Source organism: Miscanthus floridulus, chromosome 2 (genome assembly GCF_019320115.1).
Source record: "Miscanthus floridulus cultivar M001 chromosome 2, ASM1932011v1, whole genome shotgun sequence".
Lineage (NCBI taxonomy): Eukaryota > Viridiplantae > Streptophyta > Magnoliopsida > Poales > Poaceae > Miscanthus > Miscanthus floridulus.
Window position 1 is genome coordinate 130,513,335 of NC_089581.1, and position 61,595 is coordinate 130,574,929.

Consider the following 61,595-nt stretch of genomic DNA (forward strand, 5'->3'; position numbering starts at 1 on the left):
AATTTGAGGATCAGTGCATGCATAGATTTGTAGTTATAGATTTTTCTTTTATAATTAGGAGATCCTTGTGTGAATTTTATAAATTATTTAGGAATCCAATATTCATGAAATTTGTTGGAGGTTATCCTAGCTGTATATGGATGCTAAGAAAAATAGGAAATCTGTTGCTTGACACTTTTCAATAGGGTTTTCTATTTATGCTATTTCAAGCCTTGATGCCTTGTCATTTTTGTATAGGATATTCTGCTTGGCAAAATGGCATAAAACTTTTACAGTAGTCTATTGGTAGCACTAGTAAGCCATGTAAAATGTAGAACTCCATTGAATTGGATTGAGCCCGGTGAAAGGAGATACTTTGGTATTGACTCTGTCAATGAAGCCGAAGAGCAAGTATGTATCATCCAACAACATATGAAGGCAGCTCAATCAAGACAAAAGAGTTATGCCGACAGAAGAAGAAGACCACTGACTTTTGAAGTGGGTGACTATGTATACTTGAGAGTATCACCCATGAAAGGTGTGAAAAGATTTGGGATGAAAAAGAAGCTTTCACCAAGATATGTAGGGCCATACAAAATTTTGGAATGAAAAGGAAATGTTGCATATAAGTTATAGCTTCCACCAGAAATGAGTGCAATATTTGATGTGTTCCATGTTTCTCTTTTGAAGAAATGTCTTCGAGTACCTGAAGAAGCTATTGCACCCACCAACATGCAGCTTCAATCAGATTTGACCTATGAAGAAAAGCCAATTCGAGTATTAGAGATGGAGAGAGTGACACAGAGTAAGATTATTAAGTTCTATAAGGTGGTGTGGAATAATCATAGTGAACAAGATGCTACGTGGGAAAGAGAAGATTATCTACGAGAAGTTTATCCCGCCTTTTTCCAAGAATGGTAGGTCTTGCAAATCTTGGGATGAGATTTTTATAAGGGGGAGGGGCTGTAACACCTCGGGTGTTAGCCTTGCATAACTTGACTTGCATAGCATGAGCATGATCATAAAGCATTCATATATAAGCTTTGACACTTGAAACATTTGATTGAAACATATGCAACATTCTTATTATTTCATGTTTCCATGTGTATATGCATATGATCATGAGTGTAAACATGTAGATGATTGTGTGACCTTGAAAATAGCTTAAACATGTTTAGAATATCATCATGAACAACTTTGGTATTTATGGCTAGGGCTAATTAGGTCATTATGTCATAGTTCAAGTATGTACCATCTTTTGAATGTAGCCTGTTTGACCAAGTTTGAACTATGTGCTAGAGACTATGCATGTATGTGATCACTAAAACAAAGTTGTAGTAATTGTCATGGGGAACAACTTTTATCTTTGGGTCATGAACTAATAATGTGCATAGCTTATTCTTTTGGAGCTCACAAAAATCATCAAGTCAATAATTTTCAACACTTAGCCAATTCTGCTAAGTCTTGTACCCTAACCGTGCTGACAACCGATCTTTGGGATGGCCTAACTTGAGATTGGTTGAGAGTTTGGGCATGAGTTCTAAACAAGAAATGAAGATGGTACATCGGTCTACAAGTTCCATTTAGATGGTTTACACAATAGAGCTACGGTTTAGCAATTAAATCATTGTCAATACACGCTGTCAGGCATCACATTGCGAGTCTAAACTAACTGAATCGGCCGATCGTTCAGTCGTCAGTGGCCGATCGGCTCAGAGCCGAGCTGCCGCATGGCGTGGGAATTGGCCGCACGTCGCCGGCGTTCTGCCCCACGCGGCAGAGACAAGCCAGCGCCGGCCATTATCACCCCCAGTGCCCTCCCGATCTATCCTGCACCCCATTTTTCATTTCCTCGGCTCCTCCTTCATCCTTGCACGCAGCTGCCGAGCTTCCACAGCACCGAGAGCCTCCGCCGTCGCCATAGCCAACGCCAGCTCACCCTCATTGCTTCTCCACCACAGCAACGCCTCCACCAGAGCCCCCATGACTCACCGCCTCCACCTGCGCTCGCTGACCACGCTTGGTAAGCCATAGCAACGCGCACGAGCTCGCCAGAGCTCCACCACCAAGTTCGTCACCGTGGCTAGAAGGCCACCGTCCACCTCTTGCTGCAAATGCTTGTGCGCTAGGTTCGCCTGAGTCCGTAGAAGCTTGTTAGCGCTCGAGCTTGCTTCGCCGTGGCCTCCACCGGTGTAGCACCGTCGTCCTGCACCACCGCCCCGCCATGAGCGCCGTCGCCGTGCATAGCCCCGACGAGAGGTTCCACCGAGTAGCTCAACCGGTGCGCTAAGTCACGTAGGTCACGCGGTGAAGAAGTCACCGCCGGCGAACTCACCGCCGTTGAGCTCTGGCCGCGCTAGTAGAGTAACGTCGCCGGCTCTATTTTTTGTCTCGATGATATGTGGGGTCCCCTGACTGATGGGTCCCACTGGTCAGCGACTCTGTAGTTGAAAGCTAGGTCATTTGATTCTAGTTTTTGAATTGTTTTGTGATTTTTATATCTTCAGATGGGTAGCTTCAAAAATTGTGCAATAAATTGTGTAGTGTTCCTGAGGAAGTGTAGTATTTAGGAAAAATATATTCCTGATATTTACAGTAGAAATTTTGGGAGATTTAAATAGAGATTTGAAATGTGTTTTTGAATGCATGCAAACTTGTTTATTTTATATCTAGAGTTCCTATGCTCAAAAAATTATGAAATTTTTGTGGTAATCTATTCTTGTCATATATGAGCTCTGGTAAAAATTTGAGGATCAGTGCATGCATAGATTTGTAGTTATAGATTTTTCTTTTATAATTAGGAGATCCTTGTGTGAATTTTTATAAATTATTTAGGAATCCAATATTCATGAAATTTGTTGGAGGTTATCCTAGCTGTATATGGATGCTAAGAAAAATAGGAAATCTGTTGCTTGACACTTTTCAATAGGGTTTTCTATTTATGCTATTTCAAGCCTTGATGCCTTGTCATTTTTGTATAGGATATTCTGCTTGGCAAAATGGCATAAAACTTTTACAGTAGTCTATTGGTAGCACTAGTAAGCCATGGTAATTTTCTGAGAATTTATGATGCACATTTGGTATATGTTTATTGTTTAACCTATATATCTAAATAAAATAATAAAGGCATAATAAGAAATAGTTTGGGCTTCACCATTATATTGTCTTGAATGTATTTGGTATGCTTAAACTGTTGGTAGGCTTTATGTTGTCAAATTTTGAGTGATTGCATGAAGTAGAAGTATCGTTGCTTTAAAATGCAAATTTAAAAGGATTCCGGATAGATTCTGTAGTTTGATAAGTTACATAATAGGGATGATGTTTGCTGTAAAAATGGTTAATAACAAAGTTGTAGATAATTTGATAAGCTTTCCAGAAAGTCCAGGATCACTGCATTTGGATTAGTAGAACTCCAGTTATAAAGTGAAACAATTAGCTGCTGTTTTGTGATATAGTAGATGCATTGTGGAAGTAGTAATTAAATCATCGAGAAGAGATATGCACCTACTCAATGAACATGATGCACTTGTTAACATATATGCATTCGTAATACTTATGCCATATTCATGCATCTAGGATCGGAGGAAGAGATAACATTGCTGGAGTTCGACGAAGTAGAGGAAGGGGACCAGCAGGAGAATCCTCAAGCCGCAGCTCCCGAAGGCATAGAGCAGAATCGTGAAGAGCTTCCAGAGTGTCCTGACCACCGCCCTACTTCCTTTCTGCGAGGCAAGCCCCGAAGCATTCTAAGTCTCCTAGTATTTTACAAATGTTTACTTAAGTACTTATGATTGATGCATTAGGTTATAAGAGTTGAATTGAACCACTTGGTGCATGTACATTCCTTGTCCAGATATTACACCTTTAACTGGTATAGGTCCAGGATCAAATATATGCTTGGCCATGCTTAGACCGGTAGAAGTCGGGTGATGTCCTGTCACCTATGAGATATAGGTGGATACCGGAGCACTGTTGACTATATTTGCTATCGTGGAACAGAACCATGGGGTAAAAGAAAATCGAGACCGCGCGGGATGTCGATAGAGAAGCAACAAGACATAGAGGTCTTGGGTGTGGATCTATCCCTGTCTATGTCGATTAAGGACCGTACCATTGTTGGTGCTTCTGACAAGATTGAACGCATGCCTCTCACTTGGCTGGCCGGATAACTCGTTTCGATCGCGAAGCCGAGTAATTCAACTCAGGCCGGGACTCATTTTGTTTTGCGCTCCTTCTGGGGAACGATCAGACTGAGCCCAAGGGCAGGCTAGGCCTGAATGTCCTGGCATCTGGTGTTCTAGATTGTGCAGCATAGTACGGACCTGTGAAATGTAGACTTGAGTTGTACCAAAGGTGACCTAAGGCTACCTTCGCGCGGTATGCCTGGGTTTGTGTTAGGAATAAATTCCCAACTGGTTGAAATTAATTTGAATCGCCGTCTCTCCCGGATAGTGAGAAACTTGGCTAGTCCCAACATCGTAGTAACTGTGTTATGAAACATGATGGTTCGGATGAATATGGAATTACAATACCTGCTATGGTTACTATTGTATGCTTTTAAATTGATATACCACATGTTTGATATAGGATAGTTGCTAATCTAGAAATGGATAGTTATAATTAACTTGATAAAGAAATCGTAATTATACAATGAGTCAATTGCTTTTATGCAAAATGTTGTCGAGTTATCTCCACTTATACAGCCTTGCATAATCCTTGGAGTCATTTTATTTCTGGTTTATGACGGGTAAGTCTAGCTGAGTACCTTCTCGTACTCAGGGTTTTATTTCCCATTGTTGCAGATGGCACTGTGTATCATGGTTATTGCAAGAGTTGCTTCTATCCCGCCGTGGATGAGGAGTAAGCCTTGGGCAGGCTTCTTTATTAATCCCTATCCTTGCTTTTGTGGACCGTGATCCTACTTGGCACTGTATCAAACTATGTTGGAAACTTTATTTTCGAACTTATTTGCTTCCGCTTTATCTATCAAACTCGGTTTGTAATAACTGTTATTCGTACTCTGATGGAGAAATGTATCTGTGAACTTTATGTAATATGTGGCATGTATGTTGAATCATGTACGATCTTGGTTGTTGTAAATCGTTTATCGAGACCCGTCATGGTACTCGACGGACTACCGGGTTTATATGGGTTCAAGTATGACAGTGCGACCGCTTGTGGGCTGCCATTGTACTTGTACTCTTATAAATTGGTCGGTTCTGCGACAATTTTCCATTGCACAATCCATGAGATACAAGGACCAGTATGGCCTAGAGCGGCTTGCCAGATTATTGTAAGAAGTTCAAGAAGCATTGCAGAATCTGTGAAGTCCGAGAACATTTCTTTTTTATTTTGAGGGATCGAGATCTGGATAAGAACATTTGAACTGTAACGATAACATTTGTAATGTTTAATATTGATGGACCTGTTGTCTACGTAGCGTATATAAAGCAAAACCTGATTCCATGAAAAAATATAAATTAAAATCAATTATAAAACAATAAATTGTGAATGGGCCATCACTGTCGGTTAGCAATGAACCGACAGTGTTGTCTTGCAAAACACTACCGGTTATCAACAAACCGACAGTGTTGTCTTGCAAAACACTACCGGCTTGAGCCATAAACCAACAATGTTGTCTTGTTCAACACTGCCGGCTTGAGCCATCAACCGACAGTGTTGTCTAGATCAACACTGCCGGCTTGAGCCATAAACCGACACTCTTGAAGCAACCATCACTGTCGGTTGGGACTACAAACCAGCAGTGTTGTTCAACTAGACAATGTTGGGTGGAACCAAAAACCGACACTGTTTCTATAACACCCCTGGTGTTATGATCTTGTTTAGCACTGCGATTTAGGCCTAAGTAAAAAATTTCGTAAATGAGTTCATCAAAGTTAAAATTTTAAAAACCAGCTTTTCGCTTCAACGGTAAAAGTCAGAAATTATATTTTAAAGCGTTGTTTGTGGCGATTTGTTTTGCACGAAATAATTATATAACACCATAATATTTTGTTCCATGGCTTGGTATGGAGTATGAGCTATCACATGAAATGTCTACTGATGGAAGTCGATAGGATTTAGAGTTGCCGATGATGTATCACTGTTCACATCCGCGCCGAGACATTTCACGCGTAGGCAGGCGACCAGTAGAGCCACGCGAGGCCCGTACGTTCAGCTGCTGCTTGATCTCTCACGTTCATGCTCTAGCGTGCATTATTGAGGTGAAGCTGTGCCACTGTTGTCCTTGTCTCACTATCGTTCTAAACACTTGAGTATGGTGGTGCATCCCTCCCCTGCTCTGAATAAATCCAGCATCCGAATTATTAACGTCACGCTGTGTTGTCGGACCACATCACCATGTACGTGGACTCGCTAGATATCGCCGATGGAATGGTACCGCAGTCCGCCTTCGTTGTCCCATCGATCTGCAAAGTCGTCGAAGCACGCCGCACTAACCCGGTGTTATTGAAGTTGTCCGGGTCACTCACATTGTTTTCTTCCTTCTTTTCTATTTCTGCTGTCTCGGCCTTATCTTGCCTGGCACTACGGTCTGTCCTTGCTTGTCCTTGCCCCGGTTCTTCCCCCATCGCCGTGTACGTGGGTTTGTTGCCATCACCAACATGTCTATGCCGAGTCATCTCCATGCGGCTGCTGCTGCCTCTGTTTGTCTGTCAAGTTTGGCCGAACCATGTGATGCTGCCTCCTTTTTTCTATTTCTGTTGCCATGTCCATCGATCACTCCTTGCTTCCTTCACCTGTAACCAGGCCATGGCCGCTGTAGCACCGCTGCCAGGCCACCACGCGCGAGCGCACTCCCCACGCCGTGTCCTGTCGTGGCCGCATGACAACTATGCCTAGCCGGACCATGACCCCACGATGCTCCACCCGCCAAGGCCGCGCCGCCGGAGCCACCCTACCGCACTGGACCGCTCCACCTCCGGCTCGCCCTCCCCATAGCGCCCGCCGGGGCCATGCCATGCTAGTGACGTGCCACAGCAGCTGTCCTCCCTAGTGCCATCGCCTCCCTGCCATCATCCGCGCAGCCCGCCTACTGCTGTGGCCAGTGATGCGCCCCATTACCACAGCAGCCCGTATCTATGGGCGTGGAGGCCACAGCACCTGTCTGCCTCCACGACCCACGCCGGCTGGACACCACCAGTGATGGGTCCCCATGACTTCCCCATGCCCACGTGTCGGTGCCTCTGCCACCATGGGGCTCCGCCTCCAGCTCCTGGTCTGCCTGGTGCCGATGGGCTGCCCTCGCCCGCTGCCGTGCCGCACCCACCCACTAGTGCGCCGTGTCCGCCCTCGCTGTCCCTGCTCACCATCTCCATCGCTGGGGTGCCACTGCAGCGGCCGGTGCTCTATTTTCCTCCATGCTCTGCTTCGAGACTGATAAAAAGGTAGAAAAGGACTCAAGCGTAAATAGCACTTTTTACCGGGTTCATTTTGTAAAAGCGCTAGACTCGTAACTTTACAAGAAAGAGCTTAGTGAATTCGAGGAAAGCCCAAGGGTCTTAGTGCAAAAGCTGCACCGAGCCTAGGTAGGCCGTGCTGGGCCAGTTCGCTGCCATCGCGTTGGGCTGGTTTGATTGGGCCGCTGGCCGCGCGCCTCGCCTGGGCCACTGGCTGTTCATTTCCACGTTGGGCCAACTTGGCCATGCTCGCCCTACTAGGCCGGTCGCGTGCCACCCGCGCCTGGGCCGCACACGTCATGCCCCGCTAGGGCCGGACCTGGCCACTGGGTCAAAAGGAGTGTCGCTGGCCTTTTTGAATTGTAGAGCACTTTCTAATTTAGCTTGCAAAGTAAACTTGAAAGATTCATAGTAAATCGTAGAAAATCATAAAAATGCCAAACCAGTTTTGTTGAGTTCCTAAAATCACGATCTAGCTGTTAGTATATTGTGTTCACTTGGTTTGATAATATTCTTGGAAACTATATAATTAATTTAAGGAACTTAATATCGTAAAATATAAACTTGTAGGAATTTCCATGATAAATTGGTAACATTGTTGAATCTGAAATTCGTACAGTAGGCTCCTAGAAATATTAGGTACTCACTATAATTTTTGTAGCTCCAGAATAATTAGTTTGCTAAATAGATAATAATGCCCTATTCCGACTAAAGATTAAATGGATAGAATGGGATAAAGAAACAACTTGGGTTTGTATAACTAAAACAATTGTTGGGAAGTAACGCCTTATTCGACAATGTGTATATGTAGCCTAAGTACGGTCGTCATTAGAACTAGCCGCTAACTTGAGAGGCGTAAATCATATTTTATGAGTCATGATTGAAGTTGATTAATTACATCTTTATATCTATGCATTGCATCAATGCATATCATATATGTACGATGATGGATCAACAGATCAATTGAAGGATGATTGGGAATACGAAGATGGTGTAATGGTATTCTCTCCAGGAGATGATGCGATGGGCTTTCTATTCAGATTATGGTGGATGATCTGAAGATGCAAATACTAACTTTTGGTTATATTTTACCCAAGCAAGCCCCGGTGCATAACCCCTACTTTTCTGTAGTTTAAATTATATTTGTGCATTAAGTTTTAAGGAGTTGAATGAAACCCACTTGCATATATATATCTTTATCCTATGAGTCTTACTAGTATGATAGGATTATGTAGATTGCTATGCTATAGGACTCTGGTAGAAGTCGAATGATGGTTGTCACTCGCGAGAAATAGGAAATATATTATTGAATTATTATCACTTGGAATATATAAATGGTGGAAAGGAAAATGGTGACCCAGTAGAGATATGGTTTGGGTATTGGTGGGTGTAAGAGGTTGTGTCGCCATGGACACGGGGCATTGCTTGGTTACACTGCTTTCCCTGTTTGTGTTGATTAAGGACTGGTCATTGCATAAGCCATTGAGGCAAGTCATAGACTTATTATCCCGAGCACATACTTGGGTATGGGCGCTTGGAAGACTTGTTGCTCTCTTGTCGTGGATCCGACTCTTTCTGGACCGACTGTCAAGGTTTTATTTTGGTGGAGGAGGTCCTTGCACCGCACTGAGTTCAGGACTTAGGGGCGGGGGCTTGGAGTCCTAGTTTCGATGGGGACCTAGACACCCGGGATAGGAGAGTGATGGGTTGGTCCTGCTTGTGCCTTGGGTACAAGTGGGGCATGTGTTTTCGGGGTACCCAGCTGGGGGCATTGATTCGCGAATCGCCGGGTAATCTGGTATGGCTTGTTTCATGTCTAGCACCGTAGTAAGAACTGAAAGATGAAAGATGGAAAGAAAGGGAAATCTAATTGCTTACCACCTGCTTGAAAGTAGTACAGGTGCTTACATAGAATGGTTAGTTAATGAACCAATACGGCTATTAATAAAAAGCGAATATAAGGACGCATGCTTAGTAATGCTTCCTGTAAATGCAATAAACCCATAAACCAAATAGCCTTGCATATCCTTAGAGTCTTTTCTTTTCTCCTATCGGATAAGTCTTGCTGAGTACAATTGAGTACTCAGGGTTTTATTCCCCCTATTGCAGGTGACAGGTGGATGCTAGAGCTGACCCTTGTGTGTGGATACCCCCTAGTGGGCTCAGCGAGGATTCCTTTACACTGCGATCGTAGTTTTTATTTACAACTCTCACCAAATGCTTTTATAAATGAAAGTTTATAAGCTATTGTCATAGTTCAATTATCAATGTTTCATCATGCTATGAATAGATATTTATTTCCGCTGTAATTCTAATCACATGTTTATATTTCGCTGTTAAATTAAATTGTTTCTAACTCTGATAATATGATGATATTCCGCTGTTATAATAATAAATATTATACCCTGATATTGTAGTAAAAGGGATGTAAGAAAAGATTAAGAATTATGTAAGCTTTATTCTCTCATTTGTGATCCTGATGGCGAAATTGTGGATTTTCGGGTTCTCCCCTAGGGTGTGCCCGACGGAACCGAGTAATTTGGTGTTCTTCCTTGGGTGCTTAGTGTCCAATGAAAGACGAGCACTCATGAGGGGCATTAGATTAGGTGGTTCTGCCATAGTTGCCTACAGATCAGTGTCGGTTTTTAAGAACAGACAGTGATGTCAACCCCCATCACTGCCGGTATGCCACTGTCGGTTCAAAATCCAACATTGAAGGGGGTTTTTGAACCGACAGTGATGTCTAGATCTAGGGTAGTGTGGGCTACACCGGGAGCTCACAAGCCACAGACCATAATGTGTTTTCTGTTTGCATGCTCTATTTAGTTTTGTTTAAGTATCACTACTCATCTTCATCTCTGTAATACGAGCATTAACTTTTTTAATCATAGTTGGTGACTCTATTTGTTGCAAAGCATCATGGACAACCCATATATCTTGTACACATGCTGATGTGAAGGATAACATGTTAGGAATGCATATGTTAGAATAAACTATTGTTTTCTTTGTGTGAACACAACAAGGGAAGGCAGCGCCGAAAGGCCCCCTACTGTGATACTATAGCCGCTGCAGGTGTAGGCGCCGCATGGCTCACCTACAGCACTATAGCCATGCAGTGGCCAGTGCAGAGTCGGCCCTGTATGTTATCTAGTTACTGTTACAGCATGTGGGCTGTACTAGGACTAGATGGATAGAGTTATATAAATAGACTACCACGGCAACTTAGTAAAGAGAGTTCAGATTTGCCATCTCACAGATAGGGCTTCGGCCAACGCTGGTGTCTTGTAATGTGTGTGCATGCTCTGTTCTCCCTTCTTCTTCTAGCTCCAGCCATAGTGTGTGGGGACGGACAACGCTTGTTCATGGTCGGCATGGCTAGTGGGTGCTCGGCAACACTAGCGGGTGCTCAGCAAGACTGGTGAGTGGTTCACTCACCTGAGCCGATGATCCTGTGGGCCAATAAGTGGTATCAGAGCCATACAAGCATCGTCACCAGACTAACCGCTGGTGACGATGGGCGGTTCAGAGATGGGCGGCAGCAGTGGCACTACTGTGGCTGTCCAGCCACGACCGGACGTCGTTTGCACGGTGTAGGAGGTTAGCGGCACCAGTTGGCTGACGCTAACTTGCACCAACTATGGAGAGTGCTCGGTGACCATGAAGGTCAAGCTCAGTGCCCGATGGCTCTAGAATGCTGTTGACAAGGGCACCGACAATGAGGAAGATGACATGTCAGCATTGGAGGCTATTCTCGCTGCTATACCGATGGAGTACAGGGAGCCGTTGGGGATGAAGAGCTCTGCCAAGGAGGTGTGGGAGGCTATTGCGGCGATGCACGTCGGTTTCAACCACGCAAAGAAGGCGACGGCCTAGCTTCTGAAGCAGGAGTACGCCATCCTCAAGTTCAAGGATGGTGAAATGGTGGAGGACTTCTCCCTCCGCTTGCAGACGCTCATCAGTAAGCTAAAGAGCCATGGCATCACCATCGACGAAGAGGAGATGGTCTCCAAGTACCTCCACTCCGTGTCGGCAAAGTATATCCAGATCGCTCTCTCCATAGAGACGATGCTGGACTTGTCCACCCTCACCATTGAGGACATGACAGGTTGTCTGCGGGCGATGGACGAGCACCTAGAGCAGCCAACAACAACGAATGACAGCAGCAAACTGCTGCTAATGGAAGAGGAGTGGGCTACTCAGAGGAACTCTAGGAAGGCAGCCTCCTCTAGCCGCGGTGGCGATGGCAAGCGTCATGGCAAGGCTTCTTCGGAGAAGAAGAAGCAAGTCAACCCCAACGCCTATCGGTGCTACGGGAAGATGAGCCATTGGGCACTAAGTGCCCAAATCGCAAGCAGGAGAAGAAGGCTGAGGCTCATCGGGCATAAGCTGATGATGAGGATGAGGCCACTATCCTAATGGCGACGTTCTATGCACTGCACGACATCGAGGCCGAGGAGAAGGAAGAGGCGATGATGGTGGAAGGACCAGGGAAGGCCCTGAAGACTGTCAACCTCAACGAACCACGCACCCAAGTCCACCCCGGACGTGTGGGCGCTGACTAGGAGCAGCGGTGGTATCTGGACTCCGGTGCTAGCAACCACATGATGGGCTCCAAGGCATCCTTCTCCGAGCTCGACGACGATGTTACCGGTACGGTGAAGTTTGGTGATGACTCAAGGGTGGCTATCCAAGGGCGTGGCACCATCATCTTTAGGTGCCAGAACAGGGAGCACCACGTGCTAATGGATGTATATTACATCCCGCAGCTGCGTTCCAGCATCATCAGCATTGGTTAGCTGTATGAGCGTGGTAGCGAGGTACTGATCAAGGACAGAGTCCTTAGGATCAGGGACTGGGAGCAGCGACTTCTTGCCAAGGTGAAGAGGTCCCTCAACTAGTTGCACCTGCTCGACCTAAAGGTAAAGCAGCCGGTGTGCCTAGCAGCAAGGCACTCCGAGGAACCGTGGATGTGGCATGCTCGGTTCGGATATCTCAGCTTCGACGCGCTTGGTCAGCTAGAGAAGATGGTCTAAGGGCTACCCCACATCAAGCACGGAGGCAAGCTGTGTGACAGCTACCTAGCTAGGAAGTAGAGAAGGCTACCTTTCCCAAAGGCGGCCAAGTATCGCGCGAAGGACGCTCTCGAGCTCATCCACGGTGACCTCTGTGGGCTAATCACGCTAGCTACAAATGGTGGTCGATGGTACTTCCTCCTGCTCATGGATGATTGCAGTCGCTACATGTGGCTGCAACTCTTGATGAGCAAGGATGAAGCAGCGGCGGCGATCAAGAAGTTCAAGATGCACATGGAGGATGAGAGCGGCAAGAAGCTCCGCATGCTGAGGGCTGATCACGGCAGCGAATTCACTTTGGTGGAGTTCGCTGCGTACTATGAGGATTAGGGTGTGGAGTGACCCCACACCGCGCCATACTCGCCACAACAGAATGGCGTGGTGGAGCGACGGAACCAGATGGTGGTTGGCATGGCCTGATCCATGATGAAGGCCAAAGGCATGCTGGCAAGGTTCTAGGGTGAGGCAGTGACCACGGCGTTGTTCATCCTCAGCCACACTTCAACCAAGGCCCTGACGGGCAAGACGCCATTTGAAGCTTGGTATGGGCGCAAGCCGAGCGTGTCCTTCCTCTGGACATTCGGCTGCATCAGCCACGTCAGGAAGACGAAGCCGAACCTCACCAAGCTGGAGGACAGGAGCACACCCATGGTGTTCCTGGGCTATGCGAAGGGTACCAAGGCGTACCAGCTCTACGACCCACGTGGAGACAAGGTGCTTGTCTTATGCAACGTCGTGTTTGACGAGGAGGTGGCTTGGGACTAGAGTAGTCCGAGCACGGGGGAAGCTGGCGGCTTCACCAGCACCTTCGTCGTCGAGCACTTGATCATCCATGGTGGTGGAGATGCTGGGGAAGAGGTGATGAGCACTCCAGGAGGAGCGCCGAGCACTCCAGCGGTAGAGCCGAGCACTCCTGGGGCAGTGCCGAGCACTTTGGGAGGGATGCCGAGCACTCAGAGAGGAGTGCTGAGCACTCCTGGAGGGATGCCGAGCACGCCAGGAGTGGTGCCGGGAGGTTCTACAGTGGTGGCGAGCACTCTAGGATGGGTGCCGAGCACTCCTGTGGCGGAGCCAAGACGGCTTGCAGTGGTGCCAACCACTCTAAGACTGAGGCTGGGCACTCCTACAGTATGGCCGAACACTACAGGAGTTATGTTTGCCGAGCACTGCAACCGGGGTGCTAAGCACTCCAGGTGTTGTACAGAGCACTCAGGTGGAACAGGGAACTCCATCAACGCTGATTGAGTTCGCCTCACCTCCAAATGACATCACTGAGTTCGTGGACGCCTACCACGAAGGTGAGGAGGTGCGGTTCCATAGGCTTGACGACATCTTCGGTGGCACAGGACCCTCAGGACTGGCTGATCGGCTGCTCAATGACACAAAAGCTGCTGCTTGTTAGTGCAAAGGAACCACCCACGTTCGCGCTAGCCGAGCGGGACGGAAACTAGCGACGGGTGATGCTGGAGGAGATGAAGGCGATCGAGGAAAATGAGACAAGGCAGCTCATCGATCCACCTCTAGGATGCCGTCCGATCAGCCTTAAGTGGGTGTACAAGGTCAAGCGGGACGAGCTCGGCGCCGTTGTCAAGCACAAGGCGCGCCTCGTCACCCGAGGCTTTGTTTAGTGCTAGGGCATAGACTTCGAGGAGGTCTTTGCGCCAGTAGCGCGCATAGAGTCGGTCCATTTGCTACTTGCCTTGGCAGCAGCAAAGGACTAGCGCGTCCATCACTTGAATATTAAATCGGCCTTCCTCAATGGCGAGCTGGCGGAGACGGTCTTTGTCAGGCAACCTCTAGGTTTCGCTGTCAAGGGAGAGGAGCACAGGGTGCTCCGACTACGCAAGGCGCTCTACGGGCTACGGCAGGCCCCACGAGCCTGGAACGCCAAGCTTGACGCCATGCTGGGCGAGCTTGAGTTTCAACGGTGCGCAACCGAGCACACGCTCTACACGCGGCGATGTGGGAAGGAGGGCAAATCGTCATCGAGTTCGTCAAAACTGGTCGACAACTCGCGGACGTCCTCACCAAGCCGCCCGGACGTCTTCGACTCATGGAACTGAAGGAAATGATCGGCATGGAGGGGGTACAAGGGATAACAGTAGGTTTAGGAGAAGAATTGTTAGAATAAACTACTATTTTTCTTGTGTGAACACAGCAAGGGAAGGCGACGCCGAAAGGCCCCCTGCTGTGATACTGTAGCCGCTGCAGGTGCAGGCGCCGCACGGCTCACCTGTAGCACTGTAGCCATGCAGTGGCCGGCGCAGAGTCAGCCTTGTATGTTTCTAGTTACTGTTAAAGCATGTGGGTTGTACTAGGACTAGATGGATAGAGTTGTATAAATAGACTACCACGGCAACTCAGTAAAGAGAGTTTAGATTTGCCATCTCACAGACAGGGCTTCGACCAACGCTGGTGTCTTGTATTGTGTGTGCATGCTCTATTCTCCCTTCTTCTTCTAGCTCCAGCCATAGTGTGTGGGGACGGACAACGCTTGTTCTCGTGGTCAGCACGGCTAGTGGGTGCTCGGCAACACTAGCAGGTGCTCGGCAAGACTGGTGAATGATTCACTCACCTGAGCCGGTGATCCTGTGGGCCAACAGCATATACTGTACAAAAAAAAAATTGTAGAATAAGGATACTTACACATAATAGTGCTATGGAAACAACTTTTATAAAAGCACAATTAGCTAAACACTTCAAATTTGATAGAATTAAGTTTGGACTTATGTCACCTGTAGCGTTAGCACATGCAATATACTAGCATGTGCAATATACAAACAGCTTGCACACTTTGTAAGTGCCTTCTTAACTATAATGCCCTAGAAATTTGGCTTCTATTGTTCTATTGTAAGTGCCTCTTAACTATAATGGCCAGAAAATTCAAGTTATAGATTGTGTGTCCATGAATAAACAACTTTGTGAAAATCAGTCTTTATCCTGGATAAATGAAGAACAATCTCATTCGTTCATTTATGTGGGAGGGAGATTATCCTTCATCTATATTTAGGATAAAAAGTGATGTTTACCAAGCTGTAAGTGCTTTGTATTTGTACTGAGCAGTTAGTGCTATTTTGATTTGGTTGACATGTGAATTTGTGATGAATTACAAGCATTTACAGAAACTCCATGTGCATTTATAGAAGATTTGTATATTACACCATGCGTTAGTTTATGGATCAGAGGTATTGTAGGAAGATAGATGCAACATATAAAGACATCAGAGTTCTTGATTATGTATTTTTATGTATCTGCTATCTAAGAGCATGCAGATAATTCATCAATATCTTACAGACTGAAAAAAAATAGTGAAGTTTATTTAATAGCTGTTTACTTTCTATATGCAGTTCTTCAGTTGTATTTAATTGTTGATTTTTTAAAACCATCTGTTCTGTTTTAAACAACTAATGGCTGTAACCTTCTATCGCTTTGTAGGTGGGTAACTCAGGAATGAAAGTCTTCATGAAGCAATTTAGTTGTTGCTTTTGTAGAGTTTACATTTACATATGCAGCCTGTGTATTACCACTAGTGTTGTGGACATCTTATGAAGTGGGAGCCATTTGAATTGTGAGCTGTGAATTGGTGCTGAATAGATTAATAAAAGATGTGCTTATATTTAGGTACATGCTGATTAATGTATATCATGGTTTGTGAATGCTATAATTAATGTATATCATGTTTTGTGAATGCTGGTTAATGTATATCAGTGGCTTGTGAATGCATGTAACATGCGCCTACGTACATGCTAGAATTGTATTTTATACAATTATATGGCTATTGTGAAGCCTTTTGGTACATTGATTCCTGTCAGCTAAATTATTATTCCTGTCGGGAGTCATATCAGGAGAGCTCCAAGACACCTGACGGGTAAATCCTGACGGTTTTGCTGTCAGGGATCATGCTGTGGCTGGTCAACCGTAAGCCGTCAGGAACTGCTGTCAGGAAAAGGTTCCTGTCGGCCAGCCGTAGTTGTTCCTGTCGGCTGCCCGTCAGGAATGTAATTTCTGTCGGTTTTGTGGCCTTTCCTGACGGTTTTTGCCCGTCAGGAAAAACCTCTAATCTGGTAGTGGATGGGAGGTGGGAGAGCGAGCTCTGATTAAAGTCCTTGGTAGAATTGCTGCTTCCAATGTGGTGTCCTTACGCACTCTCATCGGGAGAGATAAAGATGAATGTCAAAACTCTACTGACGATGCTGCAGGCTATACCTACAAGAAGTCTGGGACAGGCGAGGTGCTATGTTTCCGTTCCGTTCTGGTTTCTCTTTGTGTAGAGATATCCTTCCTTGTATGAAGAGAATCACTCCAAACAAATTGCAATAGTCGAAAGAACAGAGAAGATTCTTTCTTATGTGTTACCGATGAATTGAAACAAAGCATGGATACAAACTCGACGAGACCTTGAGGCATCAGGTGCTAGACCCACACCACATACTAGGGACTATATGTATATTGGGGTAGAGCCAGAACACAGGCTGCTAAACTGCAACGACAAAGCCTGAAGAAACCTCTGCCTCAACACAAAGTCACGACGACCGCTGACAATTGGCCATCATCAGCACCTAACTGAAGCAAAGCACGCATATCATACGCACACATATGATCGCCTACATGCGTGCTGCGACGTCCTACATTATTCAGTGCACACGTGCCAAACCTGGAGTGGCACGTACGTGCTACGACTATAGCCTACACTACCTTCCTGCAGCTACTACATGCTATGCTACGGGGCACGTACGCACGCACGCGTCAGATCTAGGACTTGGTCCTGAACTTGGACTCATCGATCTGGATGCCCTCCCGGGCGGCGCGCTCGCCGCCGGACTCCTCCATGGTGCTGAGGCCGCCCTTCCTCCCCATCTCGCTGTACCCTTGGTGGCCCAGCTGCTCCTTGCGCGTCTGCCCGCCCTTGCTACCCATCTCCTTGTACCCCTCGTGGCCCAGCTGCTCACTCCGTGTCTGCCCGCCGCGGCTGCTCCCTGCACGTACGCACACATCAACCGATATATCGAGGAACACAGTCGTTTCATTGATCAGTTCTTGGACATTCATTTACGCAACAATAGATGCCGGCCGTAATAGGTTACGAACCTTCAGCGAGGTGCTCCTGCGCCTCTAGGGTCTTGCCGCCGGTGCCACCGGGGACGACGGTCTGGCCCTCCTCGGCCATGCGCTTCAGCTCCTCCCTGCTTTCCTGACCGGACGCCATCGATCCCGTCGTCGAACTAGCTAACGAACGAAGCTCGCGAGCTGAGCTCGGTGTGGATTGTTGCTATACGTACGCAGGCCGGCTCTTAGGTTTTGTTGTTAGCTACGTCTACTGGCTTTGCTTGTGTGATATGGAGGATCAGATGGCGTCGCCCTTTTTATAGCCGTGCAAGGAGGGGAGGCGCGTCGCGAGGCCAGGCCGGGCCCATCAGGGAGCCGGCCGGCCGGGCTGGGGACGTGTGCGCCGACCCGGACGAAATGCAGGGTCCCTCGGGGCCCGTGCGGCGCGACACGTGTGCTACAAGGCCTCGCGAGGGCCTGCTACGCGCATGTCCCCGGGCAGAGATGCCATGCGTGCGCCGTAGACCGTAGTTATCCGACCGGGACGGGAGGCGGAGGGAATTGAAGCACGCACGGCACTACCGCGCCTGGAAGCTGGTAGCAGCACTACTGTAGCATGGGGACGAGCTGGTGCTCGGCCATCCTGCATTGCTGCCGCGTGTATGCATGCGCTCGGCACCGGCCCGAGACCGAGAGGCATGATGGGACCAGGTGCCCGGTAAGACACTGTATAGGGATGGCATGGACCGCCTGTTGCCCCACTTCGATCGTCTTGGCATTTTTTCTGTCTGAGAAGCTGTGGTCAGTGGTCACTCGCCATAGAGGCTCACCATATAAAAGTCGCGTATGTGTATGGCGCGTTTCGCCCATGTATATTACCCACCCATCTGCATTCTGTGTATATATTAACCAAGGAATGGATTTCTACGTTGAGGCCACTACTACAGGATGGCCTTGCTGTCCCAGGCGGTAACGGCCTTTAGTCCCGGTTACCGCGCCGGGACAACGATCCCGGGACTAAAAGTGGAACCTTCAGTCCCGCGTCATCGAGCCAGGACTAAAGAGGGACCTTTACCAACCGGGACTAAAGACCCTCCAGCCAAGCAAACGTGGCCGCACCCTTTAGTCCTGGTTGGTAACCCCAACCAGGACTAAAGGTTCCTTTTCTTTTTTTTTTGTTTAATTTGTTTTCAGTTCAGTTACACATATTTGTTTAATATATAATATGTTTTTATGTACGTATTCTACGCTGCTAATATAAATACACGCACGCATATAATTACATCTAATTCTCATCTCGAGCATTATTATATTCAAATAAAGTATGAAACTATATTATATATATATATATATATGTATATATACAACACTTTCATAATCTTGTTCTCGAAAATAACGATATCAATAAACATTTAATTTACATCATTTATTTCTTAGGATCAAAGTAGAACTCGTCGTTGGGATTTAGCACTTTTTCTAGAAGAAATCCTGCTATTGACTCTTGACTGCTTTCATATGGTCTTTTTGCATGACCCTTTATTTCAACCATTCAGTCTTGCATTTGAAATAAAAGGAAAAGTATTAATACATACATATATATATATTCATTTAAAAATAAATAAAAAATTGATATATACGTACTCTGAGGACATCTTCAGGAGTTCTTCTTATATGTGCAGTGATAAATTCACAAACGTAGTATCCACACAAGTTATTACCTAGTTGCTGCCGCAAACACCACTGTACGAGAAGAAGATTATTCTCATCATCTCACACGTAAATTGAAGTACGATATAGTAATTAAACACGTGGAGAAGTATATATAGTACAACTTACTGGTATTTCAACTACATTAAGTGGTGCCTTGCAATCCTTGCGGTGTTGCCGTATAAACTCTTTCCAAACCCTGTGCGACCAATAATGTACGATCATTAATAAATTATGGCAAAGTCTATTCAATAATAGTTGTGCGCGAGAGATCGAAATTACCCCTGGATAATGTCTATCATATCTTGGTATAGTGCCCGCTCTTTTCTCAACGAGTCCAAGATTACTAAGTGACTTGAGTTTAACTCAATGACAATGAGTATCCAGTGAAACCTGCATTGGTTTATACACACACGTACATGCATATAAGTTGTATTGATATTACATAAAATGTGTAGACTACATTATTATTAACACTTACTCAAAGTTGTACGGGAAAAGTATTGTTGTCTTGTCGTGCTGCTTCACGAAGAACTTCATGATATTCTTTTGTGCTTCAGGTACCCACTGCTCCTTGACAATAATATCGGTTTTGAATACGATATAAGGATCAATGAAGCCAACACTGGTGTCTTGTATTCTTTGGAGCTCTGACATCTGGAATCTGTATATAAATATAAATTACATGTGAGGATAATTATATACATGTACGCATGGAAGTGAGTTTATTAAATAAAAGTAAGAATCACTTACAAACAAAAGCAGCTAATGATTGATTTGTCCAGAGCGTCCATGTGGTATAGTTGATGCAATTTTTTGAAACTAATATGTAAGATGTCATCGCCACGGAAGTAATGATGGTCTCTAATTCTGACAAAGATCCACTCCTCACCCCTGCCACACGCCTACATGTACCACTTGTTGAGCAAGTACATTTGCGTACCCAATTCATTCAGAGCCGCAGGGTTGTACAGACTTTTGTCAAATTTATAAGTCTTCCAGGTATCAACTTCTAGGTTCTGGATTGGAGCTTTGCCCGTCAATTGATCCAAGGTTAAACCAGTTAGTTCAAAAAAAAAGCATTAAGGTCTTGAACCGACACTTCTCCAGAGTTGTCTGGTCGATAGACTTCTATGTTGGAACCATATTCATTAGCAACAACAAGATTTTGCATTGGTTGCTTCTGTTGTTCGAGCTGTGGGACATCCTTCCCTGATGCTATTTTCCTTTTCTTATCTGCATCATGTGACTTCACGAGGGAGCGGTCATAGTCTGATAGTGGCGGAGGCTTACGAAGTTTAAGCATCTTTTTCTTGTGAGCTTTGACCTTCTGCCTCAGCAGATCTCGTGGTATGTAAAAGTACGGCTTCTCCTTAAGCTTCGCTTGCCTCTGTTTTTGGATATCTATAAAAAAAATCTTTCACTTTTTTGTCTTCTTCAGTTGCTATTTGCTCATCAGTCTTTTTAGGAAGTATTTCTTTAGAAATAACTCTTTTTTTCAGGGTCTTCTTTGCCACCGGGACCTTAGACGTCTCTGTAGTGCGTTGCTGTGGAGGGGGTGGGGGCAGTGTTGGAGACCGGCGTGGAGGCGTTGAAGATCGTTGTGGAGGCGGTGGGGCCGGTGTAGGAGTTGGAGATCGTTGTGGAGGCGATGGGGCCGGTGTAGGAGTTGGAGATCGCCGTGGGGATGAAGTCGTCTCGCCCCCCACGACGCTGTGATGAGATGAGGAATGAATGATTGGGCTAGGCTAGGGGGAGACCCTGCTACAAAAACAAGTTGTGAGTCAATTATTTTTGAAGCCAATATAAAATTAATGGAAAATAATATTTCATTCACTTTTATTCGTACCTAGGGTGAGGTAGGGGAAGCGGTGGCGCCCCAGGAATGATGATGAAGCGTTTGCGCCATTGAATAAATGTCTTCTCTGCTTCTTCTAGTGTCTTCTCCCCATCACCGCCTTCAATATCAAGAGGAACATTATTGTAACCTTTGAGCACTCTATCGACCGAGACGCTAGCATATCCAGGTTGAATAACTGACCCATGGATTCTTGGTATCTTCGTTCGATCTATTGGAGATACAACCCCGACAGCCACCATGATTGATGCATTATTACCATCTGAAATGTGCAGCTCACATGTTGTTAGAGGCTCAGTAATGTCATCAACAGGGAAGCGCAACCTAGCGTCATCTTGAATAACTGGCAGCTCCGTGGAAGCACAACTGTATTTCATCTGACCAACGGGGCTAATGGTGACTCCCGGCGTTGATTGCGATTGCATTTGACTCATTGCTAGCTGCACTTGCCTCTTGATCTCCTCCTGCATTCTTGCCTCAAGAGATTTTTCTCGTTCATGTGATTCAAGCAATGCTTGTCGTGATTCATTAACAAATTGCTCCAATACACGGATTCGGTCTGCCTCCTCATCCTTCTTTCTCTGGCGGCTTCTGTAGGTATCCTTGTCTACTGGGAATGCTTGTAGCCATGGAACCGCCCCATAGCCTCTTGTTCGACCACTGTGTTCGGGATTCTCTAGGGCATATGTCAATTAATCCTTCTCTCTGTTGGGCTTGAAAACACCACTATCAGCTTCTTCCCTAGCACGAGCTAGTCTTTGTGTTGCTCTTTTAATTTTTTGGCCAAAAATTAGCTTGCTAGTGTCTGGGTCTAGGCTTCCCCCATGAGCGTAGAACCAATTCTTCGCGCGTTGAGGCCAGTTCTTCTCTATTGTTTCAGGTATGATTCCCTTGGTAGTAATCTCTGCTTCTAGGTTCTACCACTTAGGAATAGCACTCCTATAACCACCTGATCCCATGCGAGGATGGTATTGCTTCTGTCGAGCATTCTGCTGATTTCTCATCACACGTTCCTCACTCTCTTGAGATGTTTTGTATTGTACGAAGTCATCCCAATGGGACTCCAACTTGACAAACGCCTTAGCATTGAAATCCGGCGTATCATTCTTTAAGATAAACTTTTTATACAATGTCTTCTTCCAACTCTAGAACAATGTTGCCATCTTCTTCATTGTCCAATCCCTCACTAGCTCCTTCAAAGCATCATCTGCTTGTAATGTGAAATGCTGAGTGATATCTCTCTAAGCTAGGTTTTTGTCACGATCAGATACAAAACTAACATTAGGAGCGGATATCTTCTGCTTCCATTTACAAGCACTAACTGGGATCCTATCTCTTACAATGAACCCACATTGATTGACATATGTCTGAGCATGTGGTCCCAATGGTTTGCCGGTGTCGGTGTCGAATTCTGATATTATGAAACGGCCCTCTAATGCCTTTTTTGGCCCTCGGACTTTCCTACTCTTGTCGGTGGTTGATGTAAATCCAGAGACCGGCTACATGAGTAGAAACACAACGATTAACAATAAATATACGTACGCATGCATCTATAAGAGATGATAGATAATCGAATATACCTCGTCAGTATTTTCTTGCGCGATAATTTGTTGATCTTCAACCACCGGGATATTCAGGATATCCTCATAATCAGCAAAGTACTGACTCGTATCATCTACATCCGCATTGGTGCCGGCGTTGATAATATCCGCCATTATGTCATCATTCAAGTTATCATCCGGAGCAGCCATTTATATCTTGAAGATAACACATAGATAGAATTACTATGGCACATAACATAAGTACATGTGATAATACATATAGAATTACTAAATCCAATTAAATATAATAACACATAATATTTCATAAGGATAAACAATAATAAGGTATAGGCTTTGGAATCGAATCAAAAACACTTTCGATCCAAAAACATGGAAATAAGTACATGTATATATACACATAGAATGATACAATTTTCTCTGTCTCTCTCTCAACACATAGAAATAAGTGCATATGTATATATCTCTAGATATGCATGTGATAATACATAGATCAATGTCTCTCTAGATACAATTTTCTCTCTCTCTCAACACATGAAAATAAGTACATGTATATATACACATAGAAATAATTAAGTACATATGTATACATATAGAATCTCTCTCTAGATATGCATATGATATAGATAGAATTACTAATAAAATATCCAAGTGATATATAGATAGAATTACTAAAATAAAATATGCATGTGATATAGAGATAGAATTACTAATAAAATATGCATGTGTCAATTACTAAAAGAAAATTAAATCTAACATATATATAGAGAGATAGAATATAATTACTAAATCTAATTAAATAAAATAACACACATATATCTAGATAGAATTAATTACTAAATCTAATTAAACCTAACATATATACATAGATAGAATTACTAAATCAAAATTAAATCTAACACATATATAGAGAGAGATAGAATAATAATTACTAAATATATCAAAAACTATAATAAAAAACTATCTAAATAAAGTACTAATTAAATTTTAATACATTTAAATCTAATTAACATATATCAAAAACTATCTAAAAAACCAACTAAAAACTAAGAATAAACTACTAATTAAATTTTAATACATTTTAATCTAACATATATATCAAAAACTATCTAAAAACTATCTAAATAAACTAGTAATTAAATTTAACATACATTTTAATCTAACATATATATCAAAAACAATCTAAAAAACTAGAAACTTTGTAAAAAAATATGGCCGAGAGCAGCTAGCTAGCAGTCTAGCTGGGGCGGATGGCGGGCCGGGCAGGGCGTGCTGGCCGGCCACGGGGCCGAGCTGAGCACCTCGCGCGAGGACGACGTACGGCGGAGAAGACGGCCACCGGGCGGGGCTCGACGACGATGGCGCGGCAGACGAGCTCGACGCGGCCGGGCACGGCAGAGACGAGATCGACGTGTAGATCGAAAAGTAGAAGATGAACAGAACAGGAACCGTTCGATATATATAGGCCGAGACCCTTTAGTCCCGGCTGTTAACACCAACCGGGACTAAAGCTCCTTTAGTCTCGGCTGGTAAGCCGAACCGAGACTAAAGGTCCCACCCTTTAGTCCCGGCTCGGCTTACCAGTCGGGACTAAAGGTGCTTTAGTCCCGATTAGTGTTACCAGCCGAGACTAAAGGTATTTTTGGGCGGGCAATTCCGCCCACCCTTTAGTCCCGGTTCCTGGCCTGGGCCGGGACTGAAGGCCTAAAAATTTTAGCAGCCCGCCAGAGTAATTGGAAAGGCCTGAGATTTTGATTTTGTTCTCCTTGTTTAATACTAGGTTAATCAATTAATTCTATAGTAACTTTAATACTTTGCAATATTTATTTTTAAAAATACTATTGATTAACTAATTATTTATTGTAAATAGGAAAATTTTGTAACCTAAAGTTTTTAATTTCTTTTATGAATATAGAATATAAATGTTACTAATACTAAGTATTTTGTTAATGCAAAAATATATTTGTAACTTAAAATTAATAAAACTAATATTATTCAATAGGAAATTTATTATCACATTATTGTAACATCAATGTTTCAATTTTTTCTCAGTTTTTGACCAAAATGACAGGAAATTTTTGTTGAAACCTATAAAAATAAAGAAAATATAGTATTTTTCCTCTACAACTTTTTCAAATGAAAAAATGGCCTATATAAGGATTGTAGATCTTGATGAGTTGAACAAACTTAATATTCAAAACTTTTCAATTTGAGACAACCTAGGGTTCCGAAAACTAGTTTGTATGCGTTGAAATTTAAAAATCATAAATTTGAACCGTCTAAACTTTCTCAAATGGAAAGTTGACCAAACAACAATTGTATATCTTGATGAGCTGAACAAACTTGGTATTCAAAACTTTTCAATTTGAGATAATCTAGGGTTCCAAAAACTAGTTTGTAGGCATCGAAATTTAAAAATCATAAATTTGAACCGTCCAAACTTTCTCAAATGGAAAGTTGACCAAAACAACAATTGTAGATCTTGATGAGTTTAACAAACTTGGTATTTAAAACTTTTCAATTTGAATTCATTTAGAGTTCATAATACTAGAGTTAAAGTGTTGTTTTTTCATTTGACCAAATTTGACTTGGTCAAACTTGCTCAAATGAGACACTAAATGACCTCAGATGAAAAATCTCTGAATACCAAGTTTGATCATCTCAGCAATATCTACAATTGTTACATAGCTCATTTCCCCATTTGAGAAAGTTTTATCAAACACTAGTCATAGATTCTTGAATCTCATATAGACTTTCTAAAACTACGTCACACACTTGTGAAATTTAAAACATATATTAAACATATTATAAGGTGAAGTCATAACATATTACATAATATCCGTCTCTAAAACATAATATATTAAACATGCATCGTTGTATCATGCGGGCACAACAGTGAATTTCTTCTTGACGTATGACCCTTGGTTATGATTTTGTCGTAACCATGGAGTGTCTTCATCATTTAACATGATGCTTGGATCTTTCTTCACTATGAAGGGTGGAATTCAGACATTTCTTTCATAATCTTCTAATATGTCTGACTTATCTTCAATTCCCACTATATTTATTTTCTCAGAAAGAACTATGTGGCGTTTTGGCTCATTGATCATTGAGTTGATGTCTTTGTTTTTTCCTCTCTTTGATTTTGTAGACATGTCTTTCACATAGAACACCTGACTCACATTGGCAGCAAAGACGAATGGTTTGTCTTTGTACCCAATATTGTTGAGGTCTACTGTTGCCATTCCATACTCTTTGTCGACTGTTACCCCTCCTCCGGTCAGCTTCACCCATTGGCACCGGAACAAAGGGACTTTAAAATTAGGTGCGTAGTCTAGTTCCCATATCTCTTCTATGAGGCCATAATATGTTTGTATATTTTCATTTGGATATGTGCCATCTATGCGAACACCACTATTTTGATTGGTGCTCCTTTTATCTTAGGCAACTATGTAAAATGTATTACCATTTATCTCGTACCCTTGGTACGTGAGGATATACCACGATGGTTGCCTAGCCAATAAATACAGTTGCTCATCAATATTGTCATCGCCTTGACATTCTTTTCGCAACCAACCACTAAAACTTTCCATATACTGACGCCTAATCCAAGCTTCAGTCTTCTCTAGAAACTTGGATCGTAAGAACTCCTTATGTATCTCGATGTACGGATGCACCAATGATGAGTTCTGAAGAACTATATAGTGTGCTTTATTGAAATAATCGTCTTCCATGCCAATATATGTTTTCTTCCCTAAAGTTCCTTTACCACTGAGTCTCCCCTAGTGTCACGATTCGGGAACGCCAATCGGGGCAAGGTCAGGAATAAAGTCAACACAGAACTCAATGACCTCCTCTATTCCATAGCCCTGGGCGATGCTTCCTTCAAGCTTAGAACGGACTTTCACATATTTCTTCAAGACTCCCATAAACCTCTCGAAGGGGAACATGTTATGTAAGAACACAGGTCTAAGAATACTAATCTCCTTCACCAAATGAACTAGGAGGTGTGTCATGATATTAAAGAAGGATGGAGGGAATACCAACTCAAAGCTGACAAGACATTGAACCACATCATTCTGTAGAGTAGCTAGTTCCACTAGATTGATTGTCTTCTGAGAAATTGCATTGAGGAATGCACATAGCTTCACGGTGGCTAGATGTACATGTGGAGGTAGAATTCCTCTTAAAGCAACTGGAAGCAATTACGTCATAAGCACGTGGCAGTCGTGGGACTTTAAGTTTAGGAATTTCTTCTCTAACATATTTATTATACCCTTTATATTGGAGGAGAATCCTGATGGGACCTTGATGCTGCTTAGACATTCGAACATGCTGTCTCTCTCTTCTTTGCTAAGCGTGTAGCTAGCAGGACTTAAGTAATGACGTCCATCATCTGTCTTCTCTGGATGAAGGTTGTCTCGTTCTTTCATGCCTTGCAAGTCCTGGCGTGCTTCAAGTGAATCCTTTGGCTTCCCGTACACACCCATGAATCCTAATAGATTCACACAAAGATTCTTTGTCAGGTGTATCACGTTGATTGCATTGCGGACCTCTAGAACTTGCCAATAGGGTAGCTCCCAAAAGCTGGACTTCTTCTTCCACATGGGTGCATGTCCCTTAGCATCTTTGGGAACAGATTCGCTGCCTTGTCCCTTTCCAAATACTACTTCACATCCTTGACCATTGCGAGTACATCTTCCCCGGTTCGATTATGAGGCTTCTTCTGATGGTTTGGCTTACCTTTAAAATGCTTCCCTTTCTTTCTTACTTGGTGATTCAAAGGAAGGAATCGACGATGGCCAAGGTACACGACCTTTCGACATCTTTTCAAATATATACTGTCAAGGTCATCAAAACAATGTGTGCATGCATTATATCCTTTGTTTGTCTGACCTGAAAGATTACTTAAAGCAGGTCAATCATTGATTGTTATGAACAACATTGCTCATAGGTCAAAGTGTTCTTGTTTGTACTCATCCCAGACATGTACACCTGGTTTATTCCATAAAACTAGAAGTTCTTCAACTAATGGCTTCAGATAGACATCAATGTCGTTGCCAGGTTGCCTCAGACCTTGGATGAGGATCGGCATCATAATAAACTTTCGCTTCATGCATAACCATGGAGGAAGGTTGTAGATACATAGAATAACTGGCCAAGTGCTATGACTAGTGCTCTGCTCCCCAAAAGGATTCATACCATCTGTACTTAAGGCGAACCTTAAGTTTCTAGCATCATTTGCAAACTCTGGAAATTCCCTATCTATCGCTCTCCACTGGGACCCATCAGCTGGGTGTCTCAGCATATTGTCTACCTTACGGTCTTCTTTATGCCACCGCAACAACTTTGCATGGTCTTTATTTCTGAACAAACATTTTAAGCGTGGTATTATAGGAGCATACCACATAACCTTGGCAGGGATTTTCTTTCTAGGACATTGTTCACCCTCGATGTCACCAGGATCATCGCGCCTGATCTTATACCGTGATGCTTTACATACTAGGCATTCATCTAAATTCTTGTATTCATTGCCATAGTAGAGGATGCAGTCATTAGGACATGCATGTATCTTTTGGATTTTTAATCCCAAAGGGCAGACAACCTTTTTTGCTTCATACGTAGTGGTGGGCAATTCATTTGGCTTCGGAAGCATCTTCTTTATGAGGTTCAATAAATTCCTAAATGCCTTGTCGAATACACCATTCTTTGCCTTCCACTGTAGCAATTCTAGTGTTGTACCTAGATTTTTTTGCCCCTCTTTGGCCGTCGGGTATAGCAACTTCCTATGATCCTTAAGCATGCGCTCGAACTTAACTTTCTCTTTTTCACTTTCGCATTCTTGTTGTGCATCACGAATGGCATCGCCAAGAGCATCACCAAGATCATCTTCTGCCGCTACCTCTTCTTCATCTCCCCCCCATTGTAGTATCATCAAAGGCACCATACTAAGCAATAATGTCATCAATATCTAAATCTTCTTCTTCACCTTCTTCCATCATGACCTCGCTTTCTCCATGCTTAGTCCAACATATATGGTTTGACATGAAACCTGACTTAAGCAAATGTGAATGAAGACTCATTGAGCTTGAATATTCCTTTAAATTCTTACATGGGGCACATGGATAGCACATGAAACCATCCCGCTTATTTGCCTCGGCCACACCTAAGAAATAGTGCACGCCCTCAATAAAGTCTTGGGAGCGGCGATCGGCATTGTACATCCAATGGCGTGACATAATCTGCATTACATGACAAATTATGAAAACCTTGAACATAATTAAGTATTTTATTACACAACATAGATGATACACACACGGTTGATTAATTAACTAAGCCTGGCTACAACGTAAGCAATCCCAACTATCACTAAACAAACTAAATCTACAATGCACTTCAGTAACATAATTATTTCGTGATCATACGCAACTAAAATAGACAAATCATTCGTCTGTTGAATATCAATAAGCTTCTCCCGCTGGCTCACTGCCTCATCATCAGCAGCCGCTACCTCAAGCGCACCCGAATTCTGCACGTATGTAGCATAATCTTCCTCCTAGTACCAACCATCGCATCCATTGCCCTCCCACTGAAATTAAAGCCAAAAAATATTTAGTCAAAAATATTCAAGAAAAGCAGGTCAATTAGCCATAATAATCAAATGCGTAAGAAACTCACATCGCGATCCGGGCACTTGTAGAAAACACGACCCTTGTTGGGTCCCTGTCTCTTGACTCGGTACTCCATCACAATCTTTTGCTTACACTTGCCGCAGATAATGAGAGGGAGTTCTGGCCTCAGTCATTTCGCAACTGAATGAGAGGTCGAGGATCCGGTACCAGTTGTCATCTACTTTCTATACTTACTTTTGCAAACTAGTGTAAATTTCACATTTTCTAAAATAATATATTTAAACAAAACTAAAATTATTTATTTATCTAATTAAACCATGAAATATGTACTATGTATAATAGTAAAATACTAAACTATCAAGTGATTTTACTATTGTAAATCATCATGTGATTTTGAGCTAAAAATGATAGAAATCATAATCAAATCCACCATATCAAGTTACTTTCTATACTTATTTTTGCAAACTATTGTAAATTTCTCATTTCTAACGTAATATATTAAAAAAATATTTATTTATCTAACTAAACCATGAAATGTACTACATATACTAGCAATACTAAACTATCAAGTGATTTTGATGAACTAATTTAGCTTTTGTTTATTCAAACATATATGCAAATCATCATGTCATTTTGAGCTAAAAATGACATAAAATCATAATAAAGTCCAACATATAAAGTTACACATGCATCTACATCGCAAAATGAGATAAGCTACTGATAAAACATAAGAGGATTAAGTTTGTTACCTCCAAAATCGAAGGGCAACACCAATGGAGGGGGAGAGAGCAAGAACAACAGCAAGCTGAAGAATAGAGGCAGTGAGTTTGAATGGAATGGCTTAGGCTCGGGGAGAAAGAAATGAGCTTGTCTATAGGCCGGGATAATTAGTCCCGGTTAGGGAGCCAAACTGGGACTAAAGATTAATCTTTATTCCCGGGGCATCACCCAAACCGGGACTAAAAGCTTTAGTCCCGGTTGGTATTATCTGCCGGGACTAAAGGTTAGTCCCGGTTGGTATTAACAACCGGGACTAAATGAACCTTTAGTCTCGGAGACAAAAAATGCCGAGGCTAATGCCAAATTAGGACATCATTCTAAAGTTTGTTCTCTAGTAGTGGGCGGAATAGCTAGGCTTGGGTACATCATGCTTCCCTTCGAGATTGCTATGCATGACGACCCTCTTGGCTACGTCCGCAATGCAAAAAGAAGACTGTGGATAGGAAGAAACATTCGCTAGAAGAAATCGTAACTCGTGTGATCATAGAAACAGTCACCAAACTTTTCGGCATTGAGGTAATAAGTGCACCTATATCCAGCTATCGATATGTTTTCTCGGACAATTTAAGTATGTGTTTGGTTCGTCGAACAATGGGGTCAGGATGGGCTGATCCCAATTTTAGTTGTTTTGGTTGATTATGGATTCACCCTAATGAGAATATTTTTTTGAATATTCTCGTTAGAATGGGGACACCCCGTTCCCTCATGTTAAGCAGACGGGATAATCCTCCATTGACATTGTCGATGCCTCCATCTTCGTACTCGACGTCTGGGGCACATGTGGGGGAGTGCTAATGGTGCCGAGGTGGCAGGAGGAGTTGGCACTTGTTGTAGTTTGCTTGAACCATGGTCTATTTGAATCTTACTAGTGTTGCTAGAACCATGGTGTTTTTAGGAACTACAGAGCTAATGTATGTAGGTGAGTGCATGCAGGCGCTTGTTGTAGTTTGCATTAGGGCTTTGTTGTTGCTTTGGTCGTACTATTAAGAGGGATCCAATGCTTTCAACTTGAAAGAGTCAAAGCAAAAGCACGTGGATGCACAAGAGGCTAACTCTTAGCCAAGTTGATGATGGTAAGTGGGCCTATTGAGATGGTTTCAAGGTCAAAGATCTCAAAGAAGTTGGTTTGGTCGAGATTGGACTTGAAATATGCTGAAAAACAACATCAGAGCAAATATCAGACAATATGGTTGATCCCCATCAGATCATCCAGTGGTGTTATTTCCCAGGAAGAAGTAACTTTACCCCAATTTAAAAGGTCCTAAATGGCTAGAGGGGGTGAATAGCCTATAAAAATTTTCTACAGCAACACTAAGACAAATGGTTAGACAACTAAATGACGAAGCGAGTTTTGCGCTAGCACTACAAGTGTTGCAAGCCACCTAACCACAAGTCTAATATTGCTATTATCTCTATGTATCACACAATGGCTAAGTCACTACTACTTCTACCACTAGTGAGCAAACTAGCAAGCTAATTGCAACTAATTAAGCTATACGTACTACTCACTAACTACAACTGGCTCTACACAAATAAGAGAAAGTAAATACAAAAGCTAGGGATGGATATACCGAGCCAGGCAAGAGATCAATCACAATGAATATCAATGAAATCCTCGGAGACAAGATGACATAAGATTTTTCTTTTGAGGTTCACTTGCTTGCCGGCAAGCTAATCCCCGTTGTGGCGATTCACCCACTTGGAGGTTCACGCGCTAATAGGCATCACATGCCTAACCCACAATCAGGTGTCGCACAACCAAGCAAGAGAATAGGTGGGAGAGGTTTGGCTCAACTCAAAGGATGCTATCACATGTAAGAATGACCAAGAGTCTGAGCCAAAACTGACCAAGCTCTATTTATAGAGCCCCCAACAAGTTATAGCCGTTATGCCCTCTGGGAGGTCTGGACCCAAGCTCCGGACTATGGTTCCGGACCATTTACAGTGAAGGTCCAGACCCCCGGATGTTGCCACGTGTCAAGTCATTCAATTGCGTTCATTGGATCTCAACAGTCACAAAATAATGCGTCAATCAGCATAGCTCTAGGCCCTAGCTCTGGACCAAGGTCTGGGCCAACTCACCTCAGGGTCCGGACAGATCCAGAAAGGTTCTAGAGAGGGAAAAACTCTTCAGACCTAGTCCAGACCCGGCTTCTGGATCAACTGCCTGGGTTCGACGCTCCTTCAGGCGAACCTGGCAACGCCACATCGCCTTGCCGTTGCTGCCACTGTGCGCTACGCGGGGACCGGACTCACGCGCCTCTAGGTCCAGAGCCCGAGCGCCCGGGTCCGAAGATCCTAGGCCGCACTCACTGCTTCACACTGTGCCAACAAGCCCGAGCGACGGGAGTCCGATGTCGCGCCACCCCTAGGTCCGAAGACCCCGCGCTCCACGTTGCACTCGTCCCTTGCTTCCTGCGTCGACCGGACCCGCCAGGGATGGTCCGGAACCACGCCACCTCCTGGGTCCAAAGCCCCCAGGGCGCGCTCGGACTGGTTGGAGAGAGGACTGGACTCACCCCTCTCCAGGGTCCGGTCCCAACCAACATAGGGTCTGGTCCCCTTCTTCTTCCTTATTTTCCTTTTTCTACCAACTCAATCACTTCACCCTTGTTTCTATACTGCCAACCACAAAGTGTCTCACCATAGTGCACGTGTGTTCGTATTTTTTCAAGCATTTTCAAGGGTTAATTGTTAGCACACTATGTCCTAATGCATATGCAAGAACCACTGCACCTAGTGTCACTTGATAACCGTTTAACCGAGATTCCCCTCTCTTAATAGTACGGCTATCTATCCTAAACTCACTCACACCCACTTGTGTCTTGAGTGACAAAACAAAATGCTCCTATCAAAAATACCTTTGCCTTGAGTCAATTTTGTTTTTCTCTTTCTTCTTTTCCAAGTTTGGAGTTTAATCACCATCATCACATGTCCACCAACATCACCATGGACTTCATCTTTGCACCAACACTTGGGTTGGACCATCCTATCTAGTCACACACTTAGATACAAGGATTAGTCCAATGGGTTTCATCAATTAGCCAAAACCAAACTAGGGCTTTCACAATTACATAGTGGTCATCGTATGATCCGGTGGGGAAATGTGACATCGGCGGATTATTATCCATTAAGACGCAACTTGACTTAGTGACTTGTTGGCCAACCCACTGATGTATGCCATATATCTGATGGGGACTGTGTGACCTCAACGATCATCCGATGAGAGATCAACCTTGACTTAGTGACTCATTGGCATGGTTACTAGAGTGCACCCTTATGATTTGGTGTTGTATGTGTGTGACCTCACAATGGATCATCCAATGGGCCAAGCTTGACTATGTGACAGGCTGACCAAGTATCTATGGTGCAACACATGATCCTGTGTGACTGTGTGACTCACCAGCATATCATAAAGTGAGGAATACTCTGGCATATTCTCAACTAGCCTCTACAGTAATCAGCTAGAACGGCGTCACCGTATGATCCGACGTGGCCAATGGTTGCCAGCAGATCATCCGATGATGTTTGTGTTTGTCAACTTTTTTCTCAATAGCTAGCAGCCCCTTCACCCTCTTTATAAGTGTTACCCCTGACTCATTTGGAGGTCCTCTTCCACCCTATCTGTGCCAACACTTATAGAGAGACTAGTGGAGCATTTGGAGAGCCACCCAAGCTAAGAAATGAGATTTGGGTGTTAGCTTTGAGTGCCATTGGGTTTTTGGTTGGGTTTTCTTGAGTTGAAGCTTGAAGATATGTTATTCTTGGTGATTGTCATCACCTAGATGGCCTGGTGATGACCTATTGTGCAGAGGCTCAAAAAGGTGTACTCCCTCCATCCCAAAATACTTGAACCTTATAGGATTCATTTTTTTCTCCCAAAATACTTACATTCTCACTTGTCAATGCACCTTTCTCTTCTCCGAATACACCATTTTCTTTTCACTATATATCTGTCTTTATCTCTCTTCTTTTTGTTTTTTGTGCACCACGCCTTTCACCCTTAATTCCCATGTCTAAACCTAAAACATCAAATATTTTGGGATGGAGGGAGTACATGGTCTTGAACCCAACATGTCAAAGTGGCAAACATGTATTCACTAGTGGATGTGAGCTTAACCGAGTCTCTATGACTCAAGGTGCTCCGAATGTGGAGTAGGGGATTGTGCAGTGGCAACAACCCAAGGGCACTGGAAAAATCTATTTCTCTCTTGAGCTTTCTTCTTACTTGCTTTACTCTCATTTGCTTGTAAGTTTCTTGTGTGACAACTAAAATTCATGTTAGTGTGTTTAGCCTAGGTTTCATACTTGCCTCACTAAGTACCTAACTCTTAATGTGAATATTTGCTAATATAAGGACATATTTAGTGTGTTAGCCCTAAGAATGCATTAGACTGTTTTATTTTAAAAACTTAGGAGAGCCAAGGTGCACTAGGGGTCTAGAGTTTGCATAGGCTAAAATTGCTACTTAAATTTTTAGAGATTGCTACTTAAATTTTTAGAGACTAGTTCACCCTCTCCTTTTGGCCATTCGGTCCTTAAAGTGAGGCACAAAAGTAGTTAGTTTTGGGAATGCCACAAGCTCGAGAATGCGTCTATATGCATTTCATCGTGTCGTTCAATAACCTTTTATTTCAAAAAATTGAGTTATTAGTTGGCTTTGTTCTGTAAATTCAGTCCGGTCGTTGTGGTGTGTTGGATTTAATAGGTTGGTCTGATTCCTCTTCCTTGAGGATGAAGCCTAAAATTCTTTCTACTATCTAGAAAAGCTTCAGTTCCATCACAAACTCACACCTGGATAAACTGCATGCTGAAGCCGCATAAACTGCTTTTTGATCACATAAACTGCATGCTGAAGCCGCATAAACTGCTTTTTGATCACATAAACTGCAAGCTGAAGCCGCATGTAGCACTTGGTTTACATATAAGTGGACCTCGAACTGCCTTAATTATTACATTGAGGTTCACTAGAAGGCTAAGGGAGGTACGGTACGCTGGATGAGCAGCCATGTCCTCCAGAACCGGTGACACATAGAACTAGGAAAGCATCATTGTTCAAGCTGATGGATAATTGATTATTCTGATACGGCGATCCTTAAGTATTGTTGAACTGCAGCAGTAGTAGTGATTTGTACGCACAAGCCTTGGTGTTTTACAGCACAAACGGCTTGCGGTGTATGTCAAACATCTCCGAGGAGGACAGGTTTGGCTCCTGCAAAATCAAACCAACCATGATGATGCACACAAGAGAGTTTGGTCAGGTCAGGGGCACAGCCGAGGCTGTTGTTACCAGACAACACACAGACAGGGAGGAGGAAGCTGCCAGGATATCGATCAGAGCCTCACGCTGTTACGCACCTGCACGCCGCTGAAGTTGGCCACCGTGTGGATGGGTGCGCCGATGGGCCCCTGCAGATCGTAGCCCTCGCCGCGGTTCTTCATGATGGCTCTCATGGAGGTGAGCAGGCTGCCGTAGGTGACCCCGCGCGGCTCGCACTCCAGCGCCCGGATGAAGCTGTGCGTCATGGCCCCCACCGATGCGTAGGCATCCGGCATCTGCACGTCGTCGTCGTCCAAGCAGCATGCATATATGTAAGGCAGAGATCGATGGCCGAACAAGAAAAAAAAAATCAGACTAATATGTATATATATGCATGTATGTATGATGATGATCCGGTATGATACTCTGATCCCTGACTGACCATGGCGAAGTTGCTTTTGCCCTCGCTTTAGCCGCTGATGAGCACGGCATGGCCGCCGCTGGTGCCCTTCCCGGCGCCCGAGGGGGGGCTCTCGTCCTCCCACTGCCAGAACCCGTTCCTGGACATGTGGCACAGGTAGGGGAGGTCCAGCAGCGTGGCGCTGTAGCAGGCGTCCACCACGGCGTGGAGCCTGACGCCGTGCACCAGCGGGCGCACGATGGCCTCGTTGATCTCGTCGTCCAGGATGGGGCCCCGCTGGAACGCGTCCAGCGGGCAGATGGCCTCGTCGTACCCGTCCGCCTCGTCGCCGTCGTCGTCGGCCACCTGCGCGCCCAGCCCGGAGAAGTGGAACACCAGGGAGTCGCCGTAGCTGCACCCCTGCACCAGCCAGTGCATCGCCATCCGGATGTTCTCCTTGGTCGGCAGCCTGAACGGGTCCCTCTGGTCATCTGCATATGCAGATGCAGCAATACCATCATGAGGTCGATCACTCACTGCTCATCAGTTCGTCGTTCCAACTAATTAATCCATGCATGGAGACGACATGTTACATGACATACCGGTGAGCATGATAATGCACTCGCTGGGGAAGCCGAAGCGCTGGCAGAGGAGGTTCCTCATGCACTTGACGTCGTTGACGGGGCCCCTGAGCTCGCCGCAGCCCCGGCGCATGCCGGCGTACGTGATGCCGATCAGGACGGCGCGCTTCTTGCCGCGGGCGCGCTGGAACGCCGCGGGAACGTGCGCCGGCCGCGCCACCGGGATGCGGTCGGCGGGCCGGATGCGCGTCACGCAGTTGCATTGCGCGCACTGGATGGCGTGCTCGCCGGAGATCACGGTCAGGCACGCGCTGCAGTACTTGCACCGGATCGTCGCGTTGCCATTGCCACCGAAGTTCATGGCTGGCTGGCTACTAAGCCGGGAGCGAGCTGGGGCAGCTGCCTTGCGTATGCTTAGTAGGTTGCTTCTTGGCTGGTTCTGCTTCTACGATCACCTCGTCCCGGCCCCTTTATATAGGGAAATGATCCTATGACGGCTACTATTACCAGATACCAATGCCAGGGATTTCATTTTAGTGCAAGCGACCGTGAAAGGGGAAGAAGAACATTTTAGTGGATATGAGCATATATTGTCTTGTGATAACATTTTCTATTTATTTTCTACGCTGCATATATATCGCAAAAACTGACAAAATATGAATAAACGCTCCTTGTTGCATTGACATTTACCTTTAGGGGCTATTTAGATCATTTCATTTGGAGAAATTTAAATCTAATTTGGCTATTTGGCTTGAATTTAACACTTCAGTACTTTCCAAAGTTCAAAATATAAGCATTTCTCAAATTCATAGGGTGGGAGATGAAAACTGATTCTATAGATTACCATTATATATATGTTTCTACTTTGCAACTTATAACACGCTTTTCAACTCGCTCCTCTACGGTAGAAATGCAACACATATGTATCTCTCGTATAGCCAACAATAATATACAAATATAATTCATATATAACTATATGAGCTTAATTAATATATGTCTAAATTATAATTATTAAAATAAATTCAATTCAAATGATCCAAACAGGGCCTTATTTTCTTTTGGTTACGTGCACACTGCTCTTGGGCAGATTTAATTTGGTGCAAACTTTATTATTGTTATTATTATTATTATTATTATTATTATTATTATTATTATTATTATTATTATTATTATTATTTATATATATATATATATATATAGAGAGAGAGAGAGTATATTCAGTAGCCAGCTACACAAATAAGTTATTCTGTAGCCACCTCCATTTGCGATAATTTTATATACTAATTTACGATAATGTCAACACGTATTTACAATAGTTGGGTTCCTATAACACATGGGGATATTTACCATAACGTTATAGTAAACCACTTAGTAAGGAGTTACTATAATCCCGTAAATTAGCATAGTAATTATCGTAACTCAAGGTGGCTACAGAATAAGTTATTTTATAGCCAGCTACACGATAACATAATATATATATATATATATATATATATATATATATATATATATATATATAGAACAACTACTCTATAGCTGGCTACAAAATAACATATTTTGTAGCCACCTTGAGTTACTATAATTACTATGTTAATTTATGAGATTATAGTAACTCCTTACTAAGTGGTTTACTATAACGTTATGGTAAATATCCCTATGTGTTATAGTAACCCAACTATAGTAAATATATATTGACATTATCGTAAATTAGTATATAAAATTATGGTAAATGGAGGTGGCTACAGAATAACTTATTCTGTAGCTGGCTACTGAATAGCCTCTCCCTATATATATATATATATATATATATATATATATATATATATATGTGTGTGTGTGTGTGTGTGTGTGTGTGTGTCCCTAAGGTAATCAAATGACATCGCCTGTGATGCCGAGTAATACTCCATCACACGTTGAAACGGGTACGAGATTGTCCCACCTTTTTTAGATCTTTTGAGGAAATGGTTGCATGGATCTGATAAACTCTACAGAATTTCACTGCAAATCCTCTTGCAACTTATATTATTTCGATCGAGCCTGCACCCTTCTGATTCGGCTTTATTAACATGGCCTCAATTATCCAACTAAATGGATTGTTATATATTTGCAGATGTTTCACCACCGATAGCCTGTTACGGGGGTACCCAGGGCAGTTTGTTCGGGCTTCAGCGTATGCAGAACTCGACGGTAAACGCAAGAGACAGTCGATTTATCCTGGTTCGGGCCCTCGACCGTGATCGAGTAATAGTCCTACGTCCAGTCGGCGTTAGCCTTTGCGTTGGATTGATTGTAAAGTGTTGTGTTACGTTATCTGTCGTCTCTCCAGGAACTTCGCCGTCCTTTATATAGTCAGGAGGCCAGAGTCCTAGTCGGTTTACAATGAGGTTCCTAGTAGGATTACAGAATAATACTACTACTAAGATTACAGGAAAAGAAGTCCTAGTTAGACTAGATCTTCTCCCTTCCTTGTGGGGTATCCCGTGGGTCCCATATTGACAAGCCCTCGAGTACTTCATGGTTGATCTCTGGAAGCCTCATCTTGTTCCTTCAGGTTTTGCCGAGTAGGAACAAGCGTCGTCCGAGTACTTTCTTGAGTGAAACCATGTAGCGCTTCTTGGGATCTTCGAGTGGTATGTGCTTTTCTAAAGAAAAAGTGCATCCGTCTATGTGTAGCCCCCGAGCCTCTTGCTATTTGGAATAAGGAGCTGGAGGGTCATACCTTGAAATTGTTCTGATTCTTCGTCGAAGGGCTCCCGAGCATATACCTGGATTTTTTATCAAAAAGAACTCGGATATAGCTTGGTCCGGGTTTTTTTTGTCGTGAGTCCTTGAATTGGTTTGTCTTGAATAAGTCTTCTTGGTGACGTGCGCTTTTTCGAAGAAAAAAGTGCATTCACTTAGTGTAGCCCCCGAGCCTTTTGCTATTTAGAACAAAAAGTTGGAGGGTCTTGAATCTTATGTCGTTTGAAAACTGTTGTCTTGAAGAAGTCTTTTGATTGATGTGCGTTTTTTTTGAAAAAAGTGCACTCACTGAGTGTAGCCCCGAGCCTCTTGCTATTTGGAACAAAGAGTTGGAGGGTCTTGAATCTGAGTTGTTCAAATAACTGAAAACCTCTCCTGTTGCAGCCTCCGGGCATATATCCAGGTTTTTTTATTCAGAAAGAACTCGGATGCAGAGTCTTAGCATATTCTCTGGTAGTCTGCTGTTGTCAGATGTAGTTGTATGGTGGTGGTTGAGTGTAAATGCTGTTTGTTCATGAGTTGTACAGTGTTGGTATATCCTTTCGAATATGCTTGTCCTTGAGTATTGTTCCTTCACGCCTGAGTCATCTTTCATTAAATTCTGTCTTTTTACTGTCTCCTTTGTTAGGTTTGTTCCGTTGGTGCACCCGGTCCATGTGCACCGCTTCTTTGGTCTATAAATACCCTCCTGATGTGCTGTTTTGATTCATCGAGCATTTTGTTGCGTGGTCTGAAATCTCTGTAGTCATGAATATGATAGTTTCTGAAGTAGAGCAGCCCCCGGGCGTATCTTGTAGTTCTTGTATATCTTGTCGTAGTTGGAGGGAGTCTTGTGATAGAGATTAGAGGTAGACTAATCTCACAGCGGCATTGTACCAGGAGGTACATGGCGGTAGTTGGAGGAAGTCTTGTGATGCGGGATATGTTCCTTCATCCAGCAGTTCTGGGTAGATCCCCCTTGCCTACCCTGCGACTGTCCGATGCAGATCAACGCCTGATCCGGTGTCACATCGGACTTGGATAGATAGATGCCTGTTGGGCTTCCCTATTCAATGTTGTCCCGCCGTGCTGCTGACTTCTGCCTCGGATGTACTGCGTCCGTCCTTTGAAGAAAATAGTGTAGCTGAGTGCGATTTGTTCTACCGAGTAGCAATTTGGAACACGTAGTCGTTCCAGAGCCTAGTTGTGTCCAAGTTCCTTTTTGTTATCTTGCTCGTCGTAGTATCGAGTTCGTTGGGTCTTGTAAGATGTGTAATCTTGTAATTTTTGAAGCCATTTATAATGGAAAGAATCTTGTCTTCTGGGTTGTCATTCTTTTTTCTGCTGATGTCCTGGTTGTTTGTGAGATTCCTGAGTTCTTTCTTTAAGAACCGAGTTCTTGTATTCCTTGTGAGGTAACCCTTCATTGCTTCATGGTTGATGAGTTCTTTTTGTAGCAATATATTAACTCTGCCTTGGTGCTGGATGGATAAGTCTGAAATCTGCCCGTTGAACTATACCTTTGTGTAGAAGTGTGCCATTTGTCATTTCAGCTTTGTTAGTTGTGTTGGAAAATGAACCATTGCGTTCTTATGCCGTGTTTAAACGGGCCTAGTGGGCCGCATTTTTATTGCTGTAAAAATCTATTTAAAGGCCTTCTTTCTTCTTTTTCTTTGCTACCCTGCTTTTGCCTTGAAACCCTAGTCCTCACTCCGCCGTCGCCATTGTTGTCAGCATCTGAGCGCCGCCGCCTGACCATCATCATTTCTTAGTGCCTTATTGCTTTCGCTAGTATATGGGTAGGAAGAAATCAGCGAGCAAGTCCTAGGCAACCTTTGTAGATGAGGAGGCATCACTTTCTGTGATTGAAAATCAAGAATTCATGGCCATGAGGGCTGCTTAGAAGGTCTGGCCGGCTCCGACTACGACTAAGGATCAGTTGCGCGAGCTTGTTAGTGATTGCCTGATCCAGGACAAGGAGATTGCTGAGTGGAGAGCTCTAGGCCAGCATCGGGTCCCAACTCTAGGCTCTGGTGTGTGTGACCTCACAATGGATCATCCAATGGGCCAAGCTTGACTATGTGACAGGCTGACCAAGTATCTATGGTGCAACACATGATCCTGTGTGACTGTGTGACTCACCAGCATATCATAAAGTGAGGAATACTCTGGCATATTCTCAACTAGCCTCTACAGTAATCAGCTAGAACGGCGTCACCGTATGATCCGACGTGGCCAATGGTTGCCAGCAGATCATCCGATGATGTTTGTGTTTGTCAACTTTTTTCTCAATAGCTAGCAGCCCCTTCACCCTCTTTATAAGTGTTACCCCTGACTCATTTGGAGGTCCTCTTCCACCCTATCTGTGCCAACACTTATAGAGAGACTAGTGGAGCATTTGGAGAGCCACCCAAGCTAAGAAATGAGATTTGGGTGTTAGCTTTGAGTGCCATTGGGTTTTTGGTTGGGTTTTCTTGAGTTGAAGCTTGAAGATATGTTATTCTTGGTGATTGTCATCACCTAGATGGCCTGGTGATGACCTATTGTGCAGAGGCTCAAAAAGGTGTACTCCCTCCATCCCAAAATACTTGAACCTTATAGGATTCATTTTTTTCTCCCAAAATACTTACATTCTCACTTGTCAATGCACCTTTCTCTTCTCCGAATACACCATTTTCTTTTCACTATATATCTGTCTTTATCTCTCTTCTTTTTGTTTTTTGTGCACCACGCCTTTCACCCTTAATTCCCATGTCTAAACCTAAAACATCAAATATTTTGGGATGGAGGGAGTACATGGTCTTGAACCCAACATGTCAAAGTGGCAAACATGTATTCACTAGTGGATGTGAGCTTAACCGAGTCTCTATGACTCAAGGTGCTCCGAATGTGGAGTAGGGGATTGTGCAGTGGCAACAACCCAAGGGCACTGGAAAAATCTATTTCTCTCTTGAGCTTTCTTCTTACTTGCTTTACTCTCATTTGCTTGTAAGTTTCTTGTGTGACAACTAAAATTCATGTTAGTGTGTTTAGCCTAGGTTTCATACTTGCCTCACTAAGTACCTAACTCTTAATGTGAATATTTGCTAATATAAGGACATATTTAGTGTGTTAGCCCTAAGAATGCATTAGACTGTTTTATTTTAAAAACTTAGGAGAGCCAAGGTGCACTAGGGGTCTAGAGTTTGCATAGGCTAAAATTGCTACTTAAATTTTTAGAGATTGCTACTTAAATTTTTAGAGACTAGTTCACCCTCTCCTTTTGGCCATTCGGTCCTTAAAGTGAGGCACAAAAGTAGTTAGTTTTGGGAATGCCACAAGCTCGAGAATGCGTCTATATGCATTTCATCGTGTCGTTCAATAACCTTTTATTTCAAAAAATTGAGTTATTAGTTGGCTTTGTTCTGTAAATTCAGTCCGGTCGTTGTGGTGTGTTGGATTTAATAGGTTGGTCTGATTCCTCTTCCTTGAGGATGAAGCCTAAAATTCTTTCTACTATCTAGAAAAGCTTCAGTTCCATCACAAACTCACACCTGGATAAACTGCATGCTGAAGCCGCATAAACTGCTTTTTGATCACATAAACTGCATGCTGAAGCCGCATAAACTGCTTTTTGATCACATAAACTGCAAGCTGAAGCCGCATGTAGCACTTGGTTTACATATAAGTGGACCTCGAACTGCCTTAATTATTACATTGAGGTTCACTAGAAGGCTAAGGGAGGTACGGTACGCTGGATGAGCAGCCATGTCCTCCAGAACCGGTGACACATAGAACTAGGAAAGCATCATTGTTCAAGCTGATGGATAATTGATTATTCTGATACGGCGATCCTTAAGTATTGTTGAACTGCAGCAGTAGTAGTGATTTGTACGCACAAGCCTTGGTGTTTTACAGCACAAACGGCTTGCGGTGTATGTCAAACATCTCCGAGGAGGACAGGTTTGGCTCCTGCAAAATCAAACCAACCATGATGATGCACACAAGAGAGTTTGGTCAGGTCAGGGGCACAGCCGAGGCTGTTGTTACCAGACAACACACAGACAGGGAGGAGGAAGCTGCCAGGATATCGATCAGAGCCTCACGCTGTTACGCACCTGCACGCCGCTGAAGTTGGCCACCGTGTGGATGGGTGCGCCGATGGGCCCCTGCAGATCGTAGCCCTCGCCGCGGTTCTTCATGATGGCTCTCATGGAGGTGAGCAGGCTGCCGTAGGTGACCCCGCGCGGCTCGCACTCCAGCGCCCGGATGAAGCTGTGCGTCATGGCCCCCACCGATGCGTAGGCATCCGGCATCTGCACGTCGTCGTCGTCCAAGCAGCATGCATATATGTAAGGCAGAGATCGATGGCCGAACAAGAAAAAAAAAATCAGACTAATATGTATATATATGCATGTATGTATGATGATGATCCGGTATGATACTCTGATCCCTGACTGACCATGGCGAAGTTGCTTTTGCCCTCGCTTTAGCCGCTGATGAGCACGGCATGGCCGCCGCTGGTGCCCTTCCCGGCGCCCGAGGGGGGGCTCTCGTCCTCCCACTGCCAGAACCCGTTCCTGGACATGTGGCACAGGTAGGGGAGGTCCAGCAGCGTGGCGCTGTAGCAGGCGTCCACCACGGCGTGGAGCCTGACGCCGTGCACCAGCGGGCGCACGATGGCCTCGTTGATCTCGTCGTCCAGGATGGGGCCCCGCTGGAACGCGTCCAGCGGGCAGATGGCCTCGTCGTACCCGTCCGCCTCGTCGCCGTCGTCGTCGGCCACCTGCGCGCCCAGCCCGGAGAAGTGGAACACCAGGGAGTCGCCGTAGCTGCACCCCTGCACCAGCCAGTGCATCGCCATCCGGATGTTCTCCTTGGTCGGCAGCCTGAACGGGTCCCTCTGGTCATCTGCATATGCAGATGCAGCAATACCATCATGAGGTCGATCACTCACTGCTCATCAGTTCGTCGTTCCAACTAATTAATCCATGCATGGAGACGACATGTTACATGACATACCGGTGAGCATGATAATGCACTCGCTGGGGAAGCCGAAGCGCTGGCAGAGGAGGTTCCTCATGCACTTGACGTCGTTGACGGGGCCCCTGAGCTCGCCGCAGCCCCGGCGCATGCCGGCGTACGTGATGCCGATCAGGACGGCGCGCTTCTTGCCGCGGGCGCGCTGGAACGCCGCGGGAACGTGCGCCGGCCGCGCCACCGGGATGCGGTCGGCGGGCCGGATGCGCGTCACGCAGTTGCATTGCGCGCACTGGATGGCGTGCTCGCCGGAGATCACGGTCAGGCACGCGCTGCAGTACTTGCACCGGATCGTCGCGTTGCCATTGCCACCGAAGTTCATGGCTGGCTGGCTACTAAGCCGGGAGCGAGCTGGGGCAGCTGCCTTGCGTATGCTTAGTAGGTTGCTTCTTGGCTGGTTCTGCTTCTACGATCACCTCGTCCCGGCCCCTTTATATAGGGAAATGATCCTATGACGGCTACTATTACCAGATACCAATGCCAGGGATTTCATTTTAGTGCAAGCGACCGTGAAAGGGGAAGAAGAACATTTTAGTGGATATGAGCATATATTGTCTTGTGATAACATTTTCTATTTATTTTCTACGCTGCATATATATCGCAAAAACTGACAAAATATGAATAAACGCTCCTTGTTGCATTGACATTTACCTTTAGGGGCTATTTAGATCATTTCATTTGGAGAAATTTAAATCTAATTTGGCTATTTGGCTTGAATTTAACACTTCAGTACTTTCCAAAGTTCAAAATATAAGCATTTCTCAAATTCATAGGGTGGGAGATGAAAACTGATTCTATAGATTACCATTATATATATGTTTCTACTTTGCAACTTATAACACGCTTTTCAACTCGCTCCTCTACGGTAGAAATGCAACACATATGTATCTCTCGTATAGCCAACAATAATATACAAATATAATTCATATATAACTATATGAGCTTAATTAATATATGTCTAAATTATAATTATTAAAATAAATTCAATTCAAATGATCCAAACAGGGCCTTATTTTCTTTTGGTTACGTGCACACTGCTCTTGGGCAGATTTAATTTGGTGCAAACTTTATTATTGTTATTATTATTATTATTATTATTATTATTATTATTATTATTATTATTATTATTATTATTATTATTTATATATATATATATATATATAGAGAGAGAGAGAGTATATTCAGTAGCCAGCTACACAAATAAGTTATTCTGTAGCCACCTCCATTTGCGATAATTTTATATACTAATTTACGATAATGTCAACACGTATTTACAATAGTTGGGTTCCTATAACACATGGGGATATTTACCATAACGTTATAGTAAACCACTTAGTAAGGAGTTACTATAATCCCGTAAATTAGCATAGTAATTATCGTAACTCAAGGTGGCTACAGAATAAGTTATTTTATAGCCAGCTACACGATAACATAATATATATATATATATATATATATATATATATATATATATATATATATATAGAACAACTACTCTATAGCTGGCTACAAAATAACATATTTTGTAGCCACCTTGAGTTACTATAATTACTATGTTAATTTATGAGATTATAGTAACTCCTTACTAAGTGGTTTACTATAACGTTATGGTAAATATCCCTATGTGTTATAGTAACCCAACTATAGTAAATATATATTGACATTATCGTAAATTAGTATATAAAATTATGGTAAATGGAGGTGGCTACAGAATAACTTATTCTGTAGCTGGCTACTGAATAGCCTCTCCCTATATATATATATATATATATATATATATATATATATATATGTGTGTGTGTGTGTGTGTGTGTGTGTGTGTCCCTAAGGTAATCAAATGACATCGCCTGTGATGCCGAGTAATACTCCATCACACGTTGAAACGGGTACGAGATTGTCCCACCTTTTTTAGATCTTTTGAGGAAATGGTTGCATGGATCTGATAAACTCTACAGAATTTCACTGCAAATCCTCTTGCAACTTATATTATTTCGATCGAGCCTGCACCCTTCTGATTCGGCTTTATTAACATGGCCTCAATTATCCAACTAAATGGATTGTTATATATTTGCAGATGTTTCACCACCGATAGCCTGTTACGGGGGTACCCAGGGCAGTTTGTTCGGGCTTCAGCGTATGCAGAACTCGACGGTAAACGCAAGAGACAGTCGATTTATCCTGGTTCGGGCCCTCGACCGTGATCGAGTAATAGTCCTACGTCCAGTCGGCGTTAGCCTTTGCGTTGGATTGATTGTAAAGTGTTGTGTTACGTTATCTGTCGTCTCTCCAGGAACTTCGCCGTCCTTTATATAGTCAGGAGGCCAGAGTCCTAGTCGGTTTACAATGAGGTTCCTAGTAGGATTACAGAATAATACTACTACTAAGATTACAGGAAAAGAAGTCCTAGTTAGACTAGATCTTCTCCCTTCCTTGTGGGGTATCCCGTGGGTCCCATATTGACAAGCCCTCGAGTACTTCATGGTTGATCTCTGGAAGCCTCATCTTGTTCCTTCAGGTTTTGCCGAGTAGGAACAAGCGTCGTCCGAGTACTTTCTTGAGTGAAACCATGTAGCGCTTCTTGGGATCTTCGAGTGGTATGTGCTTTTCTAAAGAAAAAGTGCATCCGTCTAGGTGTAGCCCCCGAGCCTCTTGCTATTTGGAATAAGGAGCTGGAGGGTCATACCTTGAAATTGTTCTGATTCTTCGTCGAAGGGCTCCCGAGCATATACCTGGATTTTTATCAAAAAGAACTCGGATATAGCTTGGTCCGGGTTCTTTTTGTCGTGAGTCCTTGAATTGGTTTGTCTTGAATAAGTCTTCTTGGTGACGTGCGCTTTTTCGAAGAAAAAAGTGCATTCACTTAGTGTAGCCCCCGAGCCTCTTGCTATTTAGAACAAAAAGTTGGAGGGTCTTGAATCTTATGTCGTTTGAAAACTGCTTGTCTTGAAGAAGTCTTCTGATTGATGTGCGCTTTTTTTGAAAAAAGTGCACTCACTGAGTGTAGCCCCGAGCCTCTTGCTATTTGGAACAAAGAGTTGGAGGGTCTTGAATCTGAGTTGTTCAAAGAACTGAAAACCTCTCCTGTTGCAGCCCTCCGGGCATATATCCAGGGTTCTTTTATTCAGAAAGAACTCGGATGCAGGGTCTTGGCATATTCTCTGGTAGTCTGCTGTTGTCAGATGTAGTTGTATGGTGGTGGTTGAGTGTAAATGCTGTTTGTTCATGAGTTGTACAGTGTTGGTATATCCTTTCGAATATGCTTGTCCTTGAGTATTGTTCCTTCACGCCTGAGTCATCTTTCATTGAATTCTGTCTTTTCACTGTCTCCTTTGTTAGGTTTGTTCCGTTGGTGCTCCCGGTCCATGTGCACCGCTTCTTTGGTCTATAAATACCCTCCTGATGTGCTGTTTTGATTCATCGAGCATTTTGTTGCGTGGTCTGAAATCTCTGTAGTCATGAATATGATAGTTTCTGAAGTAGAGCAGCCCCCGGGCGTATCTTGTAGTTCTTGTATATCTTGTCGTAGCTGGAGGGAGTCTTGTGATAGAGATTAGAGGTAGACTAATCTCACAGCGGCATTGTACCAGGAGGTACATGGCGGTAGTTGGAGGAAGTCTTGTGATGCGGGATATGTTCCTTCATCCAGCAGTTCTGGGTAGATCCCCCTTGCCTACCCTGCGACTGTCCGATGCAGATCAACGCCTGATCCGGTGTCACATCGGACTTGGATAGATAGATGCCTGTTGGGCTTCCCTATTCAATGTTGTCCCGCCGTGCTGCTGACTTCCTGCCTCGGATGTACTGCGTCCGTCCTTTGAAGAAAATAGTGTAGCTGAGTGCGATTTGTTCTACCGAGTAGCAATTTGGAACACGTAGTCGTTCCAGAGCCTAGTTGTGTCCAAGGTTCCTTTTTGTTATCTTGCTCGTCGTAGTATCGAGTTCGTTGGGTCTTGTAAGATGTGTAATCTTGTAATTTTTGAAGCCATTTATAATGGAAAGAATCTTGTCTTCTGGGTTGTCATTCTTTTTTCTGCTGATGTCCTGGTTGTTTGTGAGATTCCTGAGTTCTTTCTTAAGAACCGAGTTCTTGTATTCCTTGTGAGGTAACCCTTCATTGCTTCATGGTTGATGAGTTCTTTTTGTAGCAATATATTAACTCTGCCTTGGTGCTGGATGGATAAGTCTGAAATCTGCCCGTTGAACTATACCTTTGTGTAGAAGTGTGCCATTCGTCATTTCAGCTTTGTTAGTTGTGTTGGAAAATGAACCATTGCGTTCTTATGCCGTGTTTAAACGGGCCTAGTGGGCCGCATTTTTATTGCTGTAAAAATCTATTTAAAGGCCTTCTTTCTTCTTTTTCTTTGCTACCCTGCTTTTGCCTTGAAACCCTAGTCCTCACTCCGCCGTCGCCATTGTTGTCAGCATCTGAGCGCCGCCGCCTGACCATCATCATTTCTTAGTGCCTTATTGCTTTCGCTAGTATATGGGTAGGAAGAAATCAGCGAGCAAGTCCTAGGCAACCTTTGTAGATGAGGAGGCATCACTTTCTGTGATTGAAAATCAAGAATTCATGGCCATGAGGGCTGCTTAGAAGGTCTGGCCGGCTCCGACTACGACTAAGGATCAGTTGCGCGAGCTTGTTAGTGATTGCCTGATCCAGGACAAGGAGATTGCTGAGTGGAGAGCTCTAGGCCAGCATCGGGTCCCAACTCTAGGCTCTGGTGAGATTGTTCTTTTTGTCTCCTTTATCCATGCTGGACTCTGTCTTCCTGCCTCTGCTTTTCTTCATCGCTTTCTCAATTATTTTGGGATTAGCTTGAACCATCTTACTCCCAATGATGTCCTTCATCTTTCTGTTTTTGTTCATCTTTGTGAAACTTTTCTTGGAATTCCTCCTTCTCTTTCTCTCTTTCGTTACTTCTTCCATCTGAAGCCCCAACCCCACAGCGATGACACCCATGTTCTTGGTGGCTATGGGATTCAGTTTCGTCCAGGGTCGTAAGAGTAGATTCTTTGATTATGACTTGGTTGATTCTGTGAGAGATTGGCGTGTCGACTGGTTTTATGCCACCAATATGATTCCTCCTATTGCTGTTCATTCTGGTTCTGGTCCCATAGTTAATGACCGATGGGAAAAGAATCCCCTGATAGCGGATGAGCTCCAGGCAGTCAAGCTGTTTCTTGAGAGGATATGTGCTCTGAAACAGCAAGGCTTGACCGGCTTCGGTATTGTTTCTAGTTTTCTTCGCCGCCGTGTTCAACCTCTCAAGGAGCGAGAGAACTACGGTTTTGAATACTCTGGAGCAGAGGACCCTTCTCATATGGTCCCTGCCCTTGAGTTGACTAGTGAGGAGGTGCTCGAGCGCCTTCAGAAGATGTTGAAGGGAGTAAGCGTCGTTCCACATATTGTCCCTGAGTATTGTGCTAACAACCCGCCTCCTGCTGTGAGTTGTTTTTTCTTATGCTGGTACTTTTCATATTTCCTTTATTGTCTCCACTTTTCGCTTAATCTTTCTCGTCTGGTTGTTTTACTCTTTTATAGGAATTGGGGCGTAACTTCGTTGATCCGATCCCCCTTGATGACTGCCCTGCCATTGTGGAGCTCGGGGAGAATCTTGCTGGGGCATCTTTAACCAGTAAGTTTCAAACCACCACGATGTTTCCTAGTGTTTCTTCCGCAGTTCTTGACACATATGTAGAGTATGTTCCTCGTCCAGTTCCTCAAGCTCCTCGCAGTGTCAGAAAAAGGGGGTGAGCGGATTGTTCTTCTTCTGGTTTGTCTGCCACCAAGAAGTCTCGCCAATCGAGTACTCGTCCAGGTACTCAAGTTATAGGTAGCGTGCTCCTAGGTGAGCATATTAATATGTTTTGTCTTTTTGTTGTTTGTTTTTTCCTCTAACTGAGTACTTTTATTCTTTTTCAGATGGCGCTGTGGTTGCCATGTTTGAGAGTGAGGAAGATGAGGATGATGATGATGTGGCCCTTGTTACGCGTTGGTGAGTTGTTTTCTTGTTTTTCTGCTGTTGAACATTTCTTTTTGTTCTGACTTTGACCTTGTTCTCTTGTAGTAAGCGGTCGTCAACCTCGAGTTCTTCTGGAGCTCCGGTACCGACCATGTCACTCCTATTGCAAGGTGGTGGTGATATTTTTGCTGCTATAGTTCCCCCTCTAAGGTCTTCTGTTGGTCTTGGGGGTTTTATGAAGAAGAAGATAGCTAAGTGAGTGAATCCTGGTTATGTTTCTTTGCTTCTGTTTTCCTCTTCTCTGATTCATATTCTTATCATCGATTTTCCTTATCATCTTGCAAGCCCTCGCCTTCCCTTAACCCTCAGTTGACTTCTTGTCAGTCCTCTGGTGCGCCCCTACGTTCTAAGTCTTGGGACTTAGAATGTGTGGTCAGCAAGGTGGCAGTGAGGGGGATAGGGTTCTCTGGTGATCCCGCAGCTGCTGATTTGCTGGCTCCGGAGGTGACCATGGCCATGGCGGTGGAGCCATCTGAGGAGGTAGCCGGGGCTTCCCAGGGTATGGCCCTGGTCTTGTATTCTTTGCCTTGGTCGGCTTCTCCCTCTGCTCCTCTTCCTAGTGGCATTCAACGTTTGGATGATGATGTGGTGCAACAATTCGATGCCACTCATCGGTTGTGAGAGCTAACCGCTGCCTGCGGAACCTTCGCGACTTCTTTTGGGGAAAAACTCCGGGTAAGTTTTTTCTGAAGTTCTTTCTTTGGATGTTCGTCTTTCTTCTGTTCTTATGTCTTGTTTTTCTCTCTCTCTTTTGCTCAGTCTTTTCTTGGGATCATACTGGCTTCTTTTTCTCATCTGAAACCGAGAAAAAGTTGTCTTCTGAGGTTAGTGCCCTAAAAACAGAGCTTGACCTCTATCGGGCTAAGATGGAGACCGAGTGTCAAATGCACCAAAGGGAGGAACAGGCTCTCCATGCCTGGGTGGTTGAGGCAGAAAAACAGAGGGATGCAGCTGTCCTAGAGGCCTTGAAGAATGTGGAGGCCATGAAGAATGAGTGCAATGGTATTGTGGGTTTTTTTGTTTCCTCTTGTATTCAAATTTCCCTTTCTGCTGACTTGTTTTTGGTGCCTGGTCTAGCTCTCCGAGTTGAAAAGCAGAAGCTCTCGGAGGGTATTGAGGAAATGAAGACACTTGCTCACAATAGTCACAACAGGGCTAAAGAGGTAATTACTCATGCTGAAGAAGAACTTGCGCTTACCAAGTTGATTAGGCGTGGAGCTATCAGGGGTCTTGTGTAGGTCCAAAAAACGGTTGAAGTCATGACTAGTAAGTTGGCGACGGCTACTGAGAATTGGAATGCTTTGTGGAAATCATTTCGGCCAGTAGCCGATCTTCTCCGGACTCCATCGGATGATGGTCAATCTTGGGCTCAGTTTATTCCCCAAGTTCCGACCCGTTTCCAGGAGTTCGTGAAGAGCTGCGCCCAACTATGTACCAGAAATGTTCTTGCCTAGGTCCGGGTTTTTGCTCTGGAGATGCCTTTGTCCAAGATTGCAGAGGAAGCCAAGAGTCAAGAATATCTGGATGCCGTTGAAAAGATGGAGCCTGAGGTCGAAGATTTGGCCAGGAGGATTTTAGACAATCTTAATATTGATATTTCTTCTCCTTATGACGATGCTTGATGTATTTGACCTTTGTGCTCCAGCCTCTGTAATAGGATATTATACTTCTTTTTGAATGAAGATCCTTTATTTTTCGTTGATGTCTTCTTTGCCTAGATGTCTTTGATTTTGTCAAGTGCTTGTCATGCTTTCGTCTGCGCCGTGTATACAACTCGGTATTTATAGATCGTTGTCTTGACAAACTTTCTTGATTTGTCGAGTGCTTGTCTCGCTTTTGTCTATGCCGTGTAAACAACTCGGTATCTGTAGATCGTTGTCTTAACAAACTTTCTTGATTTGTCGAGTACTTGTCTGGCTGTCATGTAAACAACTCGAGGTAAGTAGATCTTTGTCTTTAAAACCTTTTTGTTCTTGTTAGTACTAAAAAGACTTAGGACCAACGATCTCAAGCATCAGCTTCTTCTTTTTAGCTTTTTGCTTAACTCGGGATGTGGCCAGCATTTGGCTCTTTACCTGGTTGTAAAAACATCTTAGGATCGGTTTGGGTGTTAGCTTATTAGCTACCCTCATCGGCGGGCTCAAACATCTTTTTAGCTCTTTTGCTCTCAGCCGGTATGCTCAGGCGTAATTTCAGCCATTTTGCTTTTTGGATTGGGTGTTAGCTTATTAGCTACCCTCATCGGCGGGCTCAAGCATCTTTTCAGTTTTTTTGCTCTCAGCCGGTATGCTTAGGCATAATTTTAGCCATTTTGTTTTTTGGATCGGGTGTTAGCTTATTAGCTACCCTCATCGGCGGGCTCAAGCATCTTTTCAGCTTTTTTGCTATCAGCCGATATGCTCAGGCATAATTTCAGCCATTTTGCTTTTTTGATCGGGTGTTAGCTTATTAGTTACCCTCATCGGCGGGCTCAAGCATCTTTTCAGCTCTTTTGCTCTTAGACGGTATGCTCAGGTGTAATTTCAGCCATTTTGCTTTTTTGGTTCGGGTGTTAGCTTATTAGCTACCCTCATCGATGGGCTCAAGCATCTTTTCAGCTCTTTTGCTCTCAGCCGGCATGCTCAGGCGTAATTTCAGTTGTTTTGCTTTTTTGGTTCGGGTGTTAGCTTATTAGCTACCCTCATCGGCGGGCTCAAGCATCTTTTTAGCTCTTTTGCTCTCAGCTGGTGTGTTTAGTGAAAACAACTCAGGAAAAGTCATAATAAGACATCTGTTTGTCGAGGAACACCATCTTTATTGATCAGGAATGTTTACATGCTTAGTGAAAACAATTGGGGGAAAGCCATAATAAGACATATGTTGTCAAGGAACACTATCTTTATTGATCATGAACGTTGATCTCTTGTGGCTTGTATATATGTTCTTCCTTGTGTTGTTTTCATGCATAGAATCTTCTTAGTTGGCTGATGTGCCATGTATTGTTGACTTCTTTTCCATCTTCAGGTATCAACTTGTACATGCCTGGTCCAGTGACTTTTGTGACAATAAAAGGACCTTCCCATGGATTGAGTAGTTTATGGCGTCCGTCAGTTTTTTGTATTCCTCTTAGTACTAGATCTCTGATTTGGAGTGATCGAGGTTGGGTATTCTTGTTGTAGTGGCGTCTTAAACCTTGGAGGTATCTGGCTAATTGAAGGGTAGCATTTACTCTGACTTCTTCCATACTATCGAGTTCTAATCTTCGGGTGTGTTCTGCTTCTCCTTCATCATATTGTTCTATCATTGTTGACATCTAGATCAAGTCAGCAGGTAGTACTGCTTCTGATCCATAAACTAGGAAGAAAGGTGAGTATCCGGTGGCTCTGCTTATTTGAGTATGTAGCCCCCATACTACTTTGGGTAATTCTTCAATCCATTTGGATCCATAGTCCACTAGTTCTTTGTACAATCTTGGTTTTAATCTGGCTAGTATAAGTCCATTAGCCCTTTCTACCTGTCCATTGGCTTCTAGATGTGCGACTGATGCGTAATCTTTGCCGAAACCGCAATCCCGTGCCCAACTTTGGAATTCTGTAGCTGTAAAGGGAGAACCCAAATCTGTGATGATTCGATTGGGTATGCCAAAGCGGTGCATAATGTCTTGGATGAACTCGACTGCTTTGGCTGCACTGTATTTTGCGAGTGGTTTGTATTCAATCCACTTGGTAAACTTGTCAATTGCTACAAAGATGTACTCGAAACTGCCATTTGCTTTCTTGAGAGGTCCTACTTGATCTAGCCCCCTGCAGGAGAAAGGCCAAGCAGGAGGGATGCAGATCAGATTGTGAGCTAGTATATGAGCTTGTCTTGCGAACATTTAACAACCTTTGCATTTTCTGACGAGTTCTTCTACGTCTTTCAAAGCAGTTGGCCAGTAGAATCCGGTTCAGAATGCTTTGCCGACTAGTGTTCTTGAAGCGGCATGATTTCCACAGCAACCTAAGTGTATTTCTTCTAAGATCTCTTTGCCTTTTTTGAATGAGACACATTTTAGGAGTACTCCTGATGATGTAGCTCTTCTGTACAGCTTGTCCCCTACTAGGACGTAGTTCTTGCTTCTGCGAACAACTCGGGTAGCCTCTGCTTTATCTGTTGGCAACTTATTCTCTTTGATGTAATCGATAAAAACCAGGGTCCATGAGGTGGTGATTACCAAAATCTAGGTGCCTTTAGCTAGGAGTTCAGGGGTTATCTCACCGGGTTGTTTGATAGAGCGAGCTGATAACTCTTCTATGAATACACCCGGTGGTACCTTCGCCCTGTTAGACCCAAGCTTAGTGAGGATGTTTGCCGCAATATTAGAGTCGCGCAAGACATGTAGAATTTCCAATCCTTGAAAATGTTTTTCGAGTTTTTGTATTTCAGCACAGTAAGTGCCCATGTTTTCTTTGGTGCAGTCCCAATCTTTGTTGACTTGGTTGACGACTACCGCCGAATCACCATATACGAGTAATCGCTTGATTCCAAGGGTAATTGCCACTCGGAACCATGGATGAGGGCTTTGTATTCTGCTTCATTGTTTGTAGCTTGCCATAATATCTAAAGGACATACTTGAGTTGCTTTCCGTCTAGAGAGATGAAGAGAACGCTTGCACCGGCTCCACCTAGCTTGAGTGATCCATCAAAGTACATCTTTCAATGGTCAAGGATGGTATTTGACATAGGTTGTTGAATTTCTGTCCACTCGGCAACAAAATCGGCAAGGGCTTGAGATTTAATTGCCTTCCGTAGGATGTCTCCGAGTGGGAAATCTATCACCACGGTAATCTTGTGGCTTTCGAAATAGTGGCAAAGCTTGCGTGAAGTGATCAGGAGGGCGTAGAGTAGTTTTTGCACATACGGGTACCGGATTTTTTATTCTAACAGTACTTCGCTGATGTAGTATACAGGGCATTGTACTTTATATATGCGCCCTTCTTCTTCTTCTCTTTCTATGACTATTGCTATACTGATCACAGTAGAAGTTGCCGCAATGTACAGCATCATGTCTTCGTTTTTCTTTGGAGGTGTGAGAACGGGCAAGGAGGTGAGGTATGCCTTAAGTCTTTTGAAAGCTTCATTGGTTTCTTCTGTCCACTCGAACTTGTTTGTCTTCTTTAGTAGTTTAAAGAAAGGTAACCCTTTTTCGCCGAGTCTTGATATGAAACGATTGAGGGCCACCATGCAGCCTGTTAGTTTCTGCACATCTTTGACACTTCGAGGAGGGCCCATTTCTGTTATGGCTCGAATTTGCTTGGTGCTGGCTTCGATTCCACGATGACTAACCAAGAATCCGAGTAGTTGTCCTGAAGGAACTCCGAATACACACTTCTTTGGGTTTAATTTCCATCTCCACCTTTTTAGGTTTTTGAAGGTTTGCTTTAAGTCTTCACTTAGTGTGTCTAGGTTCTTTATTTTTACTACTACGTCATCCACGTATGCCTCTACGATTTCACTGATCTGATCACCAAGGCACGTTTGGATAGCTCTTTGGTATGTGGCACCATCGTTCTTGAGTCCAAGCAACATGGTCTTGTAGCAATAGGTACCAAACGGAGTGATGAAAGATGTCTTGCTCTGGTCTTGTTCCTTTAATGCGATCTGGTGATATCCTGAATAGCAATCAAGAAAGGATAATAGAGCAGATCCTGCTGTTGAATCAACTATTTGATCAATGCGTGGTAGCCCAAACGGATCTTTCGGGCAGTGTTTATTGAGATCTGTGTAGTCGACGCATATGCACCACTCATCCATATTCTTTTTTTTTGTACTAGAACTAGATTTGCTAGCCAATCTGGATGAAGGATTTCTCTGATGAATCCGGCTGCCATTAACTTTGTGATTTCTTTTTTAATTACTGCCTTCTTGTCGGGTGAGAATCGTCGTAGCCGTTCCTTCATAGGTTTGGAGCCTTTATTGATTTCAATTATGTGCTCAACCAACTCTCTTGGGACACCTAGCATGTCGGCCGGCTTCCAAGCGAAGATATCTTTGTTGTCCCAAAGAAAGCTGGTGAGCACGAGTTCCTATTTTACCGAGAGGTGGGCGCTGATGGTTGCCATCTTGGAGGGATCCCCGATGCCTAGGTCCATTTGCTTGACGTCGGCTTCTTTTGGTGGTGCAAGGATGCTGGGCTTTTTAGCTGGTATCTCTAGTTCTTCTAGGCTCATTTCTGCGGCAATAGTGGCTATTTCTTTTCTACCATTGGCAGTTTGTGCTTTTGCTGCAATTTGAATTGCCTAAACATTGCAGTCAAAAGCGTGCTTCAAATCACTTCGAAGGGAAAGGACTCCATTAGGCCCTGGCATCTTAAGCAATAGGTATGGGTAATACGGTATTGCCATGAATTTTGCTAGTGCTGGGTGCCCAAGGATTGTGTGATATGATGAATCGAAGTCTGCAACTTCAAACTTGATGAATTCTGTTTGGTAGTTTGAGTGAGTTCCAAAAGTAACCGGTAGAGTGATTTGTCCAAGTGGCATGGCTGCCTTGCCAGGTACTATCCCATAAAAAGGGGTGCTCGTTGGTGTAATCATCCCGGCGAGTTGCAGTCCCATCTTCCTTAGCGTTTCTGAAAAAATGATGTTGAGTCCGGCTCCCGCATCGATTAGTACTTTTGTGACAGTCATACTGGCGATAGTTGGATCTAGAACCAGTGGGTAATGGCCTGTGTTTCCTATGCTAGTCCATTGGTCTTCTCTTGAAAACTGGATTGGATACTGTGACCAATTGAGATATCTTGGAGTAGCTGGCTCTGCTGCCATGATAGTTCGTAGAGCTAGCTTTTCTTGATGTTTGCTTCTGGAATCTGAGGCCCCAGCGAAGACCACTGCTACTGTCCCCCTGGATTTTTGGAATCCCTTGTCTTCGTGATTGTCTTTATCTTTTTTCTGATTGTCTTCTTTAGTGTTTACCTTATTATCTTTTCTTGTGTATCGCTCGTTGAAGGTGTAGCAATTTCCGGTGGTGTGATTTCCTTTAGGATGCAAGATGCAACGCATGTTTTCAATGTCGTCATACCCTCTGGGTTTAGAAAACTTCCTTGATTTATCAGCCACTGCTACGGTGTTGTCTGGTCCATGTTTTCTTTCCTGATGTCTGATGTTTTGATGATTTCGCTTGTCCGGATTGTCTTGGTTGTTTCTATCCAGGAACCTTTCTCATGTCTTCTCCTCTGCAGTAATCATCTTTTCTAATGTGCGTCTGAATTCTTCATTGTTTCTCAGGTTTTCTTTGCAGAAGTCCTGAAATTGCCACCTAGCCATAATTCCGTGAGAGAAAGCTTTGATTACTTCTCATTCGGTGATGTCATGTACTTGAGCACGTAGCTTGCCAAATTGTCGATAGTAATTTCTAAGAGTTTCACCTTCTTTCTGCTTGAGTCCTTTTAATTCTGTGTGGGTGATGGGGTACGTAATGATACCCGCAAAATTTCCACAGAAAACTCTTTGCAAGTCCTCCCAATTTCTGATTGACCCTGGATTTAATTTGTCGAACCATTGGAGGGGCATGGTTTCTAGTGCCATGGGAAAAAATAAGGTCTTGATATCGTTGTTTTTCCGGCTAGTTCAATCGACTGCGAGTAAATCCTGAGCCACTACCTTGGCTCGGTCTTGCCATCATATTTAGAGTGGTTGGATGGCTTGAACTTGTGAGGTGGTCGTATTGAAGCAACTCTGTTCACAAAATAGGGGAATCTATCGTGTGTTCCGGCTTCTGTGTATTCTGATTCAGCACCTCCTTCTAGCCAACTATTGTCTTGGTGAGAGTAGTTCTGCGGGGCTGTCTGAATTGGTACTTTGCTTTTGGTCTTTCTTAGTTGTTCGACTCGGTAGTTTTGACTATGGTCCCTTCTACTTTCTCTGTTGTGACTTCCACTTGGTCCGAGTCTCTCGAAAGCAGACTTTCTTTGATTTTGATCTTCCTATCTATGAGACATTGACCTGGCAGGTAGTCTTGAGCGGGTCTCTCCGTCGTGTACCCTTAGGGTTGTTGACCGGAGAAGGTCCCGAAGCTGTTCCTGTTTTTCACCGGGAAGTGAGGTCGCTCCGAGTTCTTCTAGTGCTTCTCGGATCCTATTGTAGGGTGTATTCGCCGCGCGTCTTTCTTCGACTTCTTGTTCTAATTTTCTTCTATTGTACTCGGTCAGATCTGACTCATATTTGATCCAAGCTTCCTTACGCTGCCTAGCACGGCATTAGCGTCCTTGTTTCAATTTGTTTCTTCTTTCTCTGGCTTGCTTCTGATTCTCGGTCTCACCATCATGCCCCTGGATAAAGGGTGATATGTTGGACTCAGATTCATCCGATGACTTGATGTCGGATGCTTCTAGGGGGACCAATGGTGATCGAGGACGGCGAACCATGAATACTTCTCATACGTGAATTGTTTTGTTATCGGCGTTGGTTTCCATACTGTCGGAGTCTCTGACAACTTTAGTAGAGGCTTCAAGGTCGCAGATCGAGTCTCCTTCTTGGTAGGGTAGAATCACTGTCATCGTCGTGCCGACTAGTCGGGTTCCGCTATCCTCAGGAACAGAACCTGGCCAGTGGACGATGTAGTTTTGAGATGTTATAGTTAATACCAGGCCTTCTTGAGCTCCTTTTAGTGGCATTCTAAGCACCGGATCGAGGGATCCTTCGGGCCATGCCTGATAAGATTTTGCCATTTTGTGGAGTTCGAACGGAAAAGGACTCGACTTCTTGAAAGGATTCTGAGTGTACTCCGAGTTGTATTCTTGATAGGCCGAAACCTCGTTTTGAAACCCTGTCAGAAAAGAACTTGGCCTCTCGAAAGAACTCGGGTAGGACTCCGTCTCGGATGCGGAGCCTGAGTTTGAGTTGGATGCGCAAAGCCGCGAAATCTGAGTTGGATCGGTCATCACGAGCTGCGCGAATCTTCCGATGAGTTGATCCATCGTAGTCGCCGAAATAGAAAGGTCTTTATGGTGATCCGAATCTTCAAGGAGATGGCTTCGGAGCTTGTCATCGTCATCTGCCTCGCAGATCCATGAACCAAAGATGAAGGTTGATCCCATCGAAAAGAGCATGTTGTCGAGGTCCGTCGAGCTCTCGGATGTAGTTTTGCCGAAGGCCCCTACCTGGTGCGCCAGCTGTCGATGTTTCACCACCGATAGCCTGCCACGGAGGTACCCGGGGCAGTTTGTTCGGGCTTCAACGTATGCAAAACTCGACGGTAAACCCAAGAGACAGTCGATTTATCCTGGTTCGGGCCCTCGACCGTGATCGAGTAATAGCCCTACGTCTAGTCAGCGCTAGCCTTTGCGTTGGACTGATTGTAAAGTGTTGTGTTACATTATCTGTCGTCTCTCCAGGAACTCCGCCCTCCTTTATATAGTTAGGAGGCCAGAGTTCTAGTCGGTTTACAATGAGGTTCCTAGTAGGATTACAGAATAATACTACTACTAAGATTACAGGGAAAGAAGTCCTAGTTGGACTAGATCTTCTTCCTTCCTTGTGGGGTATCCCGTGGGTCCCGTATCGACAATATTTAGGTAAATTTAGGCCTAATTTAATCTATAAAATTAACAAAAGATTTATGATATCATATATATGTGCTTGTGTGGTCTACGTGTAATTGTAAACACAATGAACTATTATATTGTACATATGTATCATATTAAATATAACAAAAATTCAGAGGTATACCCAGAGGTAGGACCAGTGCCGGAGCCATCAATGGTGCCTTTCTCTCTAGTCAAACGTAGCGGGTTGTTCGAAGTCGTGGACCTCGATCAATGCACATAGTGGTTTGTTGTTGAATCCCGTGAACAGACACCACAAATTAGTTGTCCATGCCAGGAAAAAAAAGACACAACACTCGCTGGGAAACAATAATACTAACAAGGAGTAGGCGCGCGATCTCACCCTCCCAAAAAACATATTCGTCCACACACCCGGACAGGATAGACGTTGGTTCCATAAGCCTGCTTTTTTCAAACTTTTGCGTGCTCAGAAGCCTAGAATGAGAACACTTAGGGCGTCTTCAATGGTAACTTTCTAATAGCTAGCTAGATGAGACTTAATTAGAAATAATAATAAAAAAAGAACATTATAGTAGAGAGTTATGTATAAGCTGTGAGATAGTTGTTACTGGGAGCTAGATTATTAGGGAGTATAATGTTTTCGGTTACATTATAGTTAATTTCAGCGAGGAGCGAGAAGTGTTATATTTTCTTGGCACCACTCCGTTTAAGTGGTCTTTGTTCTTTTACTGGCATTGAGCAGTGTAAGTTTGCCATGGACTCGTGTAACTGGTTCTTGGGCCTCTCCATGGTTCACACTGCACGTTTGTCTTCATGGTTTTACGCGAGTGCATTCATTAATCATTATTTTTTGTGGATGTCTTCATGGTTTGCGGGCTTTGCGCATGCTTCTTGATGGTTTACACTCAATGCTGACTGATTAGCTGGAGTGCCCTTATCACATATAATTAGATCTGTGATATGAGCGTGTGTGTGTGTGTGTGTGTATAGAGCTGTGTGTGGGTTGATTGCCTACTCTGACATGCATCATGACAACTTGACAAGTAGCCTAGTAAATAAGCCTATATGAAATATATATTGACGGTGTATTTATCTGAACTTGTAATAAACATTAATAACATTTAGAGCCTTGTCACTTCGACAGTATTTATTTGACTGCATGCATCTTTTGCGTTGGCCATGTTCAGTCACTGGAGAAAGATTCGACGTCGATGGGAAAGAAGGAAATAAAAACCACCGGGAGGACAAATTCGTGACGGCGGTGGGGGACCTGCGAGCAGTTGTTCTCGTCAGGCCATCCGTGGCCGTCACATACTGAAACACGCTCCCATCCCCTGCACTTCCGGGAAAACAAATTTTCTTAGCCTTCTCTCCTCAAAACAATGCCTTAATTATCCGTTGCAAGCTTAGACTGATCGAGTCACAGAGAGATGGAAAGATAGAAGCAGGGAATCGATGGGTGATATGATACCGCGTGGTCCGACGTGGTGTGTGTCTGATTCCCGTTCCAGCTTTGTTGACGGTTCCGCCATCCCATCCAGGCATCTAGCTAGCTACTGTTACCGAGAGGAATCTGCACCGCCGGGCGGCCACCTGCTGCGAGTACGCCTAAGTATGCATGGCTCCTAAAGCATCGGCATCTATCTATCTCCTACCGCTCTAGCCATCCAAGTTGCCCGGCGAACCGAATGTCCGCCCATCCGGCCGGCCAAATAATCGCGATGCAGGTGCAGCTTCGATTCCTCCTCTTAAGTTTTGTTTGGATGTGTATGTATTTATTTTAATCTACGTGGATTGAAGTAGAATTAAACTAAATTCCATTCTATTTCACTTCGACGTAAACGAGGCCTAATGTGGGGTAGGCTAGGGGTACGGTGCGCTACGTAAAAAACGTTTTTTTAGCAACGGGAAGAATTTTTTGTAGGAGCGACTGGTAATAGAGCCGTCCCTACAAATAGTTACAAAATGAGCCGCCCTTACAAATGAATTTGTAGGGACGGCCGGTGTTATCAGCCGC

The 61,595-nt window shown here is 44.0% G+C and overlaps 1 protein-coding gene and 2 pseudogenes across 1 annotated transcript; all 3 read right to left on the bottom strand.

Moving 5' to 3' along the window:
• Nucleotides 1–17,180: 17,180 nt before the first annotated feature.
• LOC136539682 (late embryogenesis abundant protein B19.3-like) lies at nucleotides 17,181–17,770 on the bottom strand. Its single transcript, XM_066531646.1, has 2 exons — nucleotides 17,558–17,770; nucleotides 17,181–17,445 (listed from the first exon to the last, which is right to left on the bottom strand). The coding sequence occupies exons 1-2, from the start codon at nucleotides 17,673–17,675 to the stop codon at nucleotides 17,222–17,224; spliced, it is 342 nt and encodes a 113-aa protein (XP_066387743.1). The 5' UTR covers nucleotides 17,676–17,770; the 3' UTR covers nucleotides 17,181–17,221.
• A 17,156-nt stretch (nucleotides 17,771–34,926) lies between these two features.
• Nucleotides 34,927–36,719, bottom strand: LOC136539683 (metacaspase-1-like; annotated as a pseudogene).
• Nucleotides 36,720–42,627: 5,908 nt separating this feature from the next.
• On the bottom strand, nucleotides 42,628–44,420 carry LOC136539684 (metacaspase-1-like; annotated as a pseudogene).
• Between the last annotated feature and the right edge of the window lie 17,175 nt (nucleotides 44,421–61,595).

Coding starts and splice junctions, on each gene's coding strand:
- LOC136539682 (XM_066531646.1), bottom strand. CDS start 17,675: ATGGCGTCCGGTCAGGAAAGCAGGGAGGAGCTGAAGCGCATGGCCGAG. Junction 17,446..17,557: donor GCAGGAGCACCTCGCTGAAG/GTTCGTAACCTA, acceptor GCGTACGTGCAG/GGAGCAGCCGCGGCGGGCAG.